Source organism: Rattus rattus, chromosome 11, assembly GCF_011064425.1.
Source record: "Rattus rattus isolate New Zealand chromosome 11, Rrattus_CSIRO_v1, whole genome shotgun sequence".
Taxonomy (NCBI): Eukaryota; Metazoa; Chordata; class Mammalia; order Rodentia; family Muridae; genus Rattus; species Rattus rattus.
The window spans coordinates 1316696-1380978 of record NC_046164.1 but is presented as its reverse complement, the minus strand read 5'-3'; the positions used below and the strand labels follow the sequence as shown (position 1 = coordinate 1380978).

The following is a 64283-nucleotide window of genomic DNA, read 5'->3' as shown; positions in this document are numbered from 1 at the left end:
AGTATTGTTGGTTTTATAAATTGCAGAATGGTAATAATGATGTGGTTCACCTATGTATAGGAAAAAGTTTTTAACTGGACAAAAAGGGGAAATGTTGTGGTTTGCCTTGCCAAGATGTGGTGTGGATAACATGGTTTGGTGAACAGAGTTGGTGGACTGGGTGATCAGCGTATTGTTGGTTTTGTAAATTGCAGAATGGTAATAATGATGTGGTTCACCTATATATAGGAAAGGTTTTTTTTAACTGGACAAAAAGGGAAATGTTGTGGTTTTGCCTTGGGGTTTTCTCTGAATTTGTTAAATAAAGGCAAGAGCGTGAGATTTGGGCAGAGGTAGGAGTTGGGAGTGAGAGGGGGATTAGATTCAGAGGTTAGGTTGACAGTTGACAGTTGGAGACAGTTGAGGAGTGGAACCTGAGCAGGAGGGGGTGAGGATTGACAGTTGAGGGAGGAGTTGAGGAAGAAGGAAGCCAGGAGGAGGAAGAGAGGAGGAGTTGGAGAGACGATGGGGAACTGAGAGGAGTTAGAGGTACCAGGGGGGAGAAGAAGCTGGAGACTTGGTAAATAAAAGGTGCAAGGGATGAGTAATTTGGGAACTGGGATTAGGACAGTGTAATGTGGATCTGCCAAATCTAGACGCTGGATTGCTTTAATGCTAAATGAGTGTGTTTTTTTTAGAAAGAGTCTCAATTTAAGTAAGTGTGGCTGGGCTGAGTTTATGCCAAGATATCCAGCAATATCTAGGGCACTGAGGGTGTGGAACCCCTAGCAGGGTAAAAACACCAGTTGTATGCTCTTTTGTAAGAGTCTCAGTATAAGAAAGTGTGTGGCTGGGTTGTGTTTCTGCCAAGATATCCAGAAGATATCTGGGGAAGCGAGGTGTGGAACCCTAGCAGGGAAAAACACCCTGAGGGAAAACATTCCACCCCCGGTTTTCGTTTATACATTTTTACTTTTACTTTATTTTTATTTATTTACAACAACATTCTATTTATTTACATTCCAAATGTTGCCCCCCTTCCCAGACCCTTCCTCCAAGAGTTCTTCACCCCAGTCACCTCTTTATGCAGTCTTAAGACATGCTTTTCATTTTGCATTTGGAATGAGGAAGCAGCTGTAGCCTGTCTGTTCCAAGGCTCACAAAGAAGGAGTGGCCACCAGGAATGATTTCGGCCTGCTCTCTGAGTCATATTTCATATTTACTCTGGGCCCAGCCCTATGTTTTAAAAGAGCTGTGACATAACTCATCCATATAAAAGTTTTTGCAATTTGTAAGGGGATTTCTTTTCAGTCAAGGAATTAATTCTTCTCCACATAAACCTCAGGCTCTTCACGCAGGACAGTGCTGGCCGAAGTGAACAGAGAGTGCACCGTGAGAGCAATCCCTCCGGTTCTGAACCCAGCCATTGCACTGGGGAAGCCATGCATGAGCAGTTCTGCAGCCTGCTGGTTACAAGGCTGAGAGAACAAAGATAATGGTTACCTCCGAGTTCAGTATTATAGGAGGACAGAGGACAGAAAAGGTACCAGATGGTTGGTATTGTTGAGTCAGATAGGCTGAAACATGGTGTTCCCTGTAAAACATGAAACATACTAGCAAAAAGCTTTCAATTCATGCCGGAAAAGAGACAGGAAGTTTAATTTTTCTGTTATACATTACACAACATACAAAAATCTTCCTTCAAATAGAGACATAACCTCAAATTAAAGTATTGAAAATTCATTCTAGGAACAACCAACAGATTAAAACAGGATTTAAAAAAAAAGTATCTTAGGAGACAGTAACTAAGTCATCTGACATTACGATTGAGTGATTCTCGGAATGAAAAGACCTGTCTCTCTGATCAGAATTATTTGTGAGGCATGGTACTGAAAACATAAAAGAAAGAAAAAAAGAAGGGAAGGAGGGAAGAAAGGAAAAGAGAACTCTGTTTCTGCTGTTGACTGTTTTTTTTTTTTTCAGCTAAGTCTGTTTACAGTGAATAAGTTTATTTCTGTCTGCTACACATGGACCTAGCTCTTGAATCACAACTCTAATCACCACGTTCTGTGCTCTCCACAGTGTGCACAAGTGTATGTAACAGTGGGTATAAGATTGGACAGAGAAGAGAACATTCCAGAAGGATTTCTTTGTTCCTGAATGGGCTTAAAGTTCACAAGAGCCCCCTCTATATCATCCCCAAATACCAGCCTCTTCAAATGCATTTTATTGAATCCTCAGAGTGAAAAGTGGATACTGGAAGTTAGATGGTCTCAGCACAGTAAGACGACATTAAGTAAGACATTTGTGGAGAATTAGAAATTATGCAAAAGATACTCAAATTGCAAAGGTGCTCAAAAAAGACTTTGTAGGTCTACAGTGCTCTGTGGATAGAAGACAAAAGTTTGAAGGAAAACAATTTAAAAATAAATTTCACTTCACATTGGGATCTCATTGCTCAGATTTTACCTTTAGTCAAAAAGGATGCTTCGGTGAAGAACCTTCAGAGTTGGTGGTCACCTGAGAAGGACGGGGCACTTCATACTGTGCTCCAGAAAGAACAAAAGTTCAACAGTGATCTAAGCATAGCAGTCTCTGACTTCATAAGCAGCAAAGATTTGAAGGGTTTGAAGTGCATGCAAACACACATTCTAAGGCCTGCTGTTTCAAGGGCTTTAAGACATAGTCATCTATGAGGAAGAAATAGCTCAGAGTGAGGACTGGAAGCCAGGAAGTCGTAGATCACTGGGGTGTTACGTCCCTATGAACTTCACAAAGTCTGACAAAAAAACCGCAAGAGGAAAGAGCACATTAAGAAATGTCTCAAATCTTCCGGTTGCCTCTTGATTGAGAAGCCCTTTTGTTAGGTTTGACCATGGTGAAATGTGATTGCATTATACGTGTTCCTTTTCATCTAAAAGAAGTCTGAGCTGGCTATTCTTAACATGAACTAAAATGCAGTAGCTAACTGAAAGAGTAGACACCTACAGGGCAGAAAGGACAGCTCCCGAATGATTCTGCGACTCTAATCATCTCTTATTTTCTAGTGAGTTCCATCTCTCCCACTGCCTCTCTCTTACAAACACACACATCTAGGAATAAACAAGATATTATGTGTAGATGGGAACTCTTTCCCACAGAAAAACTCTCTTGTCTTCCTTCTCCAATCCCTCAACCACCCTGTAAATTCCCTCTAATCCAATTGCCGAAAGGAAAGTTTTAGTTACGAACATTGGTGTCCAGTTTAGACACAATGGCCCCAGAAAATCTCTGGTCCTGGTGGTCATACTTACATATGACCCGGCTTACAAGCATCATAAAGTATGCAAAGAAACTAAAACTTTAGTTCGGACAAAACAATTTATATAGCATTTCTTAGGGAATTTTTAAAATCAAGTTTTGCCTTTAAAGTGTGTTTCTAACAGATCCCCAATGTTTGTGGCTTAGCATTTATTTTCCTACCTTTGCTTTTCCCAACAGAAACAATGATATTGCATTACAATTATTAATTTTAAACCACAATTTACTATTAAAAATGTACATTTTTGTCCTTGGAAAAGTTTTTTGGAAGCAATTGTTAAACTAAATTGTTAAACATTGTAAAATTCGTAGAAATTTAAAATTCTATCTTACAAAATATAAACACTTTTTTAATCCTGCTGTCTAAATTTGAAGATAGAAAACTTTGGGTATAGTAATATATTATCTTAAAAGATATTCTCATTATATTTTTTAGATGCCAGTTATTAAGATTCATTGGTTTTGACATCACACCATAGTGTAAGTTGTTTTATCCAATAAACTGTTAGTAGGCTATTAGTACTATTTTATTGAAATATTTATGTTACTATTATGTTAACAGATTCTATGAATCTGTAATTAAAAATCACTTTTATTCTATAAATAGAACAAATCTTTCAAGTGGTCACTTTTTTAATTTGTTACAGTATATGTCATTTAATTTAATGTTAAATGACATTTAATCTTTTTTTACAGTCCAGTCATTATCCCCATCCCAGTGTGCCCTCCAACAGTTCCTCATCCCATTCCTCCCCAACCCATCTCGAAGAAGTTATCCCCACCACACCCCACCAGAACTCCCCACTCCCTGGGGCCTCAAGTCACTTGAGTGTTAGGCACATATTCTTCACTGAGGCCAGACCAAGCAGTCTTCTGCTGTATATGTGTCAGGGGCCTCATATCAGCTGGTGTATGCTGCCTGGTTGGTGTCTGAGAGCTCTTGAGGGGGTCCAGATTAATTGAAGTTGCTGGTCTCCTTTTGGGGTTGCCTTCCTCCTCAGCTTCTTCCAGCCTTTCCCTAATTCAACCAAATGGGTCCCCAGCTTCTGTTCATTTGTTGGGTTTAAGTATCTGCATCTGACCTTTTCAGCTGTTGGGCCTCGAAGAGGCAGCCATGCTAGGCTCCTGTCTGTAAGCACACCATAGCCTCAGTAATAATGTCAGGCCTTGGATCCTCCCCTTGAGCTAGATTCCAATTTGGGCCCCTCACTGAACCTCCTTTACCTCAGTCTCTTCTCCATTTTTGTCTCTACCATTCTTTTAGACAGGAACGATTCTGGGTCAGAGTTTTAGACTGTAGGATATTAACCCCATCCTTCCACTTGATGCCCTGCCTATGCTTAGAATTTATATAAATTATGTAAGAAAATGAATTCTTTCTAAAGAGAGACTATTTCACACTGTTACAAAGTTGCATTTCAAAGGAGCATTGAAAAATTCCAAGTACATATTTTCCTGTCATGTATATATTAATGAGGAACAAGTTTCTAAATTTTAACCACTCATGATTTTAATTATCACAGTTTATAATGTTTTCAAGCTAAGCTTCTCACAAATTGTTAATAAAAATACCCTAAATAGAATAATCAGAGGGGAATGGTGACAACTCCTAACATTTCAATGAATGACAATTAGGTAGTAACCTCCAAGTTGTAACTGCTGTTTTGTGAGTAGTACTGGAGTCAAAATCTATTAGACTGTATCAGCTTGTTTTTCTGATCTATGTGTCAGCATTTCACTCTCACGGTATGTAAGTCCTGCAATTCTCTTTTTGAAACGTCAAAAGCTTCTGAATTTGTGATAACTTGTCTAATTACCCTTCTTACAGATCTGTGAATACCTAGAAGAAACCAGCTTTTTCTAATACTTTCCATGTAATATTCTTTTTTGTTTATAAACATGAATACTTTAATAGATATATTGACTACTTTATGTTTTTTCTTTTTAAAACTATATCTTTTTTATTGGATATTTTTATTTACATTTCAAATGTTATCCCATTTCCCGGTTTCCTGTTCATAGACCTCCTATCCTACCCCCTCTCCCCCTTCTTCTATGAGGGTGTTCCCCCAACAGATTCAATGCAATCCCCAGCAAAATTCCAACTCATTCTTCACAGAGTTAGAAAGAGCAATTTGAAAATTCATTTGAAATAACAAAAACCCAGGATAGAGAAAACTATCTTCAACAATAAAAGAACTTCTAGGGGAATCACCATCACTGACCTCAAGCTGTATTACAGAGCAATGTTCATAAAAATTGTATGATATTGATACAGGTAGATTAATGGAATAGAATTGAAGACACAAAAATGAATCCACATACCTATGGTCACTTGATCTTTGACAAAGGAGGTAAAACCATCCAAATGAAAAAAGAACATTTTCAGCAAATGGTGCTGGTTCAACTGGAAGTCAGCATGTAGAAGAATGAAAATTGATTCATTCTTATCGCCCTGTACAAAGCTCAAGTTCAAGTGGATCAATGACCTATACATAAAACCGGATATGCTCAAACTAATAAAGAAAGTGAGGAAGAGCCTTGAACATGTGGTCACTGGGGAAAATTTCCTGAACAGAACACCAATGGCTTGTGCTCTAAGATCAAGAATCGACAAATGGACTTCATAAAATTACAAAGCTTCTGTAAAGAAAAGGACACTGTCATTAGAACAAAATGGCAACCAACAGATTGGGACAAGATCTTTACCAATCCTACATCCGAGATAGAGGAATAATATACAATATATTCAAAGAACTAAGAAGTTAGACTCCAGAGAACCAAATAACCCTATTAAAAAATGGGGCACAGAGCTAAATAAATAATTCTCAACTGAGGAGTATGGAATGATGGGAAGCATCTAAAGAAATGCTCAGCATCCTTAGTCATCAGGGAAATGCAAATCAAACCAAACCTGAGATTCTACCTCACACCAGTCAAAATGACTAAGCTCAAAAACTCAGGTGACAACAGATACTGGTGAAGATGTGGACCCAGCTATACCATTTGAACATATAGCTCCTCCATTGTTGGTGGGATTACAAACTGTGTACATTTACACATGCTACTCAATGTAATATTCAGTCTAGAACAATCTGTTTCCTCAGAAAATTTCAGTCTGAAGTTATACCTATGAGGACCCCAATGTGGAAAGTGCTATATGTTGATAGCCTTGTTTTCTGGGCATATAGCTAAAATGATGCTCCAAAATACAACAAAATGTTAGCATTTCACATGTTCAAACTCTCATAGTCAATCCTGTTTAAAAAATAATAAAACCTTATTTATTTTTAATAAACAAATATGCTGGAAAAATGAAATTAAATAATTCCTTGTGTACAGATATGTATGGAATTTGAATACAAGAAAATGTGGTACATTTACACATGAAGTACTACTCAATGTAATATTCTGATAATGGAACAATCTGTTCCTTTTTGTGATATAAATAATCCTAGTCTGAAAATTATGTACACAAATATGGAGAAAATATGTGAGACAATGTGGAAAGTGCAGTTAGTGATGTTGATAGCCTTGTTTTTCTAATTGGAAATTGTACATGAACATGACAGCTCTAATATTTGGATGAGATTTATGGTTTGTCTACATTGCCAACAATGTTAGCATTTCTATACAATGTTCAAACTCTCTCATAGTCAACTCCTATTGTATTAAAAAAATAATAAAACCTGGTTTGATATTTTTAAGCTAAACAAATATGTTGATGTATTCAAAATGAAATTAAATACTTTATATCACAGCATAAATGTGTATGTATATGTATGTTGTAGAAAATTTGGATTAATATTCTGAGATGACAAATGTTGTGATTCAATATTCAAAAACTCAGGTGACAACAGATACTGGTGAAGATGTGGAGAAAGAGGAACACTCCTCCGTTATTGGTAGGATTGCCAACTGGTACAACCCACTCTGGAAATCAGTCTGGCAGTTTCTCAGAAAATTGGACATTGACCTACCTGAGGACTCAGCTTTACCACTCCTGGGCATATACCCAAAAGATGCCCCAACAAAGACACATGTTCCACTATGCTCATAGCAGCCTTATTTATAATAGCCAGAAGCTGGAAAGAACCCAGATGACCTTCAACAGAGGAATGGATACAGAAAATGTGGTAAATCTACACAATGGAATATTACTCAGCTATCAAAAACAATGACTTTATGAAATTCATAGGCAAATGGATGGAACTGGAAAATATCATCCTGAGTGAGGTAACCCAATCACAGAAAAACACACATTGTATGCACTCATTGATAAGTGGCTATTATCCCAAATGCTCGAATTACCTTAGATGCACAGAACACATGAAACTCAAGAGGGATGACCAAAATGTGAATGCTTCACTCCTACTTTAAAAGGGGAACAAGAATATCCTTGGGAGGGAATAGGGAGGCAAAATTTAAAACAGAGGCAGAAGGAACACTTATTCAGAGCCTGCCCCACATGTGGCCCATACATGTATAGCCACCCAATTAGATAAGATGGATGAAGCAAAGAAGTGCAGGCTGACAGGAACCGGATGTAGATCTCTCCTGAGAGACACAGCCAGAATACAGTAAATACATAGGCGAATGCCGTCATTAAACCACTGGACTGAGAATGGGATCCCCGTTGAAGGAATCAGAGAAAGGGCTTGAAGGGGCTTGAGACCCCATATGAACAACAATGCCAACCAACCAGAGCTTCCAGGGACTAAGCCACTACCCAAAGACTATACATGGACTGACCCTGGGCTCCAACTGCATAGGTAGCAATGAATAGCCAAGTAAGGGCACCAGTGGAGGGGGAAGCCCTTGGTCCTGCCAAGATTGAACCCCCAGTGAATAGGATTGTTGGGGGGAGGGCTGTAATGGGGGAGGATGGGGAGGGAAACACCCATGTAGAAGGGAAGGGGGAGAGGATAGGTGGATGTTGGCTTGGAAACCAGGAAAGGGAATATTTGAAATGTAAATAAGAAATACCCAATTTAATAAAGATGAAGATAAATTTCCAATAAAGTTATGTCAAATACAATGTAAAAAAAAAAGTCAGGGCTGAAATGGCTCAATGTCAAAGAAATAATCTATCCGGTCCTCCCAGCCACAAAAAAAGGCAGACATTTTCTGTTTTACATGATCATTTCATTAGTCCATGATGTAAACTCAGCATTTGCTATAATAAATCATTTTTGGTTATGCATTTTAATTTGTTTTTGACTACAGAATTTTTTTTATTCCCTAAGTCACAAAATACATTTCTCGCATGATCAACTTTTGATTTTAATTTTTATTTTCTTTTGGTATCTCATGTGTAAATCTAAGATATTGAAAATCATGGTAGATAACTTTGTAATTCATTTTAGCACCTGTTAACATCCTAAGTTACAAACATGAAAGTCTAAAGCATCATTTGGAGTCTCATACTTCAAATACAATATCCTAAAATATTGGAATCGGATACAAAACTACAGTGTTATAATGGATAAGACAGCTGTTCCACAGCAGAGAATATCTTGTTTTCTGAAAAATAGTTGTCTATGGATGAAAAGAAATGGAGTAACTGAGAACAAGTAAACAGCCCTTGTCCCATGGAAGAAGGAAAAGATTTACCCCCCCCCCCGTGGCTTTACAAGACTAAGTCTCCGTTCCCTAGCCTGGGCATTTTGCTGTTCCCACCAGAACAGGCTGTACATAGTTGTCTTGTGTGTTCACTTGGAACTCAATCGCTTTAATCAGCTTACACTAAATCTCCTTTCTTATATCAATAGGTAAGTCGAAATGAATCTTATTTTGGACTCACTGTGACATTACCAGAATGGTAGAAGGTATTATCTTTCTGTATTTGCTTTTCTACCAACAGTAACTCCAAGCTTACCCTACTGAGAAAAATGTTTGACCTAACCTTCCTTATGATATAAACAAAAGCAAATGTCCAGGCACACAGATCCACTCTACACAAAAATCATGCCCCAAACCCAGAATAATCATGGGGAAAACTCTGCAAGTGCCATCCTGTGAAAACTTAGGTGGGCTCAGGCTTGACAGCTACTAGTCTTGACATTGAAATTAGATTTTTTTTTATTTTAAAGGGATATGTTATTTTATTCAACAATGATTACATTTAAACACTCAGTCATTGACTTATCCCCGAGCTAAAGGGAGAGGCATTCATGAGACAGGCTGAGAATCTGCTGACAGCCTTATGAATTCTGTAGTAACATGACAATTCTTTACTCCTTCTAAGTCCCATGTATCTTATTCTTGAAGAGACTGTGTGTGTGTGAATGGGCTGAATTTTCCATAATATGGGAATTCTGTGTCTTGAGTGGAGAAAGGCTTCCAGAAGTTTATATCCCTGTTGAGCCAATGCTCACAAAGAGTCATGATGTTGTTTGAAAGGTTTATAAAGCAAATGAGAGAGTCCATGAATTATGTCCTTCATTCGAACACACCTCAGTGTATAAGTCATTGCGTTCTGCCACCATTCCTTTAAAGCTGCTTCAAGGAATGAGAAATGTTGCTTGGAAAATGTTCTTTCAACTACCTGTAGAGGTGAGCAAAGCTGCTCTTAGAAGACATCAATTATTAAGAAAGATTGCAGTGCCAAGGTGGGCTACCACCCCTAAAAATTATTGGTTAGGGAGAAACTTGATGTTCCTTCAAGCAATTTCCCATTCCTGTTGGTTGCTCACCATAACTAGATGGCAAGATGCTATGCCCGAAGACATTGCATGTATTGCCTACAGACACAGAGAAAACAAGCTGTAAATTTGATGAATATCCCTGACTAGCTCTCCTAGTGTCTACTGCTAGAGAAAAATTGTCAAATGTTTTAGTTACCTGTGGATTCCAGATACTTCTGTGAAGACAGACCAGGCAAAACTTACTCACTGGTGCAGTAGTAGAATGACTACATAGAGAGGCACTAAACACTTTCTGTTTGGATTAAAGCCTGATCGCTTAAAGAATATTTATAACTGGTACTAAAAATCAGGTTAAAACGTCGATATGAAAGATGTTTGATGTATGATGTAATATTTGGTAAATGGACACAAGATGCTCATCAAATTGGCTTCTAGATATTTATGCTTATATCCACAAATTATTATTAATGAGAGTGGTATATATAATATATAATATATACCATATGTAATATATATTTTTATATGTAAAATCTGTGACAGAATAAAAGAAAGATGGCAAGAGAGAGGAGAAGGAAGAGAGAGAAGGAAAAAGGAGAGTAGGGGGAGAAAGACAAGGAGAGGAGGAGGAAAAAGAGGAGGAAGGAGGAGGAAGGACAGAGAGACAGAGACAAGAGCGGTGGGGGGGGAGAGAGAGAGAAGAGGAAGAGGGGAGATGTTGATTCCCATTTTGAGACAGACTGACCTAGTTTTGCTTCATGGCACATCTTGCAATAATGAACTTTAGAAAAATCAAAGCTAGAGTCATGTGGCATGTGGACCTTGTATATGTTTAGTAACACAACAAATACACCTGTCTACATCTTTCCACTTTGTTCCAACCAAAGTCCACAAACTGTCAGCATATTCTAGACAGCCATGTCTCTCAAAGTCAACATTCTGACTCTATCTGCCACTTAACATCATGATATAATGAAAGTTTGCCCCCTAGTGAAATTGGTGAGCAAGTGTATTTTCACACAAACATGGAACCTGAATGTAGAAACCCATGTTTAATCCTGATAGTAAGCATCTCCTTCTGATACTGCGATGCAAGGGTTATTATAACTTCCTTAGCGTTATCGAAGTTAAGCAGGATGACAGACATCTTGAAGAACTCATAGACCCACTAGGTTAGCAGGGAGACTGGAAAATGTAAAATGTTAGCGTGGTTTCTGTTGTATTCATCAATGAGTTTTTAAGGGAGGGCTGGTATTTTTAATAATTTATTTTAATTTTATGTGCCTTCATGTTTTACCTGTGTGTTTTTATGAAGGTGTTGGGGCCCTGGTACTGTAGTTACAGACCACTGTGAGCTACCATATGGATGCTGGGAATTGAATCTAGGTCATCTGGAAGAGCAGTCAGTACTCTTCACCACTAAGCCAACTCTCCAGTCCCTGATATTTTTAAATAGAACATAATGTGGTAATCTACACTTCTTTGACTCATGAACAGCTAATCTCTTCATTCTAGAGAATATGCTACTGAATCACTGTGTCCAGTAGGTAAAGGACCATGGCAATAAGTCTCCTGCCTGTGTTCCAATGCCCACACCATATGTGCACTGTTTATAGAATTCTGAGCATTCCTGAATATTGGTGTTGTCTGTTGCAGGCTTATACTCACCTTGCAAGGAGTATATATAAAATGAATAGTAACATTTAAGAACAAATTTTCAGATACTATCTCCTGTTCACACTTCTTTAAATGGCTGCTTAGAACTTAGCTGGTTTTCTTAAGCAGAATAAGAGAAATGGAAAAGAATGCCATATAGCTATCTCAATGAAGTATCAGAAAACTTGATTTCATGACTGGGTAATTCTCAGCTCTATTTGACACTATGTTCACTTTATAATACAAACATAATTTGTAGCACAGTTCTTATTCTCCTGCATGAAAAATAGCAAGACAACAATTTTCATTTTTTTCAAAATATCAGTAAGTACATGTTTGTGCATAAAGTTTAAATTTCAGCTGCATTAGACACTTCATTATTTACTTGTATTAAAATGCCTTTGAAAAAACCCTCCAGGAATTCTGTAGCACAGTGAGGTGGATAAAACACAGCTGTAGAGAATGTAGGTGGATAAAACACAGCTGTAGAGAATGTAGTTAGCCCTGTGAACCTGTGTTGGAAGTAGAGGAACACAGAACCAACTCTGTACTTAAACTAGACATTCTACATAAAATATTTTAACCTTAAAAATCCAGTGTCTATTAAGTATATGTTTGGAGCTGATGAATGCAGATTAAGGACAATTGCTGCTTTTCCAGAAGACCTGTGTTTGGTTCCCAGCTTCCACAATGGGTGACTAACAGCTCCCTATAACTCCAGTGTTAGGGGGTCTGATGCCTTCCTAGACCTCAGGCTAACAGATGGTTCATGCACCTACATGGAGGTATGCACACATATGTTTGTTGCAATACAATCACGGCTCTTGTGTGGACAGACCACACCAGGCCAATGCAGTTCCTGTGACAAAGGTTTATCAAGGTGACAAAGACAAACGGGGAGGGAGAAGGGAAGAGGGCAGGAAGGGTCTGCCTTTTATTTAGACTGTGACATAACCGCTCACAGGTAAAGGTGGCAGGTAAACCAAATGGATGCTGGAAATCTATGGCCATTGCCATGGCAACAGATGTGCTGGCCCAGTTGACTATGGGTGATGTCATCGCTGGATTTGTGATGAAAGCTGGTTCCTGGTACCAACATAAAAGGGGGAGGGGGAAACTGATGGTGAAAGCGGAATAGAGGCATCCTGTCTCTTTGGCTTCTTCCTGCTGTCTTGGGGCATCATCAATTTCAGGGTATGGCTGACTTTTACCATCAGGGTCTACTTGGTAAATGTTCAAATCAGGTTCCTCAGTGGACAGCGGCTGGTATTCCTGTAACAGAAACTGATTAATGGTTTGGTTAGAATATTTTTGTATCTGTCATTGAAGGAATGTAGAAACAAGATTAATGAGGCAGGGACCGAATAGTAATGCCAGGAAGATGACTAGGAAAGGTGTTAGGAGATGGAATATCCACTTCCATATAGGGTTTTTGGAAATCTAAGAGTTGGAGGCCTCATGTTCCTTGAAATTCTGCATGAATGATGGTAGCTCCTGGATTTTATTTCTCACTATCCAAGATTGGTTGATGTAGAAACAACATTCTTCTTGGAGGACAGGCAATGACCACCTTCTTTAGCTGTCAGGACATCCAGCTGTCTGGATCTGAAGCACCGCAGCTGTCAAAGAATTGATCTGTTTCTGGATTGTAAGCATAGTTTCAGACATTTTTTCTTTTCTTATTTTTTTGCGTGTTTTTTAAAATCTTTATTTTTTAGTTTTTTATCTTATTTTAAATTTGATGTTTTAGTTATTTATATTTCAAATGTTATCCCCTTTCCTGGTATCCCCTCTGCAAACCTCCTATTCCATCCCCCCTTACCCTGTTTCTATGAGGTTCTCCCACCCCCCATCAACTCCCTCCCACTGCCATAGCATTGCTCCTACACTGGGCATCCAGCCTTCACAGGACTAAGGGCCTCCCTTCCCATTGATGCCAGATAAGGCCCCTTCAGCTCCTTCAGTCCTTCTCCTAACTCCTCCATTAGGGTCCCCGTGATCAGTAAGATGATTGTCTACAAGCATCCATCCACATCTGTGTTGGGCAGGCTCTAGCCAACCTCTCAGGAGACAGCTGTATCAGGCTCCTGTCAGCATGCACTTCTTGGCATCCACAATATTGTCTGAGTTTCGTGGCTGTATATGGGATGCATTCCCATGTGTGGTAGTCTCTGGATGGCCTTTCAGTCCCTGCTCCACATTTTGTCTCTGTATTTCCTCATGTGAGTATTTTTGTTCCTGCTTCTAAGAAGGATTGACACCTGCACATTTTGGTCTTCCTTCTTCTTGAGCTTCATTTGGTTTGTGAATTGTATACTTGGGTCTTCCAAGCTTTTGGGCTTATCAGTGAGTGCATACCATGTGTAGTTTTTTGTAACTAGGCTACTTCATTCATGATGATATTTTCAAGTTCCATCCATTAGCCCAAGAATTCATTGAAATCGTTGTTTTTAATAGTTGAGTAGTGTTCAATTGTGTAGATGTACCACATTTTCTGTATCCATTCCTCTATTGAAGGACATATGGGTTTTTTCCAGCTTCTGGCTATTATAAATAAGTCTACTATGAACATAGTGGAGCATGTGTCCTTATTATATGTTGGAGCATCATTTGGGTATATGCCCAGCAGTGGTATAGCTGGGTCCTCAGGTAGTACTATATCCAATTTTCTAAAGAACCTTCAGACTCATTTCCAGAGTGGTTGTACCAGCTTGCACACCCACCAACAATGTAGGAGTGCTCTTCTTTCTCCACATCCTCAGTTCTGGCCATCTTTTACAATAATCTTTTGTCTAGACAAAGATAAAGCAAGTAAAGAGATCATAACATTTGGATGGGGTAACAGATACAGGGATGACAGCAATTTGGATCGGTCCCTGGCATATGGCCATAGAGCAGTTTCCTGACCCATTTGAAAAGACTGTTTGTTAACTATGGGGGTTACTTAAATCTTGAATCTCCAGATATAAAGGCTATGCTGGATGGAAATGAACAGCAGGGGTAGAATGAGAAGTCCATTTCTAATCCAGTGGGGTCAAGTGCAGCTGACAGAGTGGGATTTTCTGGAATTGGGGACAAGGTGGGTGGTCTTGATGTATTCTGGAGCTTAACAGAGCATTGTTGTTAAAAAGGGTCCTGCCATTTAGAAAAGAGTGGTGAGGTCTGATGGTCTGGAAGGGATAGAACTTGGTCTCCAGTGTTGACAGACAGTGGACAAGGGACATTGTGTGGCCGAGGGAGACAGTGATCAGCAAAGTTCCATAGGAGACAGTGAAGGTGGCCAAGTAATGGGGTGAGTTGATGATCTGGGAGGGGAGATCATTAAGGTGAAAGACCAGGATTTAGGACAGAACATCCATCCATGTATGAACTCAGAGAGTGAGATGAGGAGAGGTTGCTTGGGAAGAGCTTGTAGTCTGAAAAAATCCAGAGGCAGTTTTACCCAGTCAAGGTGAAGTTCATGTGACAGCTTGACAAGAGTGGCTTTTAAAAAGCAATTGGTTCTTCTACCTTTCCTGACAATTGAGAGTGGTAGGGAATATGAAAATGCCAGGAGCTGTCTAGGACCTAAGATAGAATTTGGGTGTAAATTCAGGACCATTGTCTGACTGGAAGGAGACTGGGATACCAAATCCGGGAATAATCTCTCAGAAGAGGAGATCAGAGACTGTCTGAGCCCTTTTGTTAGTTGTGGGAAATGCCACCCACCCACCTCGAGAGAGTGTCCACCAAGACCAGGAGGTACTTGGCGTGTTTGACAGAGGGCATGTGGGTAAAATCAAGCTGTCAGTCAGTCCTAGGGAGGGAACCTCGAGCCTGATGGGTAGGAAAAGGGGTAGGAAAAGATATCATTCCCGCGATATCTTGGAGCGAAGATAAGTAAATGCTTTGACATAGGGAAGCTTTTTCCATATACCAGACAGCTGGCAGTATGTATGAAGACCCCGAAAAATAATTGGATCTAGTGTGCCATTAAGTGGTGGCCCTTGGAGTCGTTGTCTAATGGGTACTGAATCCAGACCTTATTAAAGAGGTGTACTAGTTTTGATGCCCACAAGTCAGGCATTAACTTCAGAGATTTGAAAATTTCCAGGAGACATCCCAGTGAGGAGCCTGGAGGTATGATCAAAGACAATGAGACACCTATTGGACAGTTATTGAATTATTTCATACCGGCATCCCAAGAATAATTTCAATAACAAAATTTCAGCCAGGCTAAATGGATCCTCTAGAGGCTTCACGGTAAATCCAAGACTCACCAGAAAGCATCCCTACCTAGGCCTAGGGTTTCCTGAATGGCTGCAAAAGCCCAGACGGGAGAGGGGTGCGAGAGTCACTTTCAAGGAAGTAGTCACCCAAGGCTTGAAATCTTACCTTGTGTATCAGCTAGGAGGCTGGTAATAAGGAGTGACTGTGAAATACCAACCCCTTAGCCCCTAAAGGGTGGCCAGACCTTATTTGGGAAATTGGGGTCCTCCCCACTGACTGGAGGAAAAACCTTACCAATCTGCCAGTGTTTGTTGTTGAATTTTAGCGATCTGGTAGCAGGAAATGTGAAACTGTATGGTTGGTATGGACCTGTCTGACTAACACACGTGGAAAGAGCTAGCATCATATCGTGGACTGCAACTCATGTGGTGGAAGTCTGTGAGTCCCTAAGCAACCAGTATGTGGTGGTGGTTGAGCAGCGGTGGGGCAATGATGGGCTGGTCCCCTCCCAGCACCCAGTGGCAGGGAGAGCTGCTGCATCTGCAGTCACCTGGAGCTTGACCAGGAAGACAGAGTGGCGGCTGTGATCCAAATCCACAAGTCATGGCGGGCATAGTGGTGGAGAGGTGGAGCGAGAACAGCTGCGTCTGTCATGTAAGTCCACAAGAGGCGATGGCAGCAGGCAGTGGGCAGCTATCATGGCTGCTGCCAGCTTTGGAGGTAGCCCCAAGCTTGCCAGGCGAAGGTGGCACAGTGGTAGTCATTTTGATCACTGTTCCTGCCAGAGCCAGTTACTTTGACCACCGCCAAATTGCAGTGGGCATAGCTGCAAGAGTTCCCGGGTTTCAACACCAATGTTGTGATAGAATCTTGCTCATCCACACAGACCACAACAGGCCAATTCAGTTCCATGTGGGAGAGGTTTATTGGGGCAACAGATACAAAAGGGAGGCAGGAGAGAGGGAGGAGGAGGAGGAAGAGCAGAAGGAGGAAGAGGAAGAAGAGAAAGAGGAAGAAGAAAAGGAGAAGGAGGAAGAAGAAGGGGAAGAAGAAGGAGGAGGAGGGAAGGAAGGAAGGAAGGAAGGAAGGAAGGAAGGAAGGAAGGAAGGAAGGAAGGAAGAAGGGGGCAGGAAGGGTCTGCCTTTTATTTAGACTGTCACATAACTACTCACAGGTAAAGGTTGTAGGTAAACTAAATGGACACCAATAATTTATGGCCATTGCCATGGGTCAACTATAGGTGATGTCACCACTGGGTCTGGAAGTGAAAGGTGGTTCCCGATACCAATATTGTATACCATAATATTAATAAAATACATGTTAGAAATTTTCTGTTCAGTACTATACTAGACCACATAGTAGGATAGCTACTATTATACACATTCTTCTCACAAAAGGGGATGTAGACCAGATAACCATTGATGGGACACAGACAGATAAATTATAAGGAATACATCTTGAGCAACCTAGATCAGACTGATGGTGTCAACTAAAGGGTCTTTAGAAACTTATCTCAAAGAAGAAGGAGGCTAATACCTGCCTGCTAGACATAAAGTTTTCCTGAATACTCATTCTAGAAAGGACTAAGCATGCACAGATGTCAACTCTCTAAAAGAAGCTCACTGGAAAGTCATCAGGATGAGTTTCTGTTGCAATCCTGAAGAACCTGGAGTTTGGTAGCATCAATAGTCAGCCCCCACTCAGGAATAACAGAGCTTCTATGTACAAGATGGCTATTCTATTCTTCCATATTTTGTTTCGCACCCAAATGTGTATCTTACCAATCTTCTAGCCACCTTGATTGAATCAAGCTTGAAAATCAAGGTTAACTCTCACAAGGTGACCTTCCAGCTAACCTGATGCACCTATGCTGCAGAGGATAACGTAAAAGTCTACATTCTTTTACCAAACCAGCTGGCATTTTTTATAATTTCCCATCCTTTGAAGATTTCTTCAACTTAAATATGATAATGACAACTTGACAAAACTTAGTAAATTACATTAACTCAGTGTAAAGTTGTATTACAAAGGAATAGGAATTTAAGAAAGCAATAGCATTTGCTTAAAATTCTGCTTGAACAAAACTGAAAAAAAATACTCAGGGCAATTATGATCCTGCTTCTGTAGCTCTTCACACATTTGTAACAATTTTTGTTGTACTTTTCCTTTTATATTTTTGAGAATTTTACATTGTAAACAAATATGGCTTTATACACTCCTGCTTTCACCCTAAACACACGCCGCTCTGAAGTTTATATCTTTGTTGTTGTTAAGGGCTCCTTCCTCTGAAAGTAAATTTTCTTAGCATGAAGCACAAGTGCATGGAAGGAAGCAAAACCTTTGCTTCGGGGACATTGGCAAAAACAATGAGAAGTACTTCTCTTCCATTCATGATTCCAGTATCTATGAATCTTGACTATGGGATAATAAACTGTAATAAGTATCCAGATGCTGGTTCAAAGCGAAGATAGATCCTTCTATGGGAACTTGCATTAATTCTAAATATCATCGCTTCTTAAATGATAGACAACTGAGTCTTTGAAAGAACAACCACTATTAAAGCAAATTAATTACTTAAGCCAGTAGAAAATACGATAAAATGAATGAATTTTATGAGCATGAGCCCATCACTGTGGCATACAGTAACGTGAGTTCCTGAGTAATAAGGAATTTTATGGAAATGCTAAGGGACAGAAGTGTATATTCACCACCATTTTATTCCTGTGCTCCATCAAGCCTTGAACATATATAAGTACCTGCTAATGAGCTGACATCTTTAGCACTTACCTGTATAAATAGCCTTAGAAACGTTTTAAATTAATTCATTACTTTGACTTTAGAAAATGTAAAATTAGTAAGAAATTCTTTTAACATAATTCTAAAACTTGAGATAATCAGCATGAAATGGTAAGAAATTGTAACTTTAACACATTTTCTCCAGTAGTAACGTCTGGTAAACCAATAACATTCTATCAACATCATGATATTGATACATTAAAGACTAGTTGTTCTATAGTAATATAGTCTGAGTTGTATTGCTGTTTTCTGACTTCTCTCATGTCCCTTCAGGTTCTTCATTAAATTATGTTAGCATTAACTGGCTGTCTGCTTCATCAGTTTTCTCATGTCAAGAATGTTATATATCAAATTAATCTTACAGTACTTTACTCATTTATCTTCAAGTTTTCACTTTTCACTAAGCATTCGTTCCTGAAGATAGATCTAAAGTGTTTTGAATTCATGTCTCCTGCTGGTTCAAAAATGAGTATTTGTCTCACTCAGGAATGGTTAATTCGAGAAGGGACCAAATGAGCCTGATGTGATGATCTTAAGCCAACCAAGAAGAGAGATTACAGAAATTTATTTATTGTATGGAGTTTTCCTCTCAGAAGTGATGGTCAATGGACATAAAATGGACAATAGAATAGTAATTTAGAATATTTTGAACAAACCTCAACATTTTCTGTAATAAGTTTTACAGTAGCTTCAGTATATGAAATGAAGGATAAAATAATTAGGTATTTAATTTCCTTGATTTAAATCCTATAAAATGGGTACTATTCATTCTTTTGTTAAAAATTAATATTTCTAAATTAGGCTGAAGGGGGAGTGAGAGATTCTGGCATAAAAAATTTAAATAATTTGGCAACGTTAAAGACATAATATTTTAAAATGTAAAATAACCACAGATGACATTGAATTAGAGTTAATGAAATGTAATCTTCCTCTAGGGGTAACCTAGACCATATTTAGACAGGAAACTATTAGTGACTGAAACTAAAAACGCACTGTGTTTAGAAGCCTATTAAAATTGTATTATTTTGATAATAGAAAGTAAAAAGGAAACTAGAATATGAACCTTTTGTAAGGAAGATAATTAGGAGAACATTCTTACTTTATTTTTGTATATTTGAAGACCATGAATTTTAGTAAATACAGAAAAATAATATACAACATTTTCTTTCACTGAACCATGAATGTGCTTTTCCTGTAAATTTAGTGCCTGCCAAAGGAGACTAAGAAGCAAACACTCCCTAGATCTCTGATCTAAACTTTAGTGTTGACTCTTCCATTTTCCTGACATAATCTTCTTCAAATTTCTCATACTGGGCTACAGTGAACTGATTCTTCCAATCACCTGAAATACCTGAAAAAAAAGAACATATTGCAAAAGCATTTGGGATTACTATTAAATATCTATCTAATAGGAATTTAACAAATCGAGTGTGTATTTGGTCTTTAACTTCTGGTATGCATCGTTACTAAAATCTTCAATTCCAACCTTATCTAATTGCTAGGCCTACTCTGTCGCCTTCCAATTTCTGTAGATTTTATGAGTATCTTATGTTAAAAAATAATAATTTCTAAGTCTCTTAAATAAATGCCACTGGATGAAACACTGCCTGATCATCTCAATACTCATGCTCGGGCTGTGAGACCCTTGGTAACAAAGGATAAAGGGGACTAAAGGGACAGTTGACGGCTTTAGTTTACAGAGTCAAATGATGGCTTAGAAAAAATATTATTATAAAACAAGATTGGAAATTACTGCGGTGAATGTAATTAAGCATATTTATTTACTATATTTATTGAGCCTTCCATATATTTAAAACATCAAAAATTCTTATAGGAGGATATGACCTACCACACAGAAGAAATATTTGCTTAAATTATAGTTCTCACAGAATATTCCACAATAACATAGAAGTCACAATGAAAAACCTAGTTTTTCATGTCAACTGGAGACATTTGTTTCAGAAAATTCCTTGAATTTGAAGGGAGGTGCTTCCACCTAAACTGAATGTCATCTAAACACCAATACCTGTTTCCTAACTGTAACAATCAAAGTGTTTTGACATGCTTGCTCCCTGAGAAACAAAAGAACTGTACTTGGAGATTTGCAGTGAAACTTACTCATAGCATAATTCCTTACCTGAATTTGTTTAAAACCTAGAAATTCTAATTATAATGAGTCATATTTGTTTGTTTTTATAGATCCTCATGAAAATTTATCTTAAGACCTTTCCTAAACATTACCACTGTTAATACATTTTTCTGTACAATAAGAATATCCCCCATATCTCCTCATCTAGAGTTATGTGATTGTTTCCTCACTCAGTAATGTTGCACTTAGGCTTTGCACAATGAAAGTGTGGTATGTTTGATATATACAATATCCAAAGAGAAAGCCAAATTTCTATCATCTTTAACATGACCTCATGCATGTCACAGGTGTGGGCCCTGCTTTAGGCTTTGGCTTTTAAAAAAGCATAGACAAGGAGCTGAAAAAAGTAAAAGAAAAACTGCAGGAGTCACAGTGACCATCACCTATCTGCATATCACTTAAAGAAAAATATCTTTTGATTTTAAATTATTGACTTAAAAAATTCTTGTGATTAAGTTATTGACTTCTCAGAGTTGTGGAGTTTTATAGAAAAGTTGGTTAGCTCAGAGGTTATATCTATCTGCTTATCTATCATCTATCTATCATCATCTAACTATATATTTGTCTGTCATTTATCTATTATCTATGTATCAATCACCTTTCTATATATAATCTCTATGTCATGTATGTATCTATTATCTATGTATGATCTATCATCTATATGTCATCTATTTCTGCTTTCTAGTCATACATATGCATGTGAACACATACACAAAATCTAATATTTATTTTATATACTTACTTTATACAAAATGGTAATGTTAAATTCAATATGGAAGACACATTGATAATAACAAAATTTCAGAGTTAATAATTTCACTCATCAGTTAACTTCATCCTACGTAATTTAAACTAGATCACCCGTACAGTCATTTTACTTTAAGGACAATGAAACATATTTAGACAACTTAGACAAATGAAAAGCATTCTTGAGATGCTATGGTGTCAAAACTCATACTTATTATTGCACAAGTGTTGAACAAACTTTTCTCATCCTAAATATCTCATTACATCTCATAGAAATGATGTAAGATAAAATACAGTATTTCTTCTAAGGCTTTTGTTTTTTCTACTTTTCAATTTCTCTCTCTTAAGCATACTTAGTTGTTTCTAATTTCTTACAATTTCACATTCCTGTGATTACTTATACCTTCCATAATGTAACCAGAATCTATACAGATATGAATTTGTACTTTTCTCACCCTTCCTCATGAAAGGAGACACAGAGTGGTCCATCTCCTCTTTCATCATAGTGGTGTAATTTGCACTAGGGTTCGCCTTCATTACACTGAAGGAGCTATGGTAGAGGATTTTATTTACAACTTCTTCTGGCATGTCTTTTTCTAGAAACTTTAATACTTTTTGAATTTCACACTTTGGATCCTGAAACAGAAAAGGAGAAAAGGATTATTTCAGTTAAATTTGGCCACAAAGAAAGAAATGCACTTACTAAGATTCTCTTTAAGCTTAACTCATAGGAGAGGGATTTGGGGGTTTTATGCTACATTTTAGGAAACCCAAAGTGATATCCTTGGTCATTCAGTGCACCAAACATGAGCTAAGAGTAAGGGTAGAGTTTATTTCACAAAATTAAAAAAACTGGGTTAATTTGCAATATTAATATTTAAAGATATAATGAATCTGCAGAATAACAGATAGTAATAAGGTAAGTTGCTATTTTACCTATTGAATATCTGCAATCATCTTGTCTTTATCATCTATAGATTAGATTATATATCTGAAGAATTTTCTAGGAGTGAAAAACAGAGTCTATGATCTAGAACATCTACACATGAAAATATGAAAATGAAAGCAAAGTATGAGAGCTATTCAAAGTCATTCATATGCCAAGTAATTCATATGCAAATGAAGAGGACATCATTATAAATAAGGATGAAATTATTAAATTTAGAATGAAAATATCTGAGGTTGATCTAATGGTACAGAGAGTCTTTAATTCTAGTGAAATTCTGCATCTTCTCTGCCAAATATGCAAATTGTCCTCCATATCTGAGGGGACTAAACCTCATTGCCTTGACAATATCTTGGCAACCTACATAAGAGAATTCCCATACAACGTAATATATGGACACATAAAGATCAATATGTAGGACTCCTCATTTCCTGAAAGCCCATAACTTGTGCACTGTGTAATCACTGTGACTAGTATAAACTCGACTTACTGTATGGCAGCAGCTGTGAATTTGACTATGCATAAAGAGGAACATGCAGAAGAATGAGGTGATTTTCACAGAAACATTGAACTGGACTCTGAAACCAGAGATGGTTTATCCATCATAATGGATTTGATAGAAGTCTAAGAAACAACATCAATTGAGTCAGGCCTACCAAAACTCAGAGCTGATTAACATAATTGCAATTTTCGTTGCTAGATTTCAGTTCTGAGAGACAACATGCCTCATGGAATTTAGTTGGTATATACTTCAATAGTGAAGTAATGTTAATATAGAAAGAAATGAAAAGTTATGTTCTTTTAATGTAGACTCAGTGAGAAAAGAAAAATGGTACAAAAAGAACCTGGATGAATAGGAGGGGATATGGAGGCAAAGCTTAGATCAGAGACTGAAGGAACAGCCATTCAGAGCCTGCCTCACATGTGGCATATATATATATATATATATATATATGTGTACACAGCCAGCAAAACTTGGTAAGATTGATGAAGCTAAGAAGTGCATGCTGACAGGAACCAGAGATAGATCTCTCCTAAGAGACACAACCAGAGCATGTTAAATACAGAGGCAAATGCTAGCAGCAAACTACTGAACTGAGAACTGGACACCCTTTGGGGGAATTAGAGGAAGGATTGAAGGAGCTGAAGGGGCTTGCAACCCCTTACGAACAACAATTCCAACCAACCAGAGCTTCCAGGGACTAAACCACTACCAAAGACTTTACATGGACGACCCAAGGCTCCAACTGCATATGTAGCAGAGGATGGCCTTGTTGGGTACCAATGGAAGGGGAAGCCCTTGGTCCTGGCAAGATTGGACCCCCAGTGCAGGGAAATATTGTTGGGGGTATGGTAAGTGAGGGTGGATGAGGGGGAACACCCTTGTGATGGAGGGAGAGGCTTATAGACAGGAAACTGGACAAGAGAATAGCATTTGAAATGTAAGTGAGGAAATTATCCAATAAAAAGAGAAAAAAAACCTGGATGAAAATAAAGGGATTAAATAAGGCCAGACTCTAGCGATTATCTTAATGATTTTGTATTTTAGAAGCTAATAAACTATTTGAACACATAAAAGTAATAACAGATTTTCTAATGATATTATTATTATTATTCAATAATCAATAGCAATATGGTGGATTTAAATTAATTCATATTGTATGACAGAACTAATGTTAAAAGTAAATTAGCTAAGTTTATAGATTTAGAAGAAAAGAAAGAAATGTACAACCCCTTCCACTGGTGCCTCAACAAGGCTATTCTCTGCTACATATGCAGTTGGAGCCCAGGGTCAGTCCATGTATAGTCTTTGGGTAGTGGTTTAGTTCCTAGAAGCTCTGGTTGGTTGGCATTGTTGTTCTAATGGGGTTGCAAGCCCCTTCAGCTCTTTCAATCCTTCCTCTAATTCCCCCAAAGGGGGTCCCATTTTCAGTTCAGTGGTTTGCTTGGTTGGGCCCCCAGGGCAGGGGAATGTCAGAGGGAGGTAATAAGGGGGGATGAATGAGGGGGAACACCATTTTTGGAGAGGGGAAGGGGATAGGAGGCTTATGGACAAGAAACTAGGAAAGGGATAACATTTGAAATGTAAATAAAGAAATATATCCAATAAAAAATCCAATTAAAAAATCTAAAAACATTAATTGAAGTGTCCTCTTACTTCTTTCATATCTTCATAAAACAAGTAAAGAATCCGGTATTCTTTTCTTTTCTCCCACCAGCCCTTCACATGATCATACCAGGGACCAAAGCTCACTAAAGTTAAAGACAAAATGTAAAATTAAAACCTATTTACATGAAGTAGAAATAACTAAATGTCTCTCTTTACATTATGATTATCTGTCCATGTACAGAAATTTCTGTAGTTCAGAAAAAAGGGGGGACTAAAGGAGTGAGCATATATGGGATAATCATTTTTTCATGGCACTTGAAGTCTACTTTAAAAAATAAAAGTTATTTTGTTACAAGGTGAACTATGTCTTCCCAAAATCTATATATAGCAATGACTACATTTCATACCTGATAATGAAACTATACTTAAAGGAAAGGTCACCATTGAAAGAAAAATTAGTTCCTGATTATGATAAATTGCTGTACAGAAAAGGAGTTAAGATAGACACACTGAGATGGAAGGCTATGGCAAGAACAATCATGCACAGTTAGCCATACAATGTTTAAGGAAAAAGACTGTACAAAAAATACAGCACTTTCTCCTTGGATTAGTAGATTCCAAAAAAGCAAAAACATACATCTCTGTCATGAAAGTCACACAATATGATAATTTGTTATTAGAACTTTTGAAAACTAATGTAACATTTGATAACAATAACTAAGACTACAAGAGTAAGTCTGCAGAGTCAGACTGTTTTAAACAATAAGAGGTAAGTTCAGAGGAGAGGGAGTCATGAATAAATAAGATGACATAAATGGGAATTCACAAAATGACTGGGAAGAGTAGTATACATATTTTGTTTCTGAGAAGCTTTCAGAATGACAATGACATCGAAAACACAAGCACATAATAGTTCAAGCAATACAGATATTAAGTCTATGCTACATGTCACTTAAACAAAATGGTTTACAAAAGGAGGTTTATATGGGGATTTATATGTCTATTGAGATTTTTTCCCCTACTTTTGCTATCATTAGATAGAAAAAGAAACTGTATGTTTGTTAAGAGAACGAACAGTCACTTAAGAGTTTTGAATGCTATAGAATAGAATCCAAGGAATAGGCATACAATTAAAATAGTCCAACATAGGCATTGAGATGGAAAACAGTTAAATAAGTTGCCAGCAGCCATTCATAACTTAGAAGTGTTGAAACCTAGAATTAGAGACTATATGAGCCACAAATTACCCCAAAGTACACTGAAAGACAAAAGAATCACACCAGACATCTCACCAGAAACTATGAAAGCCAGAAGATAATGGGCAGATGTCATACATACCCTAAAAGAACACAAATACCAGCCCAGGCTACTATATCCAGCAAAACTCTCAATTAACATAGATGGAGAAACCAAGATATTCCATGACAAAACCAAATTTACACAATATCTTTCCACAAATCCAGCCTTGCAAAGAATAATAGATGGGAAACTCTAACACAAGGAGGGAAACTACACCCTAAAAAAAGCAAGAAAAGTAATCTCCTTGTAACAAAACCAAAAGAAGAGAGACACAAAAACATAATTCCACCTCTAACAATGAAAATTACAGGAAGCAACAATCTGTATTCCTTAATATCTTTTAACATCAATGGATTCAATTACCCAATAAAAAGACATAGACTAATGGACTGGATTTGTCAAGAGGTTCCAGCATTTTGCTGCTTACAGGAAACATACCTTAGAGACAAAGATGGACACTACCTCAAAGTAAAAGGGTAGAAAACAACTTTCTAACCAAATGGTTCAAAGAAACAAGTCGGAAGAGCCATTCTAATATCGAATAAAATCGACATTCAAACAAAAGTCATCAAAAAAGATAAAGAACGACACTTCATATTCATCAAAGGAAAAATCCACCAAGATAAATTCTTAATCCTAAATATCTATGCTCCAAATGCAAGGGCACCTACATTCATAAAAGAAACCTTACTAAACTTCAAATGACACACTGTACCTTACACAATAATAAATAGTAGGATATTTCAATATCACACCCTCATCAATGAATAGATGATGTAATCAGAAATAAAACAGAGATAAAGAGAAGGAAACAGAAGTAATGAACAAAGTGGATTTAACAAATATTTATAGAACATTTCATCCTAAAACAAAAGGATATACCTTCTTCACATCACTTCATGGCACATTCTCCAAAACTAAAAATAAAATCAGTCACAAATCAGTGCTCAACACATACAGGAAGATAGAATATATCCCATGCATCTTATCAGATCACCACAGACTAAGGCTGGTCTTCAATAACAAAAAAGCAACAGAACGCCCACATATACATGGAAGTTGAATAACGCTCTACTCAATGATAACTTGGTCAAGGAAAAAATAAAGAAATTAAAGACTTTTTAGAATTTAATGAAAATGAAGGCACAACAAAACCAAACTTATGGGGCACAATGAAAGCAGTGCTAAGAGGAAAATTCATAGTTCTGAGTATCTGAAAAAATGAAACAGGAGAGAGTATACATCAGCAGCATGACAGCATACCTAAAAGCTCAAGAACAAAAAGAAGAAAACACACGCAAGTGGATTAAAAGACAGGAAATAATCAAACTCGGGACTGAAATCAACCAAATAGAAACAAAAAAGACTATACCAAGAATCAACAAAACCAGGAGCTGGTTCTTTGAGAAAATCAACAAGATAGGTAAACTCTTAGCCAGACTAATCAGAGGGCATAGAGAGTGTATCCAAATTAACAAAATCAGAAATGAAAAGGGAGACATAGCAAAATGTCTCAAGTTCAAAAAATCCTCAGATTCCACTACAACAGCCTATATTCAACAAAACTGGAAAATCTGGAGGAAATGGACAATTTCCTAGACAAATACCAGGTACCAAAGTTAAATCAGGATCAGATAAACCATCCAAACAACCCCACAACTTCTAAAGAAATAGAAGCAGTTATTAAAGGTCTCCCAACCAAAAAAACCCCAGGACCAGATGGATTTAGTGCAGAATTCTATCAGACCTTCATAGAAGACCTCATATCAATACTGTCCAAACTATTCCACAAAATAGAAACAGACGGAGCACTACCAAATTCCTTCTACGAAGCCACAATTATGGTTATACCAAATCCACAAAAAGACCCAACAAAGAAAGAGAACTTCAGACCAATTTCCCTTATGGATATTGGTGAAAATACTCAATAAAATTCTCACAAATAGAAACCAAGAACACATCAAAACCATCATCTGCTCTTCTCTCTTCTCTTGCTCTTGTCCTCTTCTCCTCTTCCCCTCTGTCCCTTCTCTCCACATGCTCATGGCCAGTCTCTGATCCTCTCGTCTTCTACTCTTCTCTCAATAAAACTTTCCATGTGGAAAGAAAAGATCATCCAGCATGATCAAGTAGGCTTCATCCCAGGTATGCAGGTATGGTTCAGTATGTGGAAAACCATCAATGTAACACACTATATAAACAAACTCCAAGACAAAAACCACATGAACATTTCATTAGATGCTGAGAAAGAATTTGACAAAATTCAATACCCTGTCATGATAAAAGTCTTGGAAAGATCAGGAATTCAAGGCCCATACTTAAACAAAGTAAAAGCCATATAGAGCACATCAGTAGTTAACATTAAACTAAATGGAGAGAAAATTGAAGCAATCCCACTAAAATCAGGGACTAGACAAGGCTGGCCACTCTCTCCCTACTTATTCAATATAGTTCTTCAAGTTCTAGCCAGAGCAATCAGATAACAAAAGGAGGTCAAAAGGATACAGATTGGAAAAGAAGAAGTCAAAATATCACTATTTGCAGATGATAAGATAGCATACTTAAGTGACCCCAAAAATTCCACCAGAGAACTACTTAGCCTGATAAACACTTTGAGCAAAGTGTCGGGGTATAAAATTAAGCCAAATCAGTAGCCTTCCTCTATTTAAAGGAAAAACAGGCTGAGAAAGAAATTAGGCAAATGACACCCTTCATCATTGTCACAAATAATATAAAATACCTCGGTGTAACTAACCAAGCAAGAGAAAGATCTGTATGACAAGAACTTCAAGTCTCTGAAGAAATAAATTAAAGAAGATCTCAGAAGATGGAAAAACCTCCCATGCTCATGGATTGGCAGGATTAATATAGTAAAAATGGCCATTTTGCCAAAAGCAATCTACAGATTCAGTGCAATCTCTATCAAAATTCCAAGTTAATTTTTCATAGAGATAGAAAGAGCAATTTGCACATTCATTTGAAATAACAAAAACCCAGGATAGTTAAAACTATCCTCAACAATAAAAGAAATTCTGAGGGAATCACCATCTCTGACCTCAAGCAGTATAACAGAGCAATAGTGATAAAACTGTATGGTGTTGGTACAAAGACAGGCAAGTAGACCAGTGGAATAGATTTGAAGACCCAGAAATAAACCCACACACCTATGGTCACTTGATCTTTGACAAAGGTGCTAAAGGCATCCAATGGAAAAAAGAGCATTTTCAACAAATGGTGCTGGTTCAACTGGAGTTCAGCATGTAGAAGAATGCACATTGATCCATTCTTATCTCCCTGTTTAAACCTCAAATCCAAGAGGGTCAAGAACCTGCACATCAAACCAGATACACTCAAACTAATAGAAGAAATAGTGGGGGAAGCATCTTGATCACATGTGCAGTGGGGAAAATTTTCTGAACAAACCACCAATGGCTTATGTTCTAATATCAAAAATGGACATATGGGACCTCAAAAAATTGCAAAACTTTTGTAAGGCAAAGGACACTGTCATTAGGACCAAACAGCAACCAATAGAGTAGGAAAAGATATTTATCAATCCTACATCTGATAGCGGGCTAATATCGAATATATACAAAGAATTCAAGAATTTCAACTCCAGAGAATCATATAATCATATTAAAAATGGGATACAGAGCTAAACGAAGAATTCTCAGCTGAGGAATATCGAATGACCGAGAAGTACCTAAAGAAATGCTCAACATCCTTAGTCATCAGGGAAATGCAAATCAAAACAAAGCTGAGATTCTACCTCACACCAGTAAGAATAACTAAGATCAAAAACTCAGATGACAACAGATGCTGGCAAGGATGTGGAAAAAGAGTAACACTCCTCATTGTTGGTGGGATCGCAAACTGTTACAACCACTCTGGACATCAGCTTTGAGGTTCCTCAGAAAATTGGACCTAACTACCTGAGGACCTGGCTATACCTCTCCTGGGCATATACCCAAAAGATGCTCTGACATAGAACAAGGATACATGCTCCACTATGTTCATAGCATCCTTATTTATAATAGCCAGAAGCTGGAAAGAATCCAGATGACATTCAACAGAGGAATGATACAAAAAATGTGGTATATCTACACAATGGATTACTACTCAGCTATCAAAAACAATGATTTCATGAAATTCATAGGCAAATGGATTGTAGTAGAAAATATTATCCTGAGTGAGGTAACCCAATCACAGAAAATCACACATGGTATGCACTCACTGAAAAGTGGATATTAGCACAAAAGCTTGAATTACCCAAGATACAATCCGTAGACCAAACGAAGCTCAAGAAGAGGGATAACCAAAGTGCGGATGTTTCACTCCTTCTTAAAAGGGGGGACAAAAATATTCATAGGACTGAATATGGAGGCAAAGTTTGGAGCAGAGACTGAAGGAACATCCATTCAGTGCCTACATATGTGGCCCATATATATACAGTCACCAAAACTAGGTAAGATTGATAAAGCTAAGAAATGCATGCTGACAGGAGCCAGATATAGCTTTCTCCTGAAAGGCATAGCCAGAGCATGTCAAATACAGAGGCGATTGCTACAGGCAAACCATTGAACTGAGAACAGAACCCCTTTTGGGGGAATTAGAGAAAGGATTGAAGGAGCTGAAGGGGATTGCAACCCTATAACAACAACAATTCCAACCAACAAGAGCTTCCAGGGACTAAACCACTACCCACAGACTATACATGGACTGGCCCATGGCTCCAGCGTTCTATGTGCCCTTGTTGGGCACCAATGGAAGGAGAAGCCCTTCTTCCTGTCAAGTTTGGACCCCCAGTGTAGGGGAACTTTGGGGGGGGCAGTAGTGCGAGGGTGGATGGGGAGGAGAGCACCCTTATAGAAGAAGGGGAGGGTGACAGGTTAGGGGGTTTATTTCCGGGAAACTGGGAAAGGGAATAACATTTGAAATGTAATATAAAGAAATAACCAATAATAGAAAAAAATCTCAATTAAAAAATAAACATAAGATTTAGATTTTAAATTGTATGTTGCCTTGGAAAAAGCTATTAATATTGAAATCATAATTGAAGGAACACTTGTACTCACCTTGCCCAGCCATGAATTTCTCGAGGAACTCTTCCCAGGTGCCAGGTTCTGGGTGCATTTTTGCCATTTGGTGGAAATAATAGTAAGAAACAGCCACATCTTTGGCATTCCGTGCCACATAGATCATCTGTATGGGCAAAGGAAAGGTTGACGTTTACTTTTGTAATTTAGTAGTTTTAAAGTATTGCTAACATAGCTTACTTTTTACTCATTCTTTACAATTCCAATCATGGTATGGTATTTGTGCACATATACCCAACATAGTATATTGTTTTAATACACAAAAGTTCATCTCTCATTTCTGACACATCTCTGTTCTCTTTAACCTTTAAAAAGACTTTTCTTAAAATATGAATGATGATTATAATAAGAACTAGAACCTTCACCCCTATGTTCTAGGGTCTTTGGTATGAGAAGATATTCTGCAGGCTATGAAAAGAGGAGGGAGGGAGCCCATGCTCTACAATGTGTAGATGTCCAGGATCCTGACATTGAGTAGCTCAGAGACCTAGGATAGAGCCAAACACTACTGACAAAAAGAAAATAATAATCAATGAAATGATAGTCTGCTATAGTTATAGATTGGTACCTTGTCCGGTCATCTACAGAGAGGTTTCATCTGGCAGCAGATGGGAGCAGTTACAGAAACCCACATCCAAACATTATGGAGAGAGAGAGAGAGAGAGAGAGAGAGAGAGAGAGAGAGAGAGAGAGAGAGAGAGAGAGAGAGAGAGAGAGAGGTAGGAAAAGAGAGGGAGAGAGGAGGAGGGAGGGAGGGGAAGGAGGGAAGGAGAGAATCTGTCAGGATATTCCTAGGGAAACTGTTTTGTAGCACTCATTTACTGAAATTCCTTGTTCCTGCCCTTCTTCAAAGCAGGTTTAACACTTGAAGATTAGCCATGCATGGAGTGAACATGGTTCCTAGGAAATCAAGTGAAGAAAGAAACATTCAGACAGCTATGATTAGATTTTCCTGCTCTTCCAACTGATAAACAAAGTGAGGACTTTCATACTCTCAAGTCACAGACAGTAGCCTGTTTGAGCTTGGAAATGGACAAGTGTAGGAAGGGAGTGGACTGAAATAGGTTTGGAAGGGAAATAGTCATAGGATCCTATAGGATGAATACTGTAGCTTATAAATTTCGGTATAAACATTAAACCCTGTAAGCATCACTAATTATTTCTTATTTCAATTTCAATAGACTGGGGCAATAATCCCAAAAGCATGTAGCAACATCATCTGTAACCTTTTTGCAAAATGTGTTTGTCTTGCTTTAATATAGAGGGATGCTTTGAGGATGTCTCTACAAACTCCTAAAAATAAACCATTCTCCCTTCTAGGCTCTAGTTGATATTCATTACTGTCTCTCTCTCTCTCTCTCTCTCTCTCTCTCTCTCTCTCTCTCTCTCTCTCTCTGAGTGAAAAAGAAGGAAGTCCTTATGTAAATGGGGGAAAGAATAGATAATTCAGTGAAGATATCTAAGTATTCAATAAGCCATATTAAAGGCACTAATCTAATTAGTCAGTAAGGAAGTACAAAATTGCCTCCTGCACAGTGTGATTCAAAATGATTGACCTATTTCATATTAATGAAGGTATGGAGTTACCTAGTTACCATTGCTCATCCACACTTTATATACTTCAAATACTATTTTAAAATATCTACTACACAATGAGTACCTTAGGTTACGATAATTCCATCTCTAAATATGTAGACAAGAGAAAATGTGCATATAATCACTAAAAGACATGTAATAAGCAAAGCAACACTATTTCCATTGCTGACAACTAGCAGAAACTCAGCCATATATCAACAGTACTCTTTATAAGTAGACTCTTAAGTGGTCACATATTTTTGGTGCAGTATGTTATTAGTCCTCAACTTTAACCTGAATTAAGTGTAAATCTGCTATTGTTAAATTTTAGACTTTTGGGCTTCGTTTCCACAGTTTATGTCAGAATAGAATCTGAGAATTGCATATCTAGAAAGCTAGTTGGTCTGTTTCTTATAGTACAGCAGAACAAATAAATTCATATAAAGGAACAGCTTTCACATGTGAATTGAGAAAAATGAAAACAGGCAACGTTACTTAATGTGAGAACAAAAAGGTTACTGACTAGAAATTTGTTGGAACTGAACTTTTGGAGTGCTGGCAATGAAGTATGTAGGGTTTCATACATATGATCATTTCCTAAATATTCATGAAACTCAATTCCAAATTCTGTGCATTAAAAAATTAGTAAGTTAAAATCATAAAAAGTATGAATCTACATAATTATAAATCATTCATAGTAAATAAAATATTATTTATATATTTTGCTGGATTGCTTATAGACTTCTAATCTACAAATATATATAAATATAAATATTCATTGATTAATTTGTAGAATTATATAAAATTGTCAATTCCTCTAAATTTTAATCAATCTGTTCTGGTATTGTGCAAACACCAATTCTTTAAAAGGAGTTGAAGGACCGGTGAGAAGATTAAGAATGGGAGACAATCTGACAGTGACTTGGGCGTAGCATACAATCTTTTCTTCAAAAGATGTATCCTAATGTCTACAAAAGCTCCACCCGGTGAAAAGAAAGTGGGGCAACAAAGTTGTTGAGCCATGAAGAACAGAATCTGCCTAGCAGCCCTGATTCCGAGGAAGAAACTAGTGACTGAGCGTACTTGGTGAAATCTCAGGGGAAGGCTGGAACTGCAGCTTTGCTGGGTTTTTGCTATGTTGCATTTGTTGAATGCATCCGTTCATGATGAAACACTTGAGGCTTATGTACCTTTTTAACCCGTGTTCCACTCTGACGACCGGAAAAAAATAACATTTCTGCTTCTGTAAATGACTCAGATCTTGGTGGCTTCACTGATCATTCAATTGTTCCCCGAGCACGTGATCTTTCAAGCACTCAAAGTTAATTGAATCCCCTTCATCCATTGTTACACAAAACCTGGCAATGGTTATTGGTCATTATTTTTCTGTCTCTGATTGGACTTCTAAACATTGTTTCAGAGAAATGTAGCTGGGAGGTTTTTAACCGCATATTGGGAAACCTTGAGACTGATTTGGTACTCAGTATCTGCTTTAAAGATTGACTTGTATATCCTGAAATTAGAACATTAAATAGCAGGGATTGTGGGAAGCCACGGCTTTGTGCTTGACTGAGCTGCCTTGAGAGGCATGCGTCACAGGTTTTTCAGGTTAGAGCCCATGGCTCCTGAGGCACACTGTTCTTTCAAGTTCTTGAGTTGTTCTCCCTCAGGCCACTTTGTTTCTCTGTATATTCCCTTAGTAGTCAAGGAAGCATGAAAACTTGGCAGAAATATTGGTCTTTGGCATCAATCCTCTGCGCCCTGTGTAGCTTGCAGACATCATTGTATTCTAGCAACTATAACTGTATTGATCCTGGAATTTTTCATTGTATTGTGTTTCTGATAAAGGCATACAAAATCTGATTGTTCTCAAAGAAATTGCCACAGTCTCAGTTGTGTTGTGGCTTCTCCAATCTGAACTGACTTAATTCCTTGTGACCGTATCAGGTTACCTTGGCCTTGGACACATAATCTCCAGGCTTTTTCTTCATCTTTTTATTTCACTTACAATATGAAAGACTGAATGAAAATATTTCACATCCCTCTTTGATCTTACATATCTGTGTGTATGTGTGTTTTTATTTGTATGTGTGTGAGTGTCTGTATATAGTGTGTGTATATAGTGTGTTTGTGTATTGTGTGTATGGTGTGTGTGTGTGTGTGTGTGTGTGTGTGTGTGTGTGTGTGTGTGTGTGTGTGTGTAAAACAACAATTAAAGGAGTAAAGCAAAGAATTCAATGCACAAAAAGAATGAAGAGTATATGGGTGGCGTTAGAAGGAGGAAATGGAAGGTAGAAATGTTGTAATTATATACAAATATCAAAAAATTCAAAATGAATGAAAGAAATGAAAAGACAAAAAAGAATATTTTCACTTGCTACCTTGCAGTCGTTTTTCCAAAATGAGGAAGGAAGCAGCTGAACAGGCAGATGTGTCTTCACCAGTCGAGGAGACTGCATGTTATTCAGCATTTCAACACCTACAAACATACACATTAACAGATTGAATTATACGCTTACATTCACAGAGCTTATTTCCAATTCAACCTAAGATCTTCTAATCATTAGTGGCTTAATAAAGTTCTTTTTTTCTTTTTCGTAGTTGCAGTTTGTTGGCTAAGTGGACCAACAGCTTCTTATCTTCCTAAAATCTCTGAGAATATGAACTGTAAAAAGTCATGGTTAAATGGGCTCATTTATTCTTTGTAAGGATCTCCACATCTGTCTGTAAAAACATTCCTTGTTTATAATACAAGATGGGGCAGAAAGAGCAGCTTTGAACCAGTCTCCAGGTTTTCTCTTCATCTTTTTATCTCATTTATAATATGAAAAGATTGGATGAAAATATTTCAAATTTCTCTTCTACCTTTCTCACGTTCAAACTCTATGATGGAATTACATGACATAATATCCATTTCTAGCTTTTCAAGATTTTAAAAAATGCAAAGAAATGTACTCCACAATATTTATCATTGAATATGTCTGTGTGTCACACGTAATGTAATATGATGCACTAATTAAAAATAGACTTCCATATATTAAGGGATTCAAGATAGATTAAGAGGTAGATGTTAACATTATGTAAATGGGACCTAACCAAATTCTAACTTCTCCTCTAGACACTTAAGGATTTCATAGTGCTTCTTCTTTCTGTATTATCATTGTTCCTGGTTCCTTCACACATATTAAGAGCACAGGTGTATTTATTGTGATAGTAAAAGTGAAAACTCGGAGAAAATACCGTTTGTTACTCCAGGAATGATGAGCTCCATGAAGGGTACTCGTCTGTATATTGCATCCCGCTTACACTTCTCTGCATCCCCATTGTTATAGATCAAGTCCAGTATTTCACTGATCCAAGTTGTTCCTAAGAGGAAAATGGAAGAAATTAAATATTTCTGTAGAAAATAATATGAGAAAGTCAAAAGAGGCAGAGCTGTTTTGTAGTGTCTGAAACAAACAAACAAGAAGGGTATAATTTCTACATCCTTTATCCTACTCCAAAAATGGTTTGATTTAAATCAAAATATTCCGAAATGCATTTGAGCTGTACTCCAAGGAGGATGGGCAGAGGGAATAGCCCACTTTGATGAAATTATCTGTTCATATATTTTCTATAAATATATATTAAAAATCATTAGAACTCAGACTTGAAGGGATTATCAGGTAAAGATGATCAACATATATTGGAGGTGTGAAAAGAGGCCACAAAGAACTTTAGCCTGTAGTAATCAGGATGCTACATAGAATAGAGTCTGTTTGACCTCAGTACCATGATTCACTCTGACAAGTATGATATTATGTCTCACCAGTCCTTTGAACAAGTACATAAAAAATGTGCGAACATTGTATACTCAACATCATAGTCTTGTTTGATTATCAGGTCAATAATGCATTTCTATTGAAAGAATATTGAAAGAAATCAGAAAAATAACTTAGTTGTTCTTGTAAAGATAACAGAAACACTGAAATATACTAAGTCTATGTTATAACTTTTTAATGAATGAAATGTATTTGTCCATACTTTTCATGGTGTCAATGGTTTCCAGATACTAGAAATGAATGATACATGTGTACAGTGTTAGAACTAAACTCAATAATTTGTTTGCTAACTTGGAAATTTAATTACGATGAAAGTAAATGAGAGAGACAGAGAAGAAAAATGGCCAAAACTACCTTGTTTTTCTATACCAAAGTGTCATATAGTACATTTATTTAATTCCTAAGATGCTGTAATCATATGGGGTTTGATTAATCATGGCAGAACAGAATATCCTAAATTATAGTTTAGTTGCCCCCCCCCACTTGGGGAATTAAGTAGAAATATAGAGAAAAGTTGCTATTAGAATATTTATTAGTTAGGAAGTTTGATTGATTGTGGGTTCAAGTAAATTCATAGGCTACTTGTTGGCATTTCAGAAGTGAATGTGAAGTTATATAATCTGTGGCAACATTGCCCCAGCAAGCCACAATGCTTCTTTAACAGAAAATTCAGCTCAGGCTAGGCAAAGATCTGCAAGCAAACAGGTTCGTGAGTATGGGTTACTGACTAACTAACTGTCTATAGTGAATAAATCAAAAGTTCTTACCAGATTTGGGATAGGTGGAGATCAAAATGTCATCAGGTCGGGCTTCAAATGACTCTACTTGCGACCATTGCTCAGCGATGCTCCAAAAGAGGGGGATCCCTTGAACATCCACTAACTCCCTCCTGAAGACATCCAGCTTGTTATCCATTTGGTAAGACTAGATCTTAACGAATGGCATCATCAATCAACTTTAAAATGTTACTAATTCAACAGCAATGTCATTTCTCAAACTTCAGAGTGATGAGCTCAGATTAGGTGTGTTATCATCAAGAGAAGAAAATAAAATGAACAGAGAAACATTTATTTTCATTCATACCATTCATAAATAACATATTACCACACTTCATCTGCATATCAGTAGCATATGCTAAGGTAAATACTTTCAAGGTGTACAGTAAAATTACTGCAATTGAAGTTAGGAGAAGACTCTAAAAAAAGGGGGCTATCAGTTCATTCCAAGTCCCATAATGACATAGTTCTCCTTGATTTTGCTATATACGGTAACTTCTTTTCCCTTAGGAAGCAGACACTGATTTATTTAGGCATGAGGAAAATAATGTCTCCTACTCCAATATAATTATATGTCACCATGAGGCAAATGGAACAAAACGTAAGCAACTTGTGAATCTGGGAAAACGATGTGCAGGGGTCTCCTGCAATATTCCAATAAGGTTGAAATTTGTTTAAAGATACGCATACTGGATAAATTCTAACAAAGTTGTAGAGATAGGAGATCCTTATACACTGTTGGCAGGAAAGTAAAGTGATGCGATTTATGGAATCATGAAGTAACTGGAGTTTCCTCAAACAAGAAAAATTGAACTATTTGACTCAGTTACATTCAAAAAATGGGGGCGGGGCATAAATTAGAATTAAAATGACCTTCCTTTAAATATCAAGGTAAACTGGTAAATTGTTTAAATTATACATGGCATAAATGTATACATGGGTTGTGAGCAAGATTTAGCAGAGAAAACAGCGATTATAATAAGACACCAATGAAGATGTCAAATGCATGGGGAAAGGCTCACAGGACACATTCCTACACAAAGCAGCGATTATAATAAGACACCAATGAAGATGTCAAATGCATGGGGAAAGAATCACAGGACCCATTCCTACACAAAGCAGCAATTATAATAAGACACCAATGAAGATGTCAAATGCATGGGGAAAGGCTCACAGGACACATTCCTAGACAAAGCAGTGATTATAATAAGACACCAATGAAGATGTCAAATGCATGGGGAAAGGATCACAGGACACATTCCTACACAAAGAACTATAGGCAACTGAATAAAACTAGAAGTAAGAGAGGTGGCCCTCCCTGGGAAGATCACAGTGATTGTCCACTGTCCACTGGTTACACATGCAGGTAACATTATTTTGACTTATCTAGTCATATTTACATACATAAATATTTATATGCATGCAATAACCATTGGCAAAATGAGTGGCCATGAATTTGAAGGACAGCAGGGACCTATAAGGGGGTTTGGAGAGAGCAAGGGAAAGGCAGATTAAAATAAAATATCAAGAACAAACAACAGCCAAAGGATAAAAGAAAAAATAAGCTTAAAGTTAGGCAATTGAAGATACATTGCACATCTTCCATTAAACATTGAAGCACTCATTACGATGACCCTGTTTTCTTTTTTCTTTTCTTTTCTTTTTGGTTATTTTATTTATTTACATTTCAAATGCTAATCCCTTTCCCAGTTTCCCCTTCAAAAGTCCCCTTTCCTATGCCCCTTCCTCCTGCTTCTATGAGGGTGCTCCCCCACCCACCTACTCCTGCCTCATGCCCCTGGCCTTCCCCTACACTGGAGCGTCAAGCCTTCACAGGACTAAGGGCCTCTCCACCATTGATTTTTTCCAACAGGACTCTAGATGAAGACACTTCTCTTGTTTCTCTTACCTGTTTTAGGTAAGAGAAGAACTTGAAATCTACCAATACTCTTACTCTAAAATACACCTGCCTCCAATTTAACATGAGCTAAGGCACCCTGTTTTTTCCTTTAAAAAATCTACCTTTAAAATTTTATCTAAACCGAGACTTTGTATTACTCTTTTAAGAGTATGCCTAACAAGCAGTGCCAATATTATGTTTTAGAAAAGATCCCTGACAATTAGTACTGCGGTGGATTGAATATGCTTGGCCCAAGGAGTAAGTAGCAATATTAGGAGGTATGGCCTTATTGGAGTAGATATGAATTTATTGGAGGAAATGTGTAACTATGGGTGTAGACTTTGAGAAGACAAGGAAGGCCATTGGTGAAGGGGCAAAAACCTCAGTTGCCATTGATGGTCCAGGTCAGAAGGAGTCATGCAAAGAAGTTGAGGCTTGACATCATGAAGAGAGCCTTTTGAGGCTATTGGTGAATTCTAGCTGCAGCAAATTAAAGATGCCAGTACTATGGGATGATCCCCAATAACAGTAATGGAGTAGAGTCAAGCAGAATCTAGAGTGCTACAGAGGGCAGAGATGGAGAAGTGACCCAAGTCCTTTGGAGGAGCCCAGAGGATTATATGTGGATCCCAGACATTGGAACAAGAAGCTGTAACATTGAAGTTACAGTGATGTTAGAGATGTCAGAGCCATGGGATACCAGCCTAGGAAAGCTGCTAACAGGAAGTGGAACCTGCCGAAGGGAATGAAGTTTATTGCAGTCAGCAAAGATGGATGGAGCTGGAGACACAAAGATCACTTTTACATAAGACATGGAGATGCAGAATTTGGACTTTGCCTAACTGGTTCATGGTCTTTACTTTAGTCCAGTGATTCCTCACTATAAAGTTTTGGAATGTTAATATATATCCTGTGTTATTGAGGGTATGTGATCAGCTTTTTGCTTTGTTTTATAGAGGATTACAGTTAAGTGTTTGGATGAATCTCAGAAGAGATTTTGAACTTTTGACACTTAACGTTGTTGAGACTGCTATAGACTATGGGAACTTTTGAAGTTGGACTAAAGATATTTTTGTTATACTATGACTAGGTGTGGCCCCCACAGATTCATGTGTTTGAGCAAATCTATAGTTGTCAGAGAGTGGAATGTGAAAGTTTGAATATGCTTGACCCATGGAGTAAGTGGCCCTATTAGAAATAATAAGGCCTTGTTTGAGTAGGTGTGACCTTATTGAAGGAAGTGTGTCACTATAGGGGTAGACTTTTGAGACTCTCCTTCCTAATAGCTTTCTGGAAGCCAGTTTTCTCCTGTTTGACATCACAACCAAATGTAGAACTTTCATCTTCTCCAGCATTGTGTCTGTCTGGATGATGGATGCCATGATTCCTGCCAAAATGATAATGGACTGAACCTCTAAACTTATAAGCCAGCCTCAGTTAAATGTTGTCTCTTATAAAAATTGACTTGGTCATGGTATCTCTTCTCAGCAATGGAAACCTGAAGAGAAGTACTTAGCAGAAGAATTCAAAGTCGGAAGTCGGAAGTCTGAAGTCTGTAGATAAAACAGCTAGCCATCTTCATGTGTGGATTCTACATAAACACATTCAGTCACCTATGCATTGATTGTTTACAGATATTTTCCTTCCATTAATTCATCACCAATATGACATAGCAACTATCTGCATAATATATACATAGTAGGCATTGTCAGTAGTAGACATGATTCAACCTTTTGAAAGGATACACTAAGATATATGCAACTATTAGACATTATATAAAGAACCAAAACACCTGGCGATTTTGAGTCTTGAGGTCTTAGAACCAATTCATTTTTGATATTAAGAGACTTTAACTGAAATTGTGTTTCATTACCATCATTTTATCCCCCTAAGCCTTCAAATTCCCTTCAAACCATCCCTAACAGACATAAGTAGGATACATTTTTCAAATGTGTGGTACAAAGTTTTTGAATAATTAATTGCAAATTAAATTTGTATACTATGATATTTTATAAAAGATTCAAAGTTACATAAAAGAACTCAAAGTATTAACACAAAAATATAAATTTATGTGTTGGCATCTGGAGACTTTTGTGTTTCCCAAGCAACAATATCTTCTCTCCCCGCCAAAAAATAAGAATTGACTTGGAATTGCAATCACACAGGAAAACATAGCAATAGTGTTTTGAAAAGTTAATTCTTTTTGTCTCTTTCTGTACCAGTACCATATAGTTTTTATCACTATTGCTCTGTAATACAGCTGGAAGTTAGGGATGGTGATTCTGCAGGAAGTTCTTTTATTGTTGAGAATAGTTTTAGCTATCCTGAGTTTTTTGTTATTCCAAATGAATTTGTAAATTGCTCTTTCTAACTCTATGAAGAATTGAGTTTGAATTTTGATGAGGATTGCATTGCATCTGTAGATTGCTTTCAGGAATTTACTATATTAATCCTGCCAATCCATGAGCATGGGAAGTTTTCTATGGGATCTTTGATTTCTTTCTTCAGAGACTTGAAGTTCTTGTCATACAGATCTTTCCCTTGCTTGGTTAGAGTCACTCCAAGGCATTCCATATTATTTGTGACTCTTGTGAAGGGTGTCATTTCTTTCTTAACCTGTTTATCCTTTGAGTAGAGGAAGACTATTGGTTTGTTTGAGATAATTTTGTGTCCAGCCATTTTGCTGAAGTTGTTTATTAGGTTTAGGAGTTCTCTGGTGGAATTTTTGGGGTCACATAAGTATACTATCATATCATCTACAAATAGTGATATGCTGACTTCTTCCTTTGCAATTTGTATCCCTTTCATCTCCTTTTGCTGTCTGATTGTTCAAGCTAGGACTTGGACTACTATACTGAATAGGTAGGGACAGAGTGTCAGCCTTGTCTAGTCCCTGATTTTAGTGGGATTGTTTCAAGTTTTTCTCCATTTAGTTTGATGTTGGCTACTGGTCTACTGTATATTGCTTTTACTGTGTTTAGGTATGAGCCTTGAATTCCTGATATTTCAAAGACTTTTAATATGAAGAGGTGTTGAAATTTGTCAAATGCTTATTCAGCATCTAATGAGATGATCGTGTGGTTTTTTGAGTTTGTTTATATAGTGGATTACATTCATGGATTTCAGTATATTGAACCACCCCTGCATCCCTGGGATGAAGCCTACTTGATCAAGATAGACAATGAACTGACACACCTATAGTTACTTGATCTTTGACAAAGGAGCAAAACATCATCCAGTGGGAAAAAAGACAGTATTTTTTAAACAAATAGGGCTGGTACAACTGAAAGCCAGCATGTAGAAGAATGCAAATCGATCATTCCATTCTTATCTCCTTGTACAAAGCTCAAGTCCAAGTGGATCAAGGAAATCCACATAAAACCAGATACACTGAAACTAATAGAAGAGAAAATGGGGAAGTGCATTGAACACATGCACACAGGGGAAAACTTCCTGAACAGAACATCAATGGCTTATGTTCTAAGATCAACAATAGACAAAGGAAACCTCATAAAATTGCAAAACTTCTGTAAGGTAAATAACACTGTCGGTAGAACAAAACAGCATCCAACAGATTGCAACAAGATCTTTAACAATCCTGCATCTGATAGAGAGATAATCGCCAATATATACAAAGAACTTAAGAAGTTAGACTCCAGAGAATCAAATAACCTTATTAAAAATGGGTTACAGAGTTAAACAAAGAATTCTCAAATGAGGAATATTGAATGGCTGTAAAGCACCTACAGAAGTTCAACATCTTTAATCATCAGGGAAATGCAAATGAAATCAACCCTGAAATTCCACCTCAGACTAGTCAGAATGACTAAGATCAAAAACTCGGGTGATAACAGATGCTGGCGAGGATGTGGAGAAAGAGGAACACTCCTCCATTATTGGTAGGATTGCCAACTGGTACAACTCCTTCTGGAAATCAGTCTGGCAGTTTCTCAGGAAATTGGAAATTGACCAACCTGAGGACTCAGCTCTACTACTCCTGGGCATATACCCAAAAGATGCCCCAACATATAACAAAGACACATGCTCCACTATGTTCATAGCAGCCTTATTTATAATAGCCAGATGCTGGAAAGAAACCAGATGTCCTTCAACAGAGGGATGGATACAGAAAATGTGGTACAATTACACAATGGAGTAGTACTCAGCTATTAAAAACAATGACTTCATGAAATTCTTAGGCAAATGGATGGAACTAGGAAATATCATCCTGAGTGAGGTAACCCAATCACCAAAAACACACATGATATGCCCTCACTGGTAAGTGGTATTAGCCGATAAGCTCAGAATACCCAAGATATAATTTACGAAGCTCAAGAAGAAGAAAGACCAAAGTGTGGGTGTTTCAGTACCTCTTAAAAGGGGGAGAAAAATACTAACAGGAGGAAATATGGAGACAAAATGTGGAGCAGAGACTGAAGGAAAGAACATTGAGAGGGGATCCATCTCAGATGCAGTCACCAAACCCAACACTTGGGGATGCCAAGAGGTGCATGCTGACAGGAAGCTAATATAGCTGTCTCCTGAGAGGTTCTACCACAACCTGACTAATAGAGATACATATGCTTGCAGCCAACCATTGGACCGAGAATGGGGTCCCCAATGGAGGAGTTAGAAAAAAAGGACTGAGGTAGCTGAGAGAGTTTGCAACTCCATAGGTAGAACAACAATATCAAACTACAAGACCTCCCCCCCCCAGAGCTCTCAGGGAATAAACCACCAACCAAAGAGTACACATGGGCAACCCATGTCTCCATCTGCATATGTAGTAGAGGATGACTTTGTCAGGTATCAGTGGGAGGAGAGGCCCTTGGTCCTGTGAAGGTTTGACACCCCAGGATAGGGGAATACCCTTGAACAGATTTCCTCTGCATGGGGGACAATGTAACTCTTAGGAAACAAGGAATTGTATGAAATATTGCAGTTTTGCAGCAGAAGACATGGTGTACCTACCTATGATTTTTTGGCCACATAGGATTCAGATATCTCCATACAACACAGAATTACGCCAATAGTCTCAGTAGTAGCTCCTGATAGGGTTTTGGGTTTTTTAGCTTGTACTCTTCCATCATACATAGCATCCCAACTGCAGTTTCTCCTTCCTCCTCCCCTCCCAGTCCCACCCTAGTCCTAGTTCTCATCCCAGATCCTCTCCATTTCACTTCTGAAAAGGATAGGCCTCCCTGGGATATCTACTAACCATGGCATAATACATTGCAATGAGACTAGCAACCTCCCTGAAAATTCAGGCTGGAGAAAACGATCCAGTAGGAGAAAAGAGGACCCGAAAGCAGACAAAAAAGTCAGAGACAATCCTACTCTGACTGTTAGGAGTCCAATAAGAATACCAAGCTATACAACCATGACAGTATATGCAGAGAACTTAGGTCATAAACACACAATAAGTACATATGCACAATAAGTATATTATTCAGTTCATACAAGGTTCTTATGTGTCAATTCCAACTATCCCATTTTAGGTAAGGAGGGGAAAGGTAAGAAAATTAAGTACCCTTTGAAAAACCTCCCCCAAGAACTGGCTGTCAACAAATGGCAGAACTTGACTTAGAACAAGACAGTGTAGGTCCTGTAGTGTTAACTATTTTAAATTTTTAGTTTAAGAATTGGACCACCAAATATTACAAAGTGTTACAAGAGAAACTCCAAGTTATGCCAAGGTTCTTGGCAAACGAATAATAAAGGCGAAGTGGCATGATTTTCTGTTAAGAATCTGGGGAAGAATATACTACCTCAAAGAGGTTGGTTTTCCTCATTCCATTCCATAATAATGAGCTTCACATATTTGTATTGAATACAGTATATTAAAGAGTTATGGAATGATTTAGAAAGTATAAGGCTACCTTACTAATGATTTCTTAAAGTATTATCTTTGTTCTTTTAATACCCATAGAGTCTACTCAATTATATTAAAAGTAAGATTTAATCTAGAGTCATTTCTGAGTAAATATTGAAATACCATAAGATAGTTTCAGTATTTTTCTATAGACCTTGTGGAATATCTGTGCTTTGATTCAGTATCTGAGGATCACAGAACACAGAACAAGGTACTTAGATCACAGGAGTATGTTTTATAATTCTTGGAACTTTCCAATATTATATATAAATTTAAAATTCCATATTTGCAGTATCTACACCTTAAAAACTCTCAGCCAAAATATTTATGGAAGAAATACAATCAAGTTTATCCTACCTTTAAATCCTAGGAGCTTTAAATGAATTTGCTCAGATGAAGAATAAGGGCTAAAAAAGAAAATACTTTAAAAAATGATGCCCCTGGGTAGTCCACAACTTAATGTGAGAAAGAGATTAAGTTGTTGTAAGCTCAGGAAATGTTGAACAGTGTTCATTTCCCAAAGGTCACTCCCCTGTTTACCTATTTGAAAAATTTCCTATGAGTATAAACTCCTCAGGGGAATAATCATAAGACCTTAGAAACATCTCCATGTTTTGCGCATTGTTAACAGTTACTCCTAGTCAATTATTAACTGACCAGTGGCTTATGGTTTTCCTTATCTACTGTTGGACTCTGCTAAAACTAAAGATATTTTGTGCCATAGACATCAAAGTGAATATCAAAGTCATGACAATCAATACATTATTCTCTATACAGTACTATCTTGGTAGTACATAAATCTTTTGCATGGTACTAATATTTAACCTAAAATAATGATGAGATAGGATGTCTAAATCTTTCTGAGAGTGACATTGGAAGACCTGAGGAGGCAGATGTGTTAGGTTCTTCCATAAACCAATTGTATTATCCAGAGTTTTATTTTTCATATTTTTGATCTATATTATTTGTCAAAAAGGAAATATTAAAAATGATCACTTGAGTTTGTTTTGTTTCTAATGTTATGTTTTTAGTAAAGCTAATGTGCTTTGAAGAACAGATTACATGCTTTAATAAACCACAGAGTTAGAAACAAGAAAATAATGAACACTTGATCAGGATATTCTTATATTTCTAGAACATTTTGTCAGAATGTAATTAATTAAAATGTTAGCTAAGTTATAAAAGTTTGAGATAGCATTTGTGGAAGTTAGTTCATGTAAATTTAAAGACAGTCATTACCTTGACTTATCATGTAACCTTTAGCACTTCATCTCTGCAACAAAATGCTTCAATTACACTGCTTTGACAATTGTTTTTATATGTAAGAAAAGAGCCATGTTTCCTACTACTACACTAAATTTTCCTCAGAAAAGTGAAGTTATGAAATACTGTGGGATACCAACCTCCTGCTTATTTTGCCTATTTTCACAAACTTAAAAAATAATGCCAGAGATGATATAGAGAAAAAACTACATTCATATACTTGTAGTATATGGGGAATATAAATAATATAGTCAGTATGGAAAACATAACAGATACATGTCCAGGATATACATAAATATATATCCCAAGGAGGAAGAGTAGCATGTCAAAGGCCTGCTTGGTCTAGCTTCAGGCCAAAGCTTAAATAGTGAGACCTCCCATTAAAATAGCAAACAAACCCCGAAGAATGTATGGGACAAATATGATTGATACATGCTGGTGAAAGGCACTGACTACCTTTTCCTGTTTGAGGACACTGAACTCCGTAGAGTCTTAGGACCTGACATAGACCTTCCCTTTAAATAGATGGGTTGCATGCCCAGTCACTGTAGGCTGATACAAGCTTAATCTTGGCGCTAAGGTCTGGATTGCTCTCTGTCAGTCTTGGGTTAAACATACTCTCTAGGTAAGGTGGGACAAGCTTTCTACTAGCTTGGCCTAAGTTAACTGCTCCCACTCCATTGTCCACCTTGGGGGACAGTGGGGATAGCTGTATGGATAGTGAGTAATTTATTGAGATGCTGCCTCCCTCCAACTCATTCTGTAGCCTCTGTGGCCCCTTTATTTATCTAAGCAGAGGAGACTTATCTCATTTGCTTGTGGGCAGTTTTTCAGGGCCCGAGCCCAGAATTATCAATCTATACACAGTATATGCCATTGGATGTTGGTCTCTTGCTATGGAAGAGAATGCCCTATGAACCGTTCTGGCCAGTGTTGGAAAGCAGGGGATGGTATTTATTTTTATATTGCATATATTTGTCATAGTCTGCTGGGTCTCTGCTGTTTCATGGAGAGCGACAATTACTTCAATAGTAGTTTGAATACTGTTTGTTCGATAGTTTTTTGAAAGAACTTCTTAAAAAGCTTTTTTTTAATCTTTGGAGATCAGTAGATTTATTTACATATGTACTGGTTGTTTTGTATAAAGTACATTCTTAAAATAAAAGCTAGATGTGTTTGATAGAGGTTTATTGGTAGTAGAGATGAAATACAAAATCAACCTAGATGTTCAACAGAATTAAACAAAACAAATTGTGTATATATGCATATATATGTACAATGAAATATTATTCAACTTTAAAAAATAACAAAATTCTATCAGTTGTAGAAAATGAATAAAACTGAAGTGACTTGAATATAGAATAACTGTACATGGAGATTAGAAGGCTGGTAGTTATAAGCAGTAAACAACATTTACATAATAGGTATTGACACACAGAACTAAGTCCAGTTGTTCCGCACCCCAATGAACCTCTACTCCACAGTATTGTTGAATAATTTATTAATAATAAAGACCTAAGATCCCCAAAGAACAAGAAGAAGAGAGAACATGCTGTCTCTGCATTGAACCAGGGCACAAACCATGCAGATATCTAAATAGCCCACTTCATTTTATTACTATAATTAGTACATATTTCATTAATAATGAACCAATAATTAAAAAGTGTTCCCAAAGGTTATTAGTATAAAACACCAGTATATATCAAGGCAATCACTAGATAAGAAGTATTATTCTTTTTCTTAATGTAACCACACAGTCTGAATATATCTTTTTTCCATTTACTTTTTTTCTGCCAAATGCTAACATTTGAGATAATTCCCATATTTGTAGTTTGCCTTTCCAGTTTATGGCATGTTGACAGATACTTTCATTCATGTGTCTATACTTTAAGGAGCCTCTCAGTGAATTTCTCAGAGTTGATATTGCTGTGATAAGGCACAAGGACCAAAGGCAGCTTAGGGAGAAAAGGATTTATTTTTTTTCTTAGAACTTGTAGTGTATCACCCAACAAAGTCAGGACAGGAACTCAAGGCAGGAACCTGGAAACAGAAACTGATGCCGAGCATCTGAAAAAGTACTGCTTATTGACTTCCTCTGCCTTGGACAGGCTGCTTCCTTAAAGCACTATGGACCATCAGCCCAAAGGAGCCCAACCTACAAGGAGTTGTCATCAAGCAAAGGGCACCCCAGATTGCTCCACTAGACAGTGGGGGCTGTTTTCCTAAGAGGGGTTCCTCTTCACAGGTAAAGCTGCTTTGTCATGATGACAGAATGACAAGAACAATAGCAAAAAAACAAGAAACAAACAAACAAACAAAAACAACCAGTAGAGTGGTGTCTTCTTTGTATGGACAGTTTCAAGTGGTCCACTTGTTCATGCCGACTTTCAAGGGCATGGTAAACATCTTACCACACTTGCGAGCAAAAACTATACCCAAAATATGAAACATAAACATAGTTACTTTCAATCTCATTTCAATTTTCTTTCTTAGCTATATCAGGGAACCACAGTTTAAGTTTTCATATCTAGGTAAAAATCTTATAGTCCTTTCACTGATGTTTAATAACTAAGTGATTTCTAAGTAAATGTAATTGGTATTTCCATGGTATATATTCAATAAAGTTAGGATTTTATTTATTTATTTATTTATTTATTTATTTATTCTCACTTGAGAATTATCCAGATTGAAAAATCTGGAAATGCCAGATGACCCAGCCTCCTCTGTCTGGTATCTATATCAGTTTAATTGTTGTGCATTTAAGTCTTGGCTCAGAATCCACTTAAGATAAAATGCATGCACTCTACATAAGAACTCATGAAGTTAGACTGCAGGGAGACAAATAATCCTATCAAAAAATGGAGTTCAGAGCTAAACAAAGAATTCACAGCTGAGGAATGACGTATGGCTGAGAAACACCTAAAGAAATGTTCAACATCTTTAGTCATAAGGGAAATGCAAATCAAAACAACCCTGAGATTTCACCTCACACCAGTGAGAATGGCTAAGATCAAAAACTCAGGTGACAGCAAATGCTGGCGAGGATGTGGAGAAAGAGGAACACTCTGCCATTGTTGGTGGGATTGCAAACTGGTACAACCACTCTAGAAATCAGTCTGGAGGTTCCTCAGAAAATTGGACATTGAACTACCTGAGGATCCAGCTATACCTCTCTTGGGCATATACCCAAAAGATGCCCCAACATATAACAAAGACACATGCTCCACTCTGTTCATAGCAGCATTATTTATAATAGCCAGAAGCTGGAAAGAACCCAGATGCCCTTCAACAGAGGAATGGATACAGAAAATGTGGTACATCTACACAATGGAATATTATTCAGCTATCAAAAACAATGACTTTATGAAATTCGTAGGCAAATGGATGGAACTGGAAAATATCATCCTGAGTGAGGTAACCCAATCACAGAAAAACACACATAGTATGCACTCATTGATAAGTGGCTATTAGCCCAAATGCTTGAATTGCCCTAGATGCACAGAACACATGAAACTCAAGACGGATGATCAAAATGTGAATGCGTCACTCCTTCTTTAAAAGGGGAACAAGAATACCTTTGGGAGGAAATAGGGAGGCAAAGTTTAGAACAGAGGCAAAAGGAACACCCATTCAGAGCCTGTGCCACATGTGGCCCATACATATACAGCCACCAAACTAGATAAAATGGATGAAGCAAAGAAGTGCAGGCCGACAGGAACCGGATGTAGATCTCTCCTGAGATACACAGCCAGAATACAGCAAATACATAGGCGAATGCCATCATTAAACCACTGGGCTGAGAATGGGATCCTCTTTGAAGGAATCTTAGAAAGGACTGAAAGAGCTTGAAGGGGCTTGAGACCCCATATGAACAACAATGCCAAACAACCAGAGCTTCCAGGGACTAAGGTACTACCCAAAGACTATACATGGGCTCGAACCTCATAGGTATCAATGAATAGCCTAGTAAGAGCACCAGTGGAAGGGAAAGCCCTTGGTCCTGCCAAGACTGAACCCCCAGTGAAAAGGATTGTTGGGGGGGAGGGCAGTAATGGGGGGAGGATGGGGAAGGGAACACCCATATAGAAGAGGAGGGGGAGGGGCTGGGGTATGTTGGCCCAGAAACCAGGAAGGGGAATAACAATCGAAATGTAAATAAGAAATACCCAATTTAATAAAGATGGGAAAAAAAGAAGAAGAAACCTAGTCTTAGATTTCTCAGAGAAACAAAGAATTGCCTTGTGGAAACAAGTGTTTGACAGTCTGAAATACGAAGATTTTGAAGGGTAAGAAGACCTTGACATCTTGCTAAAGGCTTTTGAAAGCAACTTAGAAGAAGCATTTGAAGTTAGTTGCAAAGGCTCTTTCAGAATCATGGATGTCATTTTTCAGAAAACAAGACTAAATTGCTCTTAGTTTCAAAGAATAAATACACAAATTTACTAATATCCCTGGAATAATGGGTCTAGGGAGGTGGCTTAGTGGTCTAAAAACCAAACAAACCAAACAAAAACCAACCAAACAGAAACCTGTTGCTTTGGCATAGGACTCAGGTTCACCGCCCAGTACCCATGTGACAGCTCACAAAATTCTGTAACTACTATTCTTAGGGACCCAGTGCTCTCTTCTGACTTCTCTGGCTTCAGGTACACACTTGGTACCAAATATACACACACAAAATATCACTATATACATTAAATAAGTGAATGACATGTATAATTCACATATATGTATATATAGTAGGCTGTTGGGAGTGATGCCCTTGAAGCCCTCCATTATTAATGTTATTATTATGGTTAGAACTAAGTATGACTGGGTTCTTAGAAAATCCCCAGCCAGCTGCAGAAGACTAATACAAGTCTTGTGGTCAAAATAAATAAAAATATGATAAAGCTGTGACCTTGCTGAGAAATACATCTGACGTCAAGAGTGTGATGATCTGTAACCTTTCTGAAAGACCAACATCCTGCTGACTAGTAGATATGACAAACCTGTGATTTTTCTGACAACCTGTCAACATCAGCCTACTCCCTGACCACACAAATATTGTATCCTTGGCCTGTGTAAATGTCTCTTACTTCCCCCCTTCCTCTGTTACCCATGTTATGGTATAAATTCAGCCTTAGGGAAAATAAAGTTGTCCCCTTGATCAGACTCTTGTTTTGACGCCCTTCTTCGTGTCTCTTGTCCCCCATTCTCTTCTAGGTACCTTCGCTTACAGTGAGCTCTCATAAAGTGGGAAAAGACTTATGAAAATCAAAACAGAACTGAGCCTTTTAAATTACATGAAACCTCTTTGGTATTAGGAATGTAGATATTACATGACAGTACTAAGTGACGTTAAGGAGTATCCCAGCTTGATGTGACATTGGAGATGCAGTGATTTTTAACTTCATGATAGTTGATAAATGCCGATCGCTGACATATTACATTCCATTAATGATAAAATTGTAATTTCAGACCATTATTAAAAGACTGGCTTCAAAATTTTAACTATACAAACTTTCATATAGCTGAGAAAAACAGTTGTGCCCTTATTTGAAAAATAGTAATTGTGCATCATTTACCCACAGACAAAATTCATGATTCTTAACCAAAAGTGTCCATTAATTTAGTGCACGTGTTTTACTCTCTCAAATTTTTGCTTGAAAATACATCTAAACTCTTACATTTAAATCATTACCATGGCTGCAGTTAGTAGGGCGGCCACATCCCTTGATCTGCCAGAGAGCTGTGCTCTGTGTAATCTTGGTACCATGGTGCTTTGGTATTAAAGTGAATCCAAGGAGAAAGAAATGAATAGAAAGAATAGTGAATAAAGAATCCTTACAGAGATGGTGACAGGGAGGGGCACTTAAAAAATTCCTGTATGAGTATCTTTTAGAAAATAAGAAATCTCCTGAAAGTCAAGGATAATCACCATAGTAATCTTTTTTTACTCTGTGACAGGAAAAAAAAAAACCATGTATGTAAAATATATCAAATAGCCAAAATATTCTAGAAAGCAACATGAACTAGCTCTCAGTGGCAAATGCACTTGACTAGTATTGGCACCGTTTTTCCATGGTAGAGAGTTCTGAGAACGATACAGAAGGCAGCTTGTTTCGATTACTCCGGCCTAGCCCTTGTTTTCCTGTTTCTAACCACAGCTCATAGGATTCAGCGTAGTAGTGTCCTACATATGAATATTCCCCTGGGATGAACAGAAATACTGAAAAGATGAAAACTAATACACTTCAATATAACTTTAATCTCTATAAACCTAAAGTTTAGTAGAGAAGACTACTTCAACAGACCTTTAAATATTAAAATTAATCTTTCGTCTTTACAGAGAGAAAAATCTAGAGTTAGGATTCCAAATGTTTACTTATCTTGTAGTAAAAGACAGTACAAGAACATTTCAGGTTTTAGTCTCTTGTTTCTCAGTTGAATGTTGTGCCATTCAAACAACAGACACCGTAAATTACTTACCGAGCACTTCTTAATAAGAGCTGGAGGGCTAGACTGTGTTTCTACAGCAGCTAATTAATGGAAGCCGGTTCTTTGAGTTGTTTTGAGCAGTGAAGCCTGAACACTAATGACTGGCTTACAGTTGTTTACTGAGCTGTACCAAGCCGGTTGCTGTTTTAAGTTTGAAAGACTCAGGAGAGGGTGCAGTGGATGTTTGCTCTAATAGTAGGTAGAACAAAATGAATAAAAGAGTACATCTGTTCTGAACTTACTGCTCTGAAATAGTTGCGATCGACAAGGAAGCCCTTTGTCTTCCCTCTGGGAGCTCCTGGCTTCAGCTAGAAAAGAAAAGCAGAAGATGGGTGCTGTTTCACCACTCACTGCAAAGGCAAGAGCGAACTTGCTGTGAAGAAGACAGGGGAAAGGAAGGGCAGCCAGGAAAACACGGAACAAATTCTACTCCTTAGTTGGTGCTATATCATCGCAAGACAAGTTGGCATATCTACTACCAGCGAATTCCCCGCAAGTGTAATTACATCTATTACCAAATAACTGTAGCCAGAGAGTCTTTTAATTTTCCGCATGACCAAAATACGACTGGTCATGTGCTTCCTGATTTCTGTACCCAGGCTTCATGTCAGTTTACTGCTGAGACTATATAAGTTGAAATTAAAGCCTCCCATTTTGTTATATATGAGATTATGACTAATTTTTGCTATTCTCCTATATAAATATCACAAGCATGCATACTATTTGTTACAGGTGAAAGCAGTTTTCTTTTTCTCTTTCTCTTTCTCTTTCTTTTTCTGTTTTTCTTTCTCTTTCTTTTTCTTTTTCTTTTTCTTTTTCTCTTTCTCTTTCTTTTTCCTTTTCTTTTTTTTTCTTTTTCTTTTTCTTTTTCTTTTCAGTCTGCTTCAGGCAAGAAGCCTATTACAGCCCAAACAGCATTATTTCTACAAGGCCACAGCAGAGCAAAGCACCTGAAGGCAGTTAAATATTTTTAAAAATCAATGAAAAAAAAAAAAAACAAGAAAAATATATTCCTAGAGTGCCTCCTTTTAGCAGGCTCCCATGTTTCCCTCTTGCAGGATCCTGAAGATTTACCTTCCAGTAAAATTGGATTATGAACCTACTGCTTATAGTCATAGGATAAAGCTGAAACAAATCTATCATTAGAGAGCCAAGGAAATTCACAAGTAAGTCCTCTCCGGTTCATTTCACCGAGGTGCAAACCCCAATTAGTTTGGTCTCAGAATGAATCAGGAAAGTCAACAACCATCACTTTGACTTCACTTTCATTCCTCCCTCTGACACCTCCCCTGCCCTGCCTAGTAGAAACTGAAGGCACCAGGATACTGGGATGCAAACCACAAACATCTTCCCAGACAAAGATGTGGAGGAAAGGAGTCTTAAATGAATACACTGCAGGGGTGGGGGTTGGGGGGTGGGGTTGGGGGTGGGGTTGGGGGGTGGGGGTTGGGGGTGGGGTTGGGGGATGGGGGTTGGGGGGGGGGGGGGATGGGGATTGTGGGGTGGGGGTGGGGAACGCAGCACATTTAGAGGATTTTCAGAGCTGCTACTTTCTTTGACTAATCACATTCTTGTTTTAAGCTATTGCCAATTTGACTGATTAAAAATCATATAAAATGGTTTATGGACATTAATGTACAGTTAATAGCTCCCAGGGACAAGAATCTATATCTAGGTTGTGCGTATGTAAACACATTTGTAACACATGAACAACATCACTATTCAGACAAAAGCAGAAAAAAACACATGATATTTATTATACATGGCACAAAAAAACCTATGTGTTTGGGGCAGGAGTTTATCAGTCTTACACGTGCTCTGGCAATACTAGACCTAAAGAGAAAGTATAAATTCCCCCATTTCTTCTCTTACACATTGTATATATGTGCAATATTAAGGGATGAATTTTGTTTTTGCCTTGCACAGGCATCATAAGTAAGTCAAACCTAATAAAGGTTAGAGGCTTTTCTGTGAACACTCACAAGATAAATTCAGTATTTCTATAGGAAGTGAACGAAAGAAGAAAAAGACAGGGGATTAGGTATAGCAGGAGGTTAAGAGGGGCATTGAGAAGCACTAGAACCTTTGAGAGCCCAGTATCCTTGCAGGGCATCAAACACAGCCAATGCTTCATATACGAACGCCTACAGAGCAGTAGGAACAGACATAGGAGTTGAGATTGTAAATGTTACCAAATATTTCTGTCATAACAAGCCTGGGATCAAGTGACTTCACAAAGTAACATTCACATGGAATAACCAGATGTTATTTATATGTGAATATTTATATATTCATTTATAGATAAATACATATTCTTAACCGTAAATATAATGTATTATATATGAATATATACATACTCATACATTATCATATAAATATATAATACACAAATGTATAATTTGTGTTATATTAATATATTAATATAACATCTTATAATATATGATGAATATGCTGATTTATATTATAATGTTTTTATATATAATATATAAAATAAATATATAAATTGTTATATTTATTAAAAAGCCATGTTTTTGCAGATGCATCTTTAGATATTATCTTGAAGTGACCTCATAATTCTTTCTTCGTCACTAGAAGTCCAATGCGCTATCCATTGCGCCACAGAGCCACCTGACCTCATAATTCTTGATGCTGTTTTAGTTTTTTCATATAATTTTGCATATATTTGGCTTCAAATACAATCACAAGGTTACCTATTTGCCAGTTCCAAAGCACCTTGTTTGTTGATTTGTGTATAACAATATATATTTTATATATATAATATATATACATATGTAGTAATGAATGAAAATGAACAAATGTAGTATGCAGACATCAAAATATTTTTATTAGAAATCTTTGAACACTATTAGAGGACAATGCTTGTGAGATATATATATATAGATATATTTACATATATCTATATATATATATATGAAAAACGTGATTTTGCCATCAAAACATTAAGAAATTAGATTGATATAAAAGTTAGATTAAAAAAACAAAATGAATTTAAACAGTCAGTCTTCAAAAGACTTCTACTTCTACTGAATTCAAAACAAGAAAAACTGAAGGATAAATTGAAGACTACTCCAATTTCAGACACAAGGAAGTGTCTCAGAGCTCTGCTCTAAACTTCACAGGGCAGTCCTTCATCTGCTGCTGGTAGTGCTCCTCAAATCTCTCCCTCAGGGCTTCCGGAAAGTGGTTCTTCCAGTCTCCTACAATTCCTGCAAAGAAACAGGCAGTAATCAGAAGTGTTAACTCCTGAAGTCAGAAATTTTAAGATTCCTCTATCCTGCATCTCTTTCATTAATAATGTGAAAAATTCTCGTAATATTTAATACCTGAATAAAATATTTAAGTATCATGTTGTTTGATTTTTACAAAGATAATTTTTTTCTTGAAGAAACTTCTATTGACTCATCCTTTTCTTCCTACACTACTTCAAGTGACCTTTCTTCTTTTATTTTCTCTCATAAATCAGGCCTTCTCTGATGAGACTCATGGGGCAATGACTGTCAAATTACTTAATATCATATTTTTACTGATAAATTTTCAAATCCAGAATTATGCCTTTAAATCCAATTACTTACCTAGCATTGCTACGTGGATGATATATATATATATATATATATATATATATATATATATATTTTTTTTTTTTTTTCCCCAAATGTCAGGTATACAAATTTACTATTGCTGATCAAGAATTGCTTCTATGTAAATAAAATTTGCTTTCATTATGTCTTGATATTATTAGTGATTATAATTATGTTTGAATTCTTACTTTAGTCACTTAGCATTCAAAACTTTCATTCATTCGTATAGAGAAAATATGACTGACTTTTTAGGTTTTGTTCCTTCACCACAGAATGAGATAGTAAATCCATCTTCCTAGTCAGAAATTGTATTGGTTGTTTTTGTGTGTCAAGTTGACACAAGCTGAAGTTACCACAGAGAAAAGAGCCTCACTTGAGGAAATGCTTCAATGCCAGCTGTAAGGCATTTTCTCAACTAATGATCAAGTGGCAAGGACCCAGCCCATTGTGGGTCCTCAAGCTGAAGAAAGCAAGCTGAGCAAGCCAGAGGAAGCAACCCAGTAACATCTCTCCATGACCTCTCAGCTCCTGCTTCCTGCCCTGTGTGAGTTCTAGGCCTGACTTCTTTGGTGATGAACAGCAATGTGAATGTGTAAGCTGAATAAGCCCTTCTCCTCCCAACTTGCTTCCTTGTCATGATGTTTGTGCAGGAATAGAACCCTGACTAAGGCAGAAATCATAATATGGAGATAGTATGTATGAGTCATACGGTACACACCCAGGACACAAAGACCTACTGGGTAACAGTGCACTATGGGATCATTGCTGAAGCTTAGACTAAAGTGTCAGACATTATGCTTTACATGATATCCTTCTCAAACTGAATAAACAAGAAACAGAAGGTTATTATTAGTATATATGGTCTTGAGTACATTAATAAATAGTGTTTAATGCCTCTGCACAATTGATAATTCAATAAGAGTATTCAAGGAAAAAACAGTTGTAAAGAAAACACATGCTGTTTGTGCAAGGTGAATAACCTTGGGTAGATTTTTGCCTAAGTCATGGCAGCTTAGACCTTTAAATGGAAAGTCACATGACTCTGTCTTCTCACCCTTTCTCATGAAAGGCGATACTTTTAGATCTATCATGAACTCTGGCAGCATTGAATAATTGGTGCATGGATTGTTCTTCATCTCCTGGAATGACGTATGTTGAATGATTTTATCTATTAGCTCTGCTGATGGCTCTCTCTCCAGGAACTCTATCAGCTTCACAACTTCTCTTCGGATATCCTGTGGAGAAACAAAGAGATTTAAAAACCAAAGTGAGCCTGCCCCACATGTGGCCCATACATATACAGCCACCAAACTAGATAAGATGGATGAAGCAAAGAAGTGCACTCGGACAGGAACCGAATGTAGATCTCTCCTGAGAGACACAGCCAGAATACAGCAAATACGTAGGCGAACGCCATAATTAAACAACTGAACTGAGAATGAGACCCCCGTTGAAGGAATCTTAGAAAGGACTGAAAGAGCTTGAAGGGGCTTGAGACCCCATATGAACAACAATGCCAACCAACCAGAGCTTCCAGGGACTAAGCCACTACCCAAAGACTATACATGGGCTCCAATCTCATAGGTAGCAATGAATAGCCTAGTAAGAGCACCAGTTGAAGGGAAAGCCCTTGGTCCTGCCAAGACTGAATCCCCAGTGAATTTGATTGTTGGGGGGAGGGCTGTAATGGGGGGAGGATGGGGAGGGGAACACCGATAGAGAAGGGGAGGGGGAGGGGCTAAAGAGAATAACAGTTGAAATGTAAATAAGAAATACCCAAGTTAATAAAGATGAAAAAAATAAAATAAAACAAAAACCAAAGTGACAAATGTTAGTGAGTAGTTATTAGGCTAAAAGTAGAGAACATTATTCTATATTTGATCATATTAGAATTAAATATAACATGAAGAAAACAAACCATTTTCAATCCTTCCTCATCCACCAATAGATGCAGGGGACACTTCAGAAGCTCTTAGGCTTAAATGAGATGAGTTGTAAAATTTTGTACCTAGTAAAATGGTTCTTTCTAATTGTTTCGTGTCTTTATTTTTCCAGACATTTGGGTGTGTGTGTGTGTGTGTGTGTGTGTGTGTGTGTGTGTGTGTGTGTGTGTGTGTGTGTGTGTATATGAACATACATGCAGGTAAGTGTGTATGCCCTTGTATTCAAGTGTGTGAAAGCCAGTAATGTGTACCAGTGTAACTTGGACTATCACTCTCCACTACTGAGGCAGGTGTCGCACTCAACCTAGAGCTAACAGTTGTACTAGGTTACCATGCGAGTTTGCCCCTGGCATTCCCTGCCTCCAGAGCACAGGATTAGAGGCAGGTTCCCATCCCTTCCTGGTTTAACTTAAATGCTGGGGATCCAACCTGCATCCTCAAGTTAGCATAACTTGACTTTATCCATGAACACATCTCCTTGGCCTGTTCTTATTTATTTTTCATTCATTTTAAGGCGAGACTTGTTATTCTGCTCAAATATAGCTTGCACTCCCAATTACCTGTCTGTGCTAAAAATTAGAGGAATAGGCTACCCTACCTAGTGTTGTGCAAACATGATATGTGCAGAATGAATTTCATGTATAAAACATATAAAATTGTTAAGTTTGATCCTAGTAAAATTGTTCTTTCTAATTGTTTCGTTTCTGTGTCTCTATTTTCCAGAAGGCAGTGCCCAGGGAAAGATCAAGTGTGGTGAGCATGTGTGCATGTTATTATTTTGTTTCTTATTTTTCATGAATTCAAGGTTCTTTTTGCAATTTTATCTTTAGGGAAGTTTTAACACTAGGATTTAGCATGGATTTGTTCCTCAAACACTTTTATTTACTAAACTCAAGTCTGACTTAATCAAACTGGGTTATTGTGTCTTTCCTTTTTCTGGTCAGCAACGGGTTTCCAGTGATAATTTTGTATTCAGTGAGTTGTCAGATGCTAAGATCGTCTTAAGAATTACTAGAATGTTCATTATGCATTCCGTTTCTTACCTCTTTCATGTCCTCATAGAACATAAACAAAACACGTGAATTCTTACTCTTTTCCCACCAAGATTTTACATGATCATACCAGGAACCATACGGAACTGAAATTAGAAGGCATAAGTGTAAACATATCATGTTATCATTTTGCAAGCTTAACGTAAGTATTCAAATTGTTAATAAAAGTCTAAAATGGTCATAGAATTAGAATTTATAGGTCAGTTGCACTTATTTAAGAGTTCTGTATAGCAATTACGTAAAAATTGTTGCATAATTTCCTCCTCAGAAACATTATTTTTAGTTTTATCATCATGACCTGTAGTAGATAGAATACTAAGAAAAGATAAGAAACCAACTCAGTTTAGAATAATGAGAGCATGCACACATGTGAGTGTGTGTGTGTGTGTGTGTGTGTGTGTAGCTGTGTGTCTGTGCATTTGTGTCTGCGTGAGTCTCTGTTTGTATGTATCTCTGTGTTTCTGTTTGTGTGAGACAGAGACAAGGAGTCAGAGGGAGACAGAGGGAAAGAGGGGGAAAAGGAGAGGGGGGGAGAGGGAGAGTGAGAGAGAGGGAGAGATTAGTAATTGATGGAGCATTTACTAAAGCACTAGCAATTTAGAATGTGAAAGGTGTTCTCATAGGGACAATTTATTTTGGACAAAAGGTGATGTAACAAATGCTGTCACTGTTTCTCCTTTTAGCCTTACACAACAGCTTTATCAAATCCAAGGCCAACAGAACAGTACAAGCATGTTCTGTGTCACCAGTAGACTTGACATTGACCTTTCTCTGTGCCTTGATACTAGAAACGAAGATACTTTCGAAAAGGTTCCATTGGCCTTTTAAAGCATACAAGTTATTTTTTTCTGTAATTTTAAGATAATCTGATGACATTGAGGCATATACTTTCTTCATGATGCAAGCCACAAGGGATAATGAGTAGTATTATCTTCTATGGTTATAATTTTTTCTTTCTTCAACTATCCTTATTTATACAATTCACGTGACAAATTGAATGAAACTCAAAATATTCTTTGCCCATTTCAATTAAAACGTAAAGACTCAGTTGTTTTAGTCACAATTTTAATGAAATGGTAGAGTTTTTATAATAACTGCTCAAGAAACCCTTTACTGTTCAGTGAAATCAAAAGCCCAGTCTACATGCCTAGAAGATCAAGCAGGAGTTCTGCAGGTATTCAGAATGATTGTAAATCCCTACATGTGACTTCATTTAATGCCTTGGTGTTTTACTTGGAAATGAATGAACGATGATTTTATACCTCATCTAATTTTTGGTTCAATCCTGTTGCAACAGCATGTTCTAAAACATTTTTTAACATATGAAAATGTATGTTCGAGAAGGGATATACTAAGTCTCAGACTTATGGAGCAGAAATTGCCACCGCTGATGTCACGCGTAAGTCAATGCTTTCACTTCTTGGCATTATAATGTAATGCCTAGAGTCTTAATTTTCCATCATCCTCACATACAGAAGCCCTACTATCAATCTAAGTGTCAGTGTTTTAGGTTTGTATAATATTATATTCCTTAGAAACCCTATATTCTACATCTGTTTACATTTGTTTACATATATTTATACCATCTTTTAATTACATATTTCTGTTTACATATATTAATCTGTTGTACATATTTATAGATTTATTTTATCTCTCTGTCTGTATAAGTTTATATTATATTTTATTATATATTTCTGTTTATATATTGTACTTATTTTATATTATCTCTGTTTCTATCGACTCATTTATGTTTGTTTGCATAAAGTAGGATTTGTATTTTTCTTCTTCAATGAAAGAAAAGATCCAAAGAATTTAAGGTGTTCTTACCTTGCCCTTCCATAAATTTCTCCACAAATTCAGAAAAAGATTTAGGATTTGGATAATTTTTTATGATCAGGAAAAAGTAGTAATAAGAAACGACGACATCTTTGGCGTTTCGGCAAAGATAGATTATCTAGAAGATGAAATAAGTTGTTAAATCATTGACTGGATGACCTACCATGCTGTATTCAGGTTTCAAATATTCATGTTTCCAACAACTAACATAATGTAAATGCACTATGGAAAAATATAAAATTATAAACATTATAAAGGAAAACAGTACTTTAATATCTTAAGTTGAAACAGCGTTTGCTCGGGGTCCTGCTGGCCTTTAGTCTGATCCTTCTAGGAAACCTATTAAATAGCCTGAGATGACAGCATCATGACATTTTTTCTGACAACAAAAATTGAGTTAACCAGATTTTCCCCAATTTTATGAGTAGAATAGTGAAATTGAAGTTGATTCAAGTATATAGCAGAACCTAGAGTAAATCAATGCAAACACCAAGTTGACAGATCACTCAGTCCATTGTACAGTTTTCTGTTCTTTGGACTATTTTACAAATTGGACACTAAGGCAAAAATGCCCTGTAGTATCCTAGCTTGCAGTTAGAAAAACATCGTATTTGCATAGTTGTCTTAAAATTCATGTCTCAAAGTTTTCTATTTTTTATCTAGGTCCTCCTAGGGACCCCCTTAGGTTGTGTGATAATAAAATGACTACTCCTTCCCCAAGGAAGGTTCCCGTGCTTCTATGCGGTAGATAAGCATCAGTGGATGCGCAAATGACAAAGCTGCTATGTCTAGAATTAGCACTGTAGAGTTCCATCCTGCAAAAGCCCATTCTTTTTCTACCCAGATTTTTCTCTGCACTCAAGAAGTGAGAAAAAGCAGGTGGCCTCCTGCAGGTCTGATAGCAAGGTCACAGGTGAGATTTCCAGAAGTCTGCCAGTCTGTTTGTATTCTTTCCTCAGCTTTCAAGCCCTTAATTGGTGACACCAAGGAGCTCTGCCCTTCTCACTCTACAACTAAGAGGCTAAGGTTAAACTCACCAGCGTGTTTATCCACTTACAAACAGGTTTTTTGAAAAATATTTCTCCTTATTCATTGAAGAGTCATTCTCATGCTTAAGGACTTTAAAAAAAAAAAAAAAAAACTTTCAAAAGGTGTTATTTTGCACCAAAGTTGTTATTAAACACAGTGCACTTTTAAAACTTCTCATTCTCTCGAGTTTTTCTTGCTAACTGAATGGAAACAGACACACCATTGTGACTATAAATTTACTTCTCACTTTTCATCCTTGGCCCACACCATTACTGTGTTTCAGGAGCGTTCCTTGAATCTCAAAATGTTGTCTTTATTTCAGATTGAGACTAGTTCTCTTCCCTCTCATGGAGACAGTGTGAGCTCTTATTTTTAACTTCTAATTTCTATGAGCTCACGTTGGTAGATATTATTGAATATCCATATGTTTCACTGAACATACTTTTCTATGCCTTCAAAGATCATCTATGTCTTTTGGTGTTCCTACTTTTAATGAAACTGTCACTAGAATTCGTAGTACATGAACAATTAAATACAGTTACCACTTTCTACCATTGAGAGTAGGCTACTCCCTAGCCCATGCTTCTCCTTTTGATGGCTTTATTTTTGAGAGTTTACTCATTCACTTGGTTCAACTAGAAATTGGAGCACCAGCCCTCCATTGCTAACCCTTCCATTGCTAACTCTTTTCATCCGCTATGCATTTTTATTATCTACATTCGCTATTCATCTAATTTACAAAATTATTGCACTCATTCATGATTAGTTCTTTTTTTAATTCAGCCTACAACTTCTCTCACCAAGTCTTGCATTTTGCCATCTCACTAAAAGTTTCACTCTGGAAGCCTCCTATACTGTGTCACAGTGTTTTTCTCCACTAAAGATCTGCTCCTCCTTGTTCCTTATTACTCCATAGGCCTCCCTACAAACCACGCCATAAATGCAAACTCATTGTCCTTGAATAATTTCTTATCCATTATCATGCTCTTTTAAAAAAATCACTTTCTTAACCTTGAAAATTATTCTTTCTAATCCACTACTCCAAAAATACTTTTACAAAGTAGTCTTTACTACCTCTCCTCTGAAAGATCAATAAATCAATCTGGAAATAATCCAAAGGCAAATCCATTCACTTATGTTGGTTTCTTTGATGACCTCTAAGCATAAAAAATTATGTAATGAAAGCTGTCTATGAATTACAGTGGAGTAGTAACATCCTACAGCACTTCTCATGGGGAAAGAAATGGTTCTATCAGAACTCTTACCAATGATGGTGATGGGACATCTAAAATATCTACATAACCATGAGAGAGCTTCTCTGCAGGAAATCATATGGGAAGACGCATATTTAATGATTCTTCAGTTGAAAATAAAAAAGCATTTGAACCTTTGAGGTTTAGAGGCTTAGATACTTTGAAAGTGTCAAGTATTTCAGGAAACACAAGTAGTGGAATGTAGGACAGTCACTTGTGCCCAACCTTTGCTTGTATGACCCTTTCTCTCCAAAGCAGCCCAATCTTAGTATAATGCAAGCAAAATCTAAGTTTCCTAACAAGGCACCCAACTTTCCTGTGATAAGTCTTCTTTCAGTCTCCTACCTAGCACAGACACTTAACTTTCCAGGCAAGTTAAAGTGCTTTTAGATATCTCCTGGAGCTGTCTCTGGATGTAAATAGATTCCTCATCTTTTTAAAGCATGAGTCTTGAATTAAAGTCTTCTCTTCCATGACCCAAGTACTACCAGTAGAGTCTGCTTAGTTATTACTTTACTATAAGTTGTGGTTTTATGTAAGATATTAGCCTTATGAAAATGTAACTTTGAATATGGTTTGTACCCTGCAAAATTTACATTCAATTTCAATGTTCACGATGAAGTTTCTGTGCCTGTAGAATGATACAATCTTACTTTTGAATTTAGAGTTTGGGCCTTTTGGAGGTGTCAAGGGTGGGAAAATGTCATCATAGTAGTTAATTTTTGAGTACTGGTGGCATTAAAGAAACATTCAAGAGACTTAGAGATATAAATATGTGTGTGTCCACTGACTCATAGGTTACCTTGAAACTTGGTCAGCAAGAAGGCCGTCAGTGAGTACTACATCTTGACCCTGATTCAGAAGCACAAACCAAAATACAACCTCCTATTGTATGGTTTTTCAAATGTGTGGTATATTACTAGCCAGTGGACTAGATGGTAACAGTCATTTTC

At 37.2% G+C, this 64283-nt stretch overlaps 2 protein-coding genes across 2 annotated transcripts in view; both read right to left on the bottom strand.

Annotated features, from left to right (window-relative positions):
* Positions 1-19653: 19653 nt before the first annotated feature.
* LOC116912233 (sulfotransferase 1 family member D1) lies at positions 19654-52794 on the bottom strand. The gene is made up of 8 exons (XM_032916208.1): positions 52610-52794; positions 37095-37257; positions 35747-35872; positions 34888-34985; positions 30911-31037; positions 24585-24679; positions 21936-22116; positions 19654-19935 (listed from the first exon to the last, which is right to left on the bottom strand). The coding sequence occupies exons 2-8, from the start codon at positions 37240-37242 to the stop codon at positions 19823-19825; spliced, it is 888 nt and encodes a 295-aa protein (XP_032772099.1). The 5' UTR covers positions 37243-37257; positions 52610-52794; the 3' UTR covers positions 19654-19822.
* Positions 52795-55458: 2664 nt separating this feature from the next.
* Positions 55459-64283, bottom strand: part of LOC116912540 (estrogen sulfotransferase-like) — a 17373-nt gene continuing 8548 nt past the window's right edge. The window contains exons 5-8 of the mRNA XM_032916642.1: positions 61040-61166; positions 59204-59298; positions 57272-57452; positions 55459-55845 (exon numbers count right to left, since the gene is read on the bottom strand). Coding sequence (XP_032772533.1) covers positions 55733-55845; positions 57272-57452; positions 59204-59298; positions 61040-61166 — 516 coding nt within the window. The 3' untranslated portion in view covers positions 55459-55732. The remainder of the gene's footprint in view (positions 55846-57271; positions 57453-59203; positions 59299-61039; positions 61167-64283) is intronic.

What these genes read in the sequence shown, in the direction of transcription:
- LOC116912233 (XM_032916208.1), bottom strand. Translation starts at nt 37,242, where the DNA reads ATGGATAACAAGCTGGATGTCTTCAGGAGGGAGTTAGTGGATGTTCAA. An exon ending in TTTGGAAAAACGACTGCAAG is followed by an intron (nt 31,038 to 34,887) that starts GTAGCAAGTGAA and finishes TTGCCCATACAG; the next exon opens with ATGATCTATGTGGCACGGAA. An exon ending in GAAATTCATGGCTGGGCAAG is followed by an intron (nt 24,680 to 30,910) that starts GTGAGTACAAGT and finishes CTTTAACTTTAG; the next exon opens with TGAGCTTTGGTCCCTGGTAT.